The sequence below is a fragment of the Oncorhynchus nerka genome, linkage group LG10, assembly GCF_034236695.1.
Source record: "Oncorhynchus nerka isolate Pitt River linkage group LG10, Oner_Uvic_2.0, whole genome shotgun sequence".
NCBI lineage: Eukaryota > Metazoa > Chordata > Actinopteri > Salmoniformes > Salmonidae > Oncorhynchus > Oncorhynchus nerka.
This window is the reverse complement of record NC_088405.1, coordinates 27,435,056-27,505,021: the sequence shown is the minus strand read 5'-3', so window position 1 is coordinate 27,505,021 and position 69,966 is coordinate 27,435,056. Positions and strand designations below refer to the sequence as shown.

At 40.9% G+C, this 69,966-nt stretch overlaps 4 protein-coding genes across 5 annotated transcripts; 3 read left to right on the top strand and 1 right to left on the bottom strand.

Annotated features, from left to right (window-relative positions):
* The first annotated feature begins 9,219 nt into the window (after nucleotides 1-9,219).
* Nucleotides 9,220-19,611, top strand: LOC115135086 (max-interacting protein 1-like). Its single transcript, XM_029669354.2, has 6 exons — nucleotides 9,220-9,540; nucleotides 13,727-13,829; nucleotides 13,997-14,026; nucleotides 15,512-15,626; nucleotides 18,585-18,762; nucleotides 19,362-19,611. The coding sequence occupies exons 1-6, from the start codon at nucleotides 9,324-9,326 to the stop codon at nucleotides 19,523-19,525; spliced, it is 807 nt and encodes a 268-aa protein (XP_029525214.1). The 5' UTR covers nucleotides 9,220-9,323; the 3' UTR covers nucleotides 19,526-19,611.
* Nucleotides 19,612-21,285: 1,674 nt separating this feature from the next.
* On the bottom strand, nucleotides 21,286-29,270 carry smndc1 (survival motor neuron domain containing 1). The gene is made up of 6 exons (XM_029669355.2): nucleotides 29,137-29,270; nucleotides 25,536-25,655; nucleotides 25,245-25,387; nucleotides 23,384-23,539; nucleotides 23,100-23,253; nucleotides 21,286-22,081 (listed from the first exon to the last, which is right to left on the bottom strand). The coding sequence occupies exons 2-6, from the start codon at nucleotides 25,653-25,655 to the stop codon at nucleotides 21,944-21,946; spliced, it is 711 nt and encodes a 236-aa protein (XP_029525215.1). The 5' UTR covers nucleotides 29,137-29,270; the 3' UTR covers nucleotides 21,286-21,943.
* Nucleotides 29,271-29,859: 589 nt separating this feature from the next.
* LOC115136333 (alpha-2A adrenergic receptor-like) lies at nucleotides 29,860-31,970 on the top strand. The gene has a single exon (XM_029671925.1). It carries the CDS (start codon nucleotides 30,273-30,275, stop codon nucleotides 31,482-31,484), a length of 1,212 nt encoding a protein of 403 aa, XP_029527785.1. The 5' UTR covers nucleotides 29,860-30,272; the 3' UTR covers nucleotides 31,485-31,970.
* A 24,595-nt stretch (nucleotides 31,971-56,565) lies between these two features.
* bnip4 (BCL2 interacting protein 4) lies at nucleotides 56,566-69,043 on the top strand. 2 transcript variants are annotated; one of them, XM_029669352.2, is made up of 6 exons: nucleotides 56,566-56,790; nucleotides 57,186-57,345; nucleotides 63,606-63,666; nucleotides 63,854-63,987; nucleotides 67,998-68,147; nucleotides 68,461-69,043. In XM_029669352.2, exons 1-6 carry the CDS (start codon nucleotides 56,748-56,750, stop codon nucleotides 68,501-68,503), a joined length of 591 nt encoding a protein of 196 aa, XP_029525212.1. In that variant the 5' UTR covers nucleotides 56,566-56,747; the 3' UTR covers nucleotides 68,504-69,043. The 2 variants fall into 2 exon arrangements, with proteins under 2 accessions (XP_029525212.1, XP_029525213.1); XM_029669353.2 differs by having other exon boundaries at nucleotides 56,569-56,790; nucleotides 63,854-63,960.
* The last annotated feature ends 923 nt before the right edge of the window (nucleotides 69,044-69,966 follow it).

The following is a 69,966-nucleotide window of genomic DNA, read 5'->3' as shown; positions in this document are numbered from 1 at the left end:
GTAAATACTCTTCTGCAACCCGCCTCACCCAATGTGGCGTGGATCTGCTTTTTTATAAAGTATTTCTATTTACTTCGGATCTGGAATCCCTCAACTGAAGCTAGCCAGCTAACTACCTACCAGCAATCAGTTAGCAAAACATTGCTAGCAGTCATCAGCTAACCTTTAGCTCAGAAAGCTCTCGCCAGTTCGAAAAACGTGACTCAAACCAGAGCATAACTGACCTATTTCCCTCCAGATCCTCGGATTCCTACCGCAAACTCTGAACATTTTCAACTGGATCTTCGCAACTAGCTAACCTCAATCCCGGGTGATTACTCCTGGCTAGCGTTTCCATTCCAGAGCAAGCACCAATTAGCCTGAAGCTAGCCCGGACAGGGCTCCTGTGCTACCACCGAAGCCCACTCCTGGGCTACAATATCCAGACACCTTCTACTGCCGGTACGGGGCACGGAACCCCGCCGATCCTCTACGACTGGAATACCGACATAATCTGCCCAAGGATTCCAACAGGCCCCTTAGGCGCGACGCCCGCTGGAGGCCCATTCTGCTAACCTGCTAGGCCTGCTAGCTACCTAGAGCTACTTGGAACCCTACTAATTCCACGACTGGTCTATCGACGTCACTGCACGAAGAAAAACAGACTTACCCCCATCGCGGGTAAGTCTTCTAAAAATGTGCCTTTCCAAAAACAAGTCTCTCACTGTTGCCGCTTGCTATAGACCTCCCTCTGGTCCCAGCTGTGTCCTCGATACCATATGTGAATTGATTGCCCCCCATCTATCGTCTGAGCTCGTGCTACTAGGTGACCTAAACTGGGACATGCTTAACACCCCGGCCATCCTACAATCCAAGCTTGATGCCCTCAATCTCACACAAATTATCAATGAATCTACCAGGTTCATCCAAATCCAAATCCGTAAACACGGGCACTCTCATAGATGTCATCCTAACTAATTCGCCCTCCAAATACACCTCTGCTGTTTTCAATCAAGATCTCAGCGATCACTGCCTCATTGCCTGCATCCGTAATGGGTCTTCGACCAAACGACCACCCCTCATCACTGTCAAACACTCCCTAAAACACTTCTGCGAGCAGGCCTTACTAATCGACCTGGCCAGGGTGTCCTGGAATAACATTGACCTCATCCCGTCAGTAGATGATGCCTGGCTATTCTTTAAAAGTGCCTTCCTCACCATCTTAAATAAGCATGCCCCATTCCAAAAAAATAGAACTAGGAATAGATATAGTCCTTGGTTCACTCCAGACCTGTCTGCCCTTGACCAGCACAAAAACATCCTGTGGCGTTCTGCATTACCATCGAATAGCCCCCGTGATATGCAACTTTTCAGGGAAGTTAGGAAGAAATATACACAGGCAGTTAGGAAAGCTAAGGCTAGCTTTTTCAAACAGAAATTTGCATCCTGTAGTACTAACTCAAAAAGGTTCTGGGACACTGTAAATCCATGGAGAATAAGAGCACCTCCTCCCAGCTGCCCACTGCTCTGAGGCTAGGAAACATTGTCACCACCGATAAATCCACTATAATTGAGAATTTCAATAAGCATTTCTCTATGGCTGGCCATGCTTTCCACCTGGCTACCCCTACCCCGGTCAACTGCCCGGCACCCTCTACAGCAACCCGCCAAAGTCCCCACCATTTCTCCTCTACCCAAATCCAGATAGCCGATGTTCTGAAAGAGCTGCAAAATCTGGACCACTACAAATCAGCCGGGCTAGACAATCTGGACCCTCTCTTTCTAAAATGATCTGGCAAAATTGTTGCAACCCCTATTACTAGCCTGTTCAACCTCTCTTTCTTATCGTCTGAGATTCCCAAAGATTGGAAAGCTGCCGCGGTCATCCCCCTCTTCAAAGGGGGTGACACTCTAGACCCAAACTGCTACAGACCTATATCTATCCAACCCTGTCTTTCTAAGGTCTTCGAAAGCCAAGTTAACAAACAGATTACCGACCATTTCGAATCCCACCGTACCTTCTCCGCTATGCAATCTGGTTTCAGAGCTGGTCATGGGTGCACCTCAGCCACGCTCAAGGTCCTAAACGACATCATAACCGCCATCGATAAGAGACATTATTGTGCAGCCGTATTCATTGACCTGGCCAAGGCTTTGTCAATCCCTACATTCTTATTGGCAGACTCGACAGCCTTGGTTTCTCAAATGATTGCCTTGCCTGGTTTACCACCTACTTCTCTGATAGAGTTCAGTGTGTCAAATCGGAGGGCTTGTTGTCCGGACCTCTGGCAGTCTCTATGGGGGTGCCACAGGGTTCAAGCCTCGGGCCGACTCTCTTCTCTGTATACATCAATGATGTTGCTCTTGCTGCTGGTGATTCTCTGATACATCTCTACGCATACGACACCATTCTGTATACTTCTGGCCCCTCTTTGGACACTGTGTTAAATAACCTCCAGACGAGCTTCAATGCCATACAACTCTCCTTTCGTGGCCTCCAACTGCTCTTAAATGCAAGTAAAACTAAATGCATGCTATTCAACCGATTACTGCCCACACCTGCATCACTACTCTGGACGGCTCTGACTTAGAATACGTGGACAACTACAAATACCTAGGTGTCTGGTTAGACTGTAAACTCTCCTTCCAGACTCACAGTAATCATCTCAAGTCCAAAATTAAATCTAGAATTGGCTTCCGATATCACAACAAAGCATCCTTCACTCATGCTGCCAAACATACCCTCGTAAAACTGACCATCCTACCGATCCTTGACTTCGGTGATGTCATCTATAAAATAGCCTCCAACACTCTACTCAGTAAACTGGATGCAGTCTATCACAGTATCATCAATTTTGTCACCAAAGCCCCATACACTACCCACCATTGCGACCTGTACGCTCTCGTTGGTTGGCCCTCGCTTTATACGTGTCGCCAAACTCACTGGCTACAGGTTATCTACAAGTCTCTGCTAGGTAAAGCCACGCCTTATCTCAGCTCACTCGTCACCATAGCAGCACCCACTCGTAGCACGCGCTCCAGCAGGTACAGTGCCTTGCGAAAGTATTCGGCCCCCTTGAACTTTGCGACCTTTTGCCACATTTCAGGCTTCGAACATAAAGATATAAAACTGTATTTTTTTGTGAAGAATCAACAACAAGTGGGACACAATCATGAAGTGGAACGACATTTATTGGATATTTCAAACTTTTTTAACAAATCAAAAACTGAAAAATTGGGCGTGCAAAATTATTCAGCCCCTTTACTTTCAGTGCAGCAAACTCTCTCCAGAAGTTCAGTGAGGATCTCTGAATGATCCAATGTTGACCTAAATGACTAATGATGATAAATACAATCCACCTGTGTGTAATCAAGTCTCTGTATAAATGCACCTGCACTGTGATAGTCTCAGAGGTCCGTTAAAAGCGCAGAGAGCATCATGAAGAACAAGGAACACACCAGGCAGGTCCGAGATACTGTTGTGAAGAAGTTTAAAGCTGGATTTGGATACAAAAAGATTTCCCAAGCTTTAAACATCCCAAGGAGCACTGTGCAAGTGATAATATTGAAATGGAAGGAGTATCAGACCACTGCAAATCTACCAAGACCTGGCCGTCCCTCTAAACTTTCAGCTCATACAAGGAGAAGACTGATCAGAGATGCAGCCAAGAGGCCCATGATCACTCTGGATGAACTGCAGAGATCTACAGCTGAGGTGGGAGACTCTGTCCATAGGACAACAATCAGTCGTATATTGCACAAATCTGGCCTTTATGGAAGAGTGGCAAGAAGAAAGCCATTTCTTAAAGATATCCATAAAAAGTGTCGTTTAAAGTTTGCCACAAGCCACCTGGGAGACACACCAAACATGTGGAAGAAGGTGCTCTGGTCAGATGAAACCAAAATTGAACTTTTTGGCAACAATGCAAAACGTTATGTTTGGCGTAAAAGCAACACAGCTCATCACCCTGACCACACCATCCCCACTGTCAAACATGGTGGTGGCTGCATCATGGTTTGGGCCTGCTTTTCTTCAGCAGGGACAGGGAAGATGGTTAAAATTGATGGGAAGATGGATGGAGCCAAATACAGGACCATTCTGGAAGAAAACCTGATGGAGTCTGCAAAAGACCTGAGACTGGGACGGAGATTTGTCTTCCAACAAGACAATGATCCAAAACATAAAGCAAAATCTACAATGGAATGGTTCAAAAATAAACATATCCAGGTGTTATAATGGCCAAGTCAAAGTCCAGACCTGAATCCAATCGAGAACCTGTGGAAAGAACTGAAAACTGCTGTTCACAAATGCTCTCCATCCAACCTCACTGAGCTCGAGCTGTTTTGCAAGGAGGAATGGGAAAAAATTTCAGTCTCTCGATGTGCAAAACTGATAGAGACATACCCCAAGCGACTTACAGCTGTAATCGCAGCAAAAGGTGGCGCTACAAAGTATTAACTTCAGGGGGCTGAATAATTTTGCACGCCCAATTTTTCAGTTTTTGATTTGTTAAAAAAGTTTGAAATATCCAATAAATGTCGTTCCACTTTATGATTGTGTCCCACTTGTTGTTGATTCTTCACAAAAAAATACAGTTTTTTATCTTTATGTTTGAAGCCTGAAATGTGGCAAAAGGTCGCAAAGTTCAAGGGGGCCGAATACTTTCGCAAGGCACTGTATATCTCATTGGTCACCCCCAAAGCCAATTCCTCATTTGGTCATCTTTCCTTCAATGACTGGAACGAACTGCAAAAATCTCTGAAGCTGGAGACTGATATCTCCCTCACTAGCTTTAAGCACCAGCTGTCAGAGCAGCTCACAGATCACTGCACATAGCCCATCTGTAAACAGCCCATCTATCTACCTACCGAATCCCCATACAGTATTTATTTATTTATCTTGCTCCTTTGCACCCCAGTATCTCTACTTGCACATTCATCTTCTGCACATCTACCATTCCAGTGTTTAATTGCTATATTGTAATTACTTCGCCACCATTGCCTTAACTCCCTTATCTTACCTCATTGCACTCACTGTATATAGATGTTTTGTTTTCTTTTGTTCTACTGTATTATTGACTATGTTTTGTTTATTTCATGTGTAACTCTGTGTTGTTGTATGTGTCGAATTGTTATGCTTTATCTTGGTCGGAGTTGCAAATGAGAACTTGTTCTCAACTAGTCTACCTGATTAAATAAAGGTGAAATATATATATATGTTTTGAATGAACATCAAGGCTTTTAGACATACTTTTGTAACATTTTTCAGCTTTATGCAAGTCAACAATTCTTCATCTTAGGTCTTCTGAGATCTCTTTTGTTCGAGGCATGGTTCACATCAGGCACTGCTTCTTGTGAATAGCAAACTCAAATTGTGTGAGTGTTTTTATAGGGCAAGGCAGCTCTCACGAACATCTCCAATCTCATCTCATTGATTGGACTCCAAGTTAGCTGACTCCTGACTCCAATTAGCTTTTGGAAAAGTCATTAGCTTAGGGGTTCACATACTTTTTCCAACCTACACTGTGAATGTTTAAATGATGTATTCAATATAGACAAGAAAAATAAAAATAATTTGTGTGCTATTAGTTTAAGAACACTGTGTTTGTCTTTTGTTGTGACTAGGATGAAGATCAGATCTAATTTGATGACTAATTTATGCAGAAAAACAGGTCATTCCAAAGGGTTCAAATCATTTTCTTGTCACTGTATGTTATAATCAATGCCCTCCAAGCCCAAGCCATGGCTGCACCCCTGCACAATCATGTGAAATCCACAGATTAGGGTCTAATGAAGTTATTTCAATTGACTGATTTCCTTACACTGTATGAACTGGAACTCAGTAAAATCTTTGAAATTGTTGCATGTTGCGTTTATATATGTTCAGTATGACTTATTTCTGTCCACTATGTGATAGCATTTGTTATTAGTCAGGAGACACAATTGCAATTCAAAATGTGACCTGCATTAGACAAATCACCCACATGATGTCTGTACACGCTGAAAGAGACAATGTTAGTAATTTCCACATGCCTATCATCTATAGTTTTCCTTCCTCTTTAAGAACACACAGCTTGCTGTTCAGAACATTACATGTGATACACTCCCTACTGAGGGTAACCATAGGGACTGCTGGTTTGACTGACACACACACACACACACACACACACGTGTGACTTTGCCTCCTCTGTGACAGCCGAGCCACTGGTGTAATCCTCAAGCTTTTCAGATTACTCCAGTTGGGGTCACATCCTACACTGGGTCAGTTTTCTATGTTGTCTGTGTCAAAGTAGAGAGCTGACAGTCTGTCCACTAGCCCAGTCTGCAATATGGACAGGACATTCTCTAGTCTCGACAAAATCCTCACCCTTTCTGCTCTATGAGTGTGCTTTGAATTTGCATATTAATTAGGTAAAAAACAAAGTGTATATCTATCCAATAAGAAAAAGACAGGGGATTAAACCTGGTTAACCTCACTACACAGCTGACTATCCCTGAGCATGCGTCTCAGCAAGTCAACGAATATAGTTAATAACAGCGGATTGCACCGAGCAAGTCCTGGCAAGGGACAGACTGTAGGAAAGGCCTACTAGAGTGCTAGCTGAAATAGTTTTTCTAAAGAAAAGCTGAGCCTCAGTGTACCACACAAAACGTGTTATACTAAAAGGCCTTGACTATTCGTACCTAAACCCAGTCCTCATACGCTTTTAACATGAGCATCTGTCTCACTCCCTTTCTCTAACTCTCTGTGTGTGTGTGTGTGTGTGTGTGTGTGTGTGTGTGTGTGTGTGTGTGTGGGTGTGTGAGTCCTTGCCAGGCAGCTGAAATAGACTCCGTGGGAGGGTGTTCTCTCTCCCAGGCGTCCGTGACAGCCACAGCCACGGTTGCTTCTGCAGTGGGGCAGCCATCTGCGGCCATTGTCTCAGTTGCACAACACAGGCTCACATGCATGGCTGCCCCCTAAAAGCCAGCCCCTCTACCCTCTGTCCTCCCCCTTCCTTTCCTGCCAAGGAAAAAATGACTTCTTAATCAGTCAAAGGCACAATAGTAATAGACCGTCCACTAGAAATGAATTCAATTTCAAAGTAAGTTTTATTGTAGAGCTCTGGGGCTTTCAATTTTAGATGGTGAAATATGGTCATTTCATGGTATCCTATATATATGGGCCAATAAATATTATTCTGTACTTCATTTGAAGTGGTCCCACAATGGAACAATTTATTTAGAGTTGACTCTTTCAGAAGTCAAGTCTATTGAAGTCAAACATAACAATACAAAATGTTAACTTGGTAAATAAATCTTGTCTCCAGAATATGTTATGTTTACAGTGTCTTCAGAAAGTATTCACACCCTTTGACTATTTCAACATTTTGTTGTGCTACAGACAGAATTTAAATTTGATTAAATTGAGATTGTGTCACTGGCCTACACACAATACCCCATAATGTAAAAGTGGAATGTCTTTTGCGATTTTTACAACAAAACAAAAAAATGAAAAGCTGAAATGTCTTGAGTAAATAAGTATTTAATACCTTTGTTATGGCAAAGTCCAGGAGTACAAATTGGCAAGTCCAGGAGTAAGTCCTGGCAAGTCCAGGAGTACAAAGTCACATAATAAATTGTATGGACTCACTATGTGTGCAATAATAGTGTTTAATTAACATGATTATTTAACAACTACCTCATCTCTGTACCCCACACATTTAATTATACGCAATGTCCGTCAGCTGAGCAGTGAATTTCAACCACAGATTCAACCACAAAGACGAGGGAGACATTCCAATGCCTTGCAAATAAGGGCACCTATTGGTAGATGGGTTTAAAAAAAGCAGACATTGAATATCCCTTTGAGCATGATGAAGTTAAACTTTGGATGGTGTATCAATACACCTAGTCACTACAAAGATACAGGTGTCCTTCCTAACTCAGATGCTGGAGAGGAAGGAAACCGCTCAGGGATTTCAATGTTGACTTTAAAACAGTTACAGAGTTTAATGGCTGTGATAGGAGAAAACTAAAGATGCATCAACAACATTATAGTTACTCCATAATACTAACCTACACGACAGAGTGAAAAGAAGGAAGCCTGCACAGAATACAAATATTCCAAAACATGCATCCTGTTTACAATAAGGCACTAGAGTAAAACTGCAAAACATTTGCCAAAGTAACAAACTTTATGTTGTGAATACAAAGCATTATGTTCGGGGCAAATCCAACACAACATATTACTATGTACCACTCTTCATATTTTCTAGTATGGTGGTGGCTGCATTTGCAAAAATGTCTGAAAACATGTTTTCACTTTGTCATTATGTGGTATTGTGTGTAGATGGGTTAAAAGGTATGTAATCCATTTTGAATTCAGGCTGTAACACAACAAAATGTGGAATAAGTCAAGGGATATGAATACTTTCTGAAGGCACTGTGTGTTTTAAAACTGTCTCAAAGTAGCAACAGGGGGTGCTAAAGTAACTAAGGGCTCTATTCAACCCGCATCCCGGAAGTTGAACTTTACAGCCGTGATTGAATAGAGCCCTAAACTTTGGGGAAGGAACACGTGGGATATATAATCCCAAATGCTTCCACAGTGTGTACTCATACTCTAAACTGTAACTTTGGAGGCACATTCCCAATCACATCAAGGCCCTGCAGAGCATCCAATTTCAATACATCAAAGTGATTGAGGTCGGATGACAATGCACTTTATGTGAGGACTTGATGTGATAGGTAGAGGAAGACTTTTCCAGCAGGTTCATTTCCTCTCTCCTTGGTCACACTTGATTTTTTAGAACTGATAACATTCAATGACCTCCAGCCTCATTTGTTTTTACCTCATAATTTAAGTTAGTTTTTTTGATACAGATGCTAGTCATAATGATGGTAACAATATACAAGACAAGTAAAGCAATTATTTGAACCAGTCTAAAACCAAATATATGAAATAATGTGTTACAAAGTATGTGAACTATTTGTATCATGAAGGTGGAGTGATCACTTGAGCAAAACATTTTAAGTATATTGCTCAGTCCATTTCAGGTAGTTGTAATTGTTTATCTATATTGAGCATACGGATGTAGTGCGTTTAAGACTACATAGGCTACATGTATTAATGTTACTTTACAGCAATATGTTTATGACGCTTCAATACAGTTGACAATGTTGAATGCGACGCATGCGTTGGTGGGAGGGATTAACCACCAAGTAGGTAGGGCAAGTGGCTCAAGGACTGCACAATTTCATCTACTCCAGTTCATTTCAGTCTCTCTCTCTGCACAGTACAGTCTGGACAAGAGGACCTTCAGTCTCACTGGCAGTTGTCATAAAATAAAATAGTTAAATATATGAGACAGCAGAGCGAGTTGAAATCCAACGAGGTTGTTTTGGAGTCGGATGAGTCCATGGACCAACAAGATTTTAGCGAGATATCTGGTTATTCTATTAACGACGTCATATACTCCGAATGTTCCGCAATGGAGCAAATCGACACTTTTATGAAAAACGTTCAGGTGTTGCTGGATGCAGCAAATTACATTGAAAACCATGAAAAGAACAACGGAAGTAAGTAATGTGGTCTATTCTGGTGATTTCAGACGCAGACTGGCCAAGGCAGACAACAATGCAATGGACCGAAATGGCGACAAAAGACGCAAACATGAGAGGCAACAGTAAACATGAGGCAATTTGCCTGATTGTGAATAATATTGAAACCTATTATGCCAATGCAAATTGGTTTAAATTAAATAGATCCTATAGCCTACAAATAACAATACATGGTCAAAAACAAACCCGTGACATCGAATTACTTTCTCACCCTCTGGCATTTTCCATGAACGGTAACCGTATTTAAATGTATATTAAATTGCGCATTTTCCATTTGGATGAGACTTGCCTATGGCTCCATTAATTCCTTTCCTTAGGGACAGTCTAAACTAAACAGCATAATGGTATCCGTGAAGGCATCCCTGTGTTTGTAAAATAGACTGTCTTCCTTTGAACACGTCGAATTACGTATTAAAATATTTAGGCTACATAATAGGCTAATCGATCTATCAAACTCACTCACCTTTCTTTTTTAAAATCTAGTTGAATCAACATTTAGCATAGGGTTTCCTTCAACTTCTATCTGTGGGTGCCTGCAGGCCGAAGAAAAGCAATTTAATGCCTATGCGGCCTGTTTATCTCAGACCAAAGTCAAATGAAGCAAATCAAACCTCTTACAAATATTAATTTTATTTGAGAAAACTCTGCATATTGTGCAAAAACTAAATAGAGAAACCCTATTATTCCATCCCTATAATTTCGTTATTCCTGTCAATTGCGCTTCCTCTCTATCCACATGGAACAAAATGTACCGTTTTGATTGGACTAAACACATGTTCCCATCTTGCGAGTCCTTGCAGATATCCAATCAAACACAGGTTCAACTTTGACGTCGAAATCCGATTTGCAATGTGTCTCTGGGATTTGTAGGCTTATAGACATTTTAGTCTTCTATATGCATTTTTATTGCGTACTGTAATAGCCTACTATGTGATATTCCATCATTACCTGATTAATGAATAGGCCTATGTCATGAAGAAAGAGTTCGTTGGTATTTTTCAATAAACCATGTAAATATAGGTTTAGGCCTACGTGCTTTGCAGCACGAACACTAGGTTGCTGCCAATGATGTATATAAACTGGATTTATGACGTTGCTATTTATTGGCATTTGAGTGGTTTTGAAACAACATGTCGGCCAAATTGGCACTCCCCAGTAGTAGCAGGCCTCCATAGGAATTAATGGAATTATACAGTAATTCAATTAAACGTTTCAAGGACACAATTACATGTATTTAAGATGTTTTTTTTTTGTAGTGGGGACAGTAACATTAGTTATCTGAAATAATTATACTTAGCTCACATAATTTAAAAGTATGCATTAAGGTGTCTGTAATATAATACAATGTGTCAAAAACGAATGTAGACATTAATAAATGCATTTCTATAGCTTCCAAAACATGTTTAAGCTATACTGACATGCTTGGTGCCCAAATTGATGACGTTTGATGAGTGGAGATGAACAGATTCAGTTCAGTCAGTTGTCCTGATGAGCCCTTCCCATCTAGCTATTTTATGCTTGTGGATAGGAACTTCAGCTGGAATTTTAAACTTGTCTGCCAAAGTTAGGACATGGGAGTGTTTAGAATAATTATGTTTTTACAAGAGTGATAATTTTACAGAAATGTTTATGTTAAAGCCATAACTTTGTACATTTTCGGTGAAAATCACTACAATAAATCTTCTTTAGTTGTCACCCTGGCCTGATATTGGCTGCACTATCTAGCGGCCGCTTCCCTCTCCTTACTGTGGCAAGCGGGAGCAATGGACACTGTGTCCAGTGTGGTTGTGTTGCCGGCTTTCAGCGCAAACTCTCCCCATTGAGCAGTGTAGACTGCATCACAGTGACATCCAGATGGTAACAATCAATTTTACAAGTTATTTCTCGTGTAGGCAGCTATCCTACTCTAAATAAAATCAAGTGGAATGGAAAGAATTGGAGATGTGAACAAATCCAGATGACAAGTTTCAACTAGCACCATGCTGCTGTTGCCAGCTAGCCAGCATAACCTTGCTGGGCCTGGGAAGGGCTCATCAGGACAACTGCCTTAATGGTGGGGGAGTGCCAAGATGGAGGAACAGTGGCTTCAACACAGAGCCCCCTATTGGTAATCTAGTGTGTATATACAGTATATATACATCACTGGTTGCTGCTCAAACAAAATAACCTTTATGGAATTTATCCCAAAATTCATCGCAGGTGGCTTTAAAACTGTCCTCTTGTCAGCTGTTGAGAAGATAAACGACAGTGTTGGGTCAAGCTACAGGCATATATATATATATACACACACACACACACACACACACACATACACTACCGTTCAAACGTTTGGGGTCACTTAGAAATGTCCTTGTTTTTGAAAGAACATTTTAAAAAGTTGTCCATTAAAATAACATCAAATTGATCTGAAATACATTGAAGACATTGTTAATGTTATAATGGACTATTGTAGCTGGAAACGGCTGATTTAAAAAACAGAGGCCCATTATCAGCAACCATCACTCCTGTTTTCCAATGGCACGTTGTGTTAGCTAATCCAAGTTTATCACTTTAAAAGGCTAATTGATCATTAGAAAACCCTTTTGCAAATATGTTAGCACAGCTGAAAACGGTTGTACTGATTAAAGAAGCAATTACAACTGGCCTTCTTTAGACTTGTTGAGTATCTGGAGCATCAGCAGATGTGGGTTTGATTACAGGCTCAACATGGTCAGAAACAAATAACTTTCTTCTGAAACTCGTCAGTCTATTCTTGTTCTGAGAAATTAAGGCTTTTCCATGTGAGAAATTGTCAAGGAACTGAAGATCTCATACAATGCTGTGTACCACTCTCTTCACAGAACAGCGCAAACTGTCTCTAAACAGAATATAAAGAGGAGTGGGAGGCCCCGGTGCACAACTGAGCAAGAGGACAAGTACATTAGTGTCTAGTTTGAGAAACAGACGCCTCACAAGTCCTCAACTGGCAGCTTCATGAAATAGTACCCACAAAAACACCAGTCTCAATGTCAACAGTGAAGAGGTGACTCTGGAATGCTGGCCTTGAAGGCAGAGTTGCATAAAAAGCCATATCTCAGACTGGCCAATAAAAATAAAAGATTAAGATGGGCAAAAGAACAAACACTGAACAGAAGCACTCTGCCTAGAAGGCCAGTTTCCCGGACTCGCCTCTTCACTGTTGACGTTGAGACTGGTGTTTTGCAGGTACTATTTAATGAAGCTGCCAGTTAATTATTTATTCAGGACAACAGTTTTCAGCTGTGCTAATATCATTTAAAAGGGGTTTTCTAATGATCAATTAGCATTTTAAAATGATAAACTTGGATTAGCTAACACAATGTGCCATTGGAACACAGGAGTGATGGTTGCTGATAATGGGCTATGTAGATATTCCATAAAGAATCAGCCGTTTCCACTTCTGATCAATTTGATGTTATTTTAATGGACAACATTTTTTGCTTTTCTTTCAAAAACAAGGTCATTTCTAAGTGCCCCCAAACTTTTGAATGGTAGTGTATATATTACAATAATCAACAGTATATGAGTACTGTTTGCCAACATTGAAAGATTATTGGAATCTTCAGCATATCTAAAGAGGAGAAAGTGGGGTATGTGACATGTTGTCTGTGCATTCCCTGTTGTGTTGGGACTTTAGACTATAGCTTGATGTTACAGAACATAACACTACCATGAAAGTCTTTGTCTGACGGAAAATACATAATTTGTAGTGTATAATGTGTTACTTATATACACTTGAGTATACCAAATATTAGGTACCCCCCTATTGTTGATGCACACAGGAAACTGTTGAGCTTGAAAAACCCAACAGCTTTTCAGTTCTAGACACAAACCGGTGCGCCTGACACCTACTAACATACCCCGTTCAAAGGCACATTAATCTTTTGTCTTGCCCATTCACCCTCTGAATGGCACACATACACAGTCAATGTCTTAGTTGTCTGAAGGCTTAAACATCCTTCTTTAACCCATCTCTTCTCCTTCATCTACACTGACTGAAGTGGATTTAACAAGTGACATCTAAAATGGATCATAGCTATCACCTTGATTCACCTGGTCAGTCTATGTCATGGTAAGAGCAGATGTTCTTACTGTTTTGTATACTTAGTGTATATTTCATCACCAGAATGTGAACATGGATATGCCTCAACATACCCTGCAACTCAAAGCACGCATCATCAGAGACCACGGAAATTCAAGAATAAGAAAATGGACAATATTCACAACAGGTAAATTAATCTTGTCATAATTATTCATAACTCTTATTATAAATACCCATGTTAAAAACAGTGCAACTAGAAAGAAACTGTCAAACCAGTCTTTTTTTTTCTCTCTCTTGCTAAAATCTTGTTTTTTGATTTATGTCTATAACCTGTCCATTTTATTTTACACCCAGGTCAGCACACAATGAGCTGGAAAAAAACAGGTGAGTCAGAAGGGGTTGTGACCATCATTCTGTGTTAGAGTCCATTACGAGTATTTCCATTGACAGTTAATGGTTATTATTGATCAATTGAAGATCCCTGTAAGTACCACATTTGCATTAATCTGCCATTTTCTTCTCTACTCCGTTCCCCACCGAACTGTGATTTGCTCACTCAACTGTGTCCCACGGGGTAAAACACTTGAGTTACAAGATAATTCATTAGTCAAAGAGATATTGTGCTTATATCTTATAGTCTTATATCTTATGCTTATATCTTATGTGTCCACAAAACCATTCAACTGTGCAGACCGATACATGGCTTGATAGCACACATGTAATACAGGGATGGAAATATTGTTTTTCTACAAATTTCATACAATTTTAAGTAATGTGGCAAATAGCTATTTCCGGGGAGTTTATCTCTAGAGCAAGCTGTCTTTTCAATATGGAACTTCAAGCTGATAATCCAAAATACTCTGGTGGCTGCATATATTATTTGCATATCCTGGTGATATGCTAAATATATTGACCCACAATTTGAAAATGTAATACTGGCTTATTTATTATTTGATGGCTGGACTTCAAACACCACTTATTTGATCGATATCTTCACCATTTCAAGCTTGTTTGTACAGTGGTGGTCATGCTAGCATTCTGGGGGAAGCATAATGCATAGAACAAAGATGTCTGTTTTGCAAGGCAAATTAGGGCGTGTAGTCCAGTACAGGTTCTTAACCATACGTTTCCACAGTTGGAACTGGAACTGCTTGTTTTACACGGTGTGCCTCCCTCCACATAAACTAAGCATAAAATCAGCTTATTGCACAGGACCTGATCTTTGTTTCCAATGAAAAGCACATGTCAGGGCACGGTTCCCAAAATACAGTGACAAGTGCTAATCTGTTGAGAGCAGCCAGTGTGGGAATCATGTAGATCACAGAGAGCGAAGGGCCAGGCATCTGGATGATAAAAACGTAATCTCAAACAGACTCTTTGCACTACAAAGGGTTGGTCATCATTAGCCAGACAGGAGTTGACATCCCAACTTGACCTACATTTCAATACATTTGATAGTAAGAATAATGCCCTTCCAAATCAAGACACTAGGATGTTCAGTTCTTATGGCGCAAAGGCCCTGGCCTTAAAATGAGATTGTCTGCCTGCCTGTCAGCTCATAGCTCTGGGCACAGACTATGTATTCCATCTAAGTAATGGATTAGCCTGTCTATCCAATCAAATTGAAAAAATATATAAAGGGTCTGCTTTTACTAAAAAAAACAGATCAATGTCTAATTTGTCCAAATATATGAATGTATTCATCCATCGATGTGGAGGGGATGGGAATAATAGGGCCTCATCAAGGAATTAATTTATGTATAAAATCAATCATGTCATTCAATTCCAGGAATTCCATCTGGATGTAGAGGGACTGTTCCTATTATTGTTTTCACTAAAGATGAGTCCTCTGTTTCTTCCCCCTCTCAGACGAGCACATCTCCGCCTGTGTTTGGAGAGGTTAAAGATGTTGATCCCACTGGGACCAGACTGCAGTCGGCACACTACCCTGGGGTTGCTTAACAAGGCCAAGGGTCACATTAAGGTATTGTAGTCAACAATGCCGCCATGGTGGTGTCATGGGGACCATGGTGTCATGGGATCTGGTGAATGGTTAAATTGAAGCCCCTAGCCTATGGATAGAGAAGCTTTGTGCTCCCATGACCTGCCATAGCACTGCAGCACAGAAACACAATGTGATCTACTTTCTCAGCCTGCAAATCACTTGCTACTCCTGACTGCACACTTCTGGGCCTGACTCAAGCAAATCCAATGGAACTCAAGCAAATTCAATGAAAATGTGAATATACCTTTTAATGGGTCTAACTGATTGATCAAACATGATTGGTTAGAAAGGTTATTCCCCCATTTTATCTAGTTGTAGATGTAGTTTGGACATGGCCAGCTCTAATGAGAGAAAAATGTACATTTTAAAGTTAATTTCCTGAAATTGTACACATTTTGCAATGGGTGTACAGAAGATTTTGCAGTTATAAATTAAGTCATTTTGCAATAAGGCAATTTTATACAAAATGTCATGCAATTCTATTTGTTTTGCTATGGAACATTTCTGCAGTTTTACAGCTAATTTCCTGCAATTCTACATATTTTGTAAAGACTTATGCCTAATTATATCTGAGTGAGAATGACAAAAAAAATCTATGGGGGCCCACTGGAGATCAGGGCTCCTGGGCACGTGCCCTGCATGCCCGGTTGGTATTCGGCCATGATTACTACAAGTTTAGATAGTCTAGCCAGCTATCCAACTACCAATCTAAAAATAGTTAGCCGACATGCCTAATTGAATGACTGACATAGCCTACTCTAACCAGAGAGAAACTGCTGATGCACAACCAAATTTCACCAGGTGTATTTTCCTATTCTTACTCTTAATAGTAAGTTGAGACCCCAATAGAGTTCCTAAAAAAAAAATATATATATATATATACAGTACCTTTCGAAAAGGATTCAGACCCCTTGACTTGTTTCACATTTGATTACATTACAGCTTTTTTTAAAAATTGATTAAATAAAACATTTTCCTCATCAATCTACACACAACACCTCATAATTACAAAGTCAAAAACAGGTTTTTAGACATTTTAGCAAAAACAGAAATACCTTATTTACCTAAGTGTTCAGACCCTTCTGCTATGAGCCTCGAAATTGAGCTCAGGTGCATCGCATTTCCATTGATCATCCTTGATGTGTTTCTACAACTTGAGGCCACCTGTGGTAAATTCAATTGATTGGACATGATTTGGAAAGGCACCTGTCTATATAAGGTCTCACAGTTGATAGTGCATGTCAGAGCAAAAACCAAGCAATGAGGTCAAATGAGTTGTTCATAGAGCTCCGAGACAGAATTGTGTCAAGGCACAGATCTGGGGAAGGTTACAAAAATAATTCTGCAGCATTGAAGGTCCCCGAGAACAGTGGCCTCCATCATTCCTAAATGGAAGAAGTTTGGAACCACCGAGACTCTTCCTAGACCTGGTCGCCCGGCCAAACTGAGCAATCAAGAGAGAAGGGTCCTGGTCAGGGAGGTGACCAAGAACCCGATGGTCACTCTGACAGAGCTCCAGAGTTCCTCTGTGGAGATGGGAGAACCTTACAGAAGGACAACCATCTATGCTGCACTCCTCCAATCAGGTCTTTATGGTAGAGTGGCCAGACGGAAGCCACTCCTCAGGAAAAGGCACGTGACAGCCCGCTTGGAGTTTCCCAAAAGGCACCTAAAGGACTCTCAGACCATGAGAAACAAGATTCTCTGGTCTGGTGAAACCAAGATTGAACTCTTTCGCCTGAATGCCAAGCGACACGTCTGGAGGAAACCTGCTACCATCTATACGGTGACGCATGGTGGTGGCAGCATCATGCTGTGTGGATGTAATGTAATGTTATATTTCAGTTTTTTATATTGAATAAATTAGCAAAAATGTGTCTTGTCATTATGGGGAATTGTGTATAGATTGATGAGGAACAAAAACAATTGAATCCATTTTAGAATAAGGCTGTAACGTAACAGAATGTGTAAAAGGTCAATGGGTCTGAGTACTTTACGAATACAATGTATTCTCTTGGAGGGGGAGGGTGACTGCTTAAGCCTGCAACCGGCCCATAGTCTGGAGAACCTATTTGTCTCCCCCCTGTTAACTCGGAAAAAGCCTTTGCAATTGATCTGGCACATTAATGTGTTTCAGGAATTAAAATACAAAATGAAAGGAAGTGTGGCTTGTATGTTCAGCCTTAACCAACACAGCTGTTGCCTTTTGTTTTCCACCAAGCAGCAAATTCAGGTCTACAATTGGCCATCATACAAAAATGTCAGGAATTACTTTGCCACTACAGCCGTTTGGATCTGTTGGTATTTTTAGCCTGGTCTGATGTTGATGAATTCACATATGATTATTCAGGCTCAGGAGAACACAACACACAGTTTGTCCCTCAATCTTGAATGTTGCAAGAGTAGAGTAAAATGAAAATAAAAACATTCAATTTAAAATGTTTGTAAATGGCAGCTGTTGAAGATTCTATCATTTGTACAGTAAAACTGAATGTGTACTGTGAGACAGAGTGTTGTGTTTTATTGTATTTATTTATCCTTTTATTTAACCAGGCAAGTCAGTTAAGAACAAATTCTTATTTTACAATGACTGCCTAGCCCGGCCAAAACCTCCCCTAACCCTGACGACGCTGGGCCAATTGTGTGCCGCCCTATCGGACTCCCAATCATGGCCAGTTGTGATACAGCCCAGGATCAAACCAGTGTCTGTAGTGATGCCTCTAGCACTGAGAGGCAGTGCCTTAGACCGCTGTGCCACTCGGGATGTGCAGATGTCTGAGGAAATTTGATCAATAGCTGCTCTTTAGCCTACACCATTTATATGTTAAATAAAGGTTACATTTAAAAAATATATATATGCAATTATTATTAATATAATATTAAGGATTATGCACACATTAGGTTGATTAACTCTCTGTCCTCTCTGAATGTTTGTAGAAACTAGAGGAGATGGACCGGAGGAGCCAGCACCAGCTGGAAAGCCTGGAGCGAGAGCAGAGGCACCTGCAGAGGCAGCTGGCCCACCTGCAGACCCCCGGAGGCGGAGACAGGGACAGGGTCCGTATGGACAGCCTAGGTTCCCCTTTGGCCTCAGAACACTCTGACTCGGACCAAGGTGAGCCAACCATTCCACAGAGCTTAGTTAGTCCTTAGAGGGAACAGAATAATCTGAAACACACCCCAAACAAAAAGCAAATGCACCCAACGTTTGTAGTCACAAGCTTGATGTAGTCATTGCATGTTATGAATATGGGAGGAAATAAACTTTTTACTTCTTTAATACATATAGGTGAATTTGTCCCAATACTTTTGGTCCCCCAAAATGGGGGAGGGCTATGTAAAAAAGTGCTGTAATTTCTAAACTGCTCATCGCGATATGGATGAAAATACCCTCAATTTAAAGCTGACAGTCTGCACTTTAACCTCAGTCATTGTTTCAAATTGAAAATCCTAAGTGCTGGAGTAGTGCCAAAACAAAACAACACTGTCCCAATACTTCTGGAGCTCACTGTATTTTGTCTGTGGCAATGTTATATTATACTAAGACAGTTTATTTCAGTTCCATTTCAAACCAGTCAATAGAATTTACATGTGTTACTGTCTATATAGTGTAGCATTGGGTGTCATCAAGCATTAATTTTCACTTAATACATTTACCTGATAAGTGTGGGAGGATCATTATTAAATATTTTCCTCTGACTCTAATTTCTGTAGAAGAGATCAAGGTGGACGTGGAAAGCACTGACTTCTCCCATGGAGAGTTGGACAGTATCAGCACCAATGGCTGCAGTGACTTGGAAGACCACAACAGTCGGCAGAGCCTAGCCAGCGACGAGGGCTACTCCACCTGTAGCCTAAAACTGGCCTTTTCCTCCTAAGAACCAGCCTGAAGCTCCTAATCCACACCTGCAGTCTAAACAGGCTTTCTAAGAATCATCCTGAAGCTCCTCATCCACACCTGCAGTTCCTCTCTAAACTGGGCTTCTAAGAACCAGTCTAAAACTCCACTCCACCTGCAGTCTATAACTGGTCCTATACTATGAACCAACCTGAAGTTTTCCTCCTTATGCAGTCTAAATCTGGACTCACCTCCTAAGAACCAGCCTAAATCAAGAACCAGCTAAAAGCTATACCCCACCTACAGTTTGAAAGGACAGATCTTACCTCAACTGTAAAATCTTGACTCTGATGTGTCTGTTACCCGTCTCCTCCTAAAACCAGCACAAAAACGACATAAAACCAGCCAGAAGCAGAAGGGCAACTTCCCCCCCCACTTTGGAAACCCCTAGCAGATGACCATCTGAGAAAAGAAACAATTCTTGTCAATCACCAAGCAAGTTACTAGGGCTTCTCTATCTCCAATCCAAACTGCTTTTCTTATACAGTACCCACAGTTATACCCCAAATCTTTGACAAGCCACCAATGTTATTCCTACCTTATGATTGAGAATTGTATTTATTTTCCCAATATTTATCGTGCTGTACTGTCTTGGTCACACTTGAATTATGAAATGAATGGATAATATTATTTGGATGTTTTGACAACTGTAATATTTGGTTTTATATAAGTCTTGTGGTTTTGAACTGAGCGTTAAGTTCTTAGACAAAAGCTAGTGCAATGGTACACGACACGCTAAATGTATCACTCTGGTCTGTTGTGAGTGACACTTATCCCCGTTGAGATTTCAAAATAATTGTTTGTATACATTAGGCAGCTATGAGATATACCGCACTTCAAGGCCCAAGCACAATTCTGAAGCAATAACACTTGCCAGTCATGTCAACTCTTAAGTTGGCTGTTTTAGGCACACCATTTTGGCCGTCAACACCAAATTGAATGTGCTTATTTTGTAACTTCAATAGCTTTAATTACAAATAGTAATCAATATTAAGATAATGGTTTGAACAAGTCATGTTGCATGTGTATTGAATGTAGTGCTCCATTTTTTAATCATGGGCTTTGGATTGACCAGTTGAGAGCTCATGTCTTTGTATTGATGAACACAGGGCAAGAGTTTTTACTTAGTAACTTATTTGTTGCATTGTAGCTAAGAAGCATTCCAATGTTAAAACCCTGACACTGTATATTCTGAGTATGTATGTACAAAAATCACACTTTCCCCTAATTGCACTGCAAGACTATTCCACTAACCAAATTGGAAATGTCATCTTATGACCATACCCATATTTTTGTGGTACAACTAAATAGATTATCACCACCAACTGTGTCTTAACATGGCTAAATTGACTCTTGCACAGGTTTCTTAGTTCCAAGTCTTTATTCAGTGTCAGTGTTGGGTAATTTGTAAAACGCACTATGAAAAAGACTTGTTCTAAGAAAGTGTCTCTTAACACTACTGTGCTAAATCAGCCATCAAAGGTGACTTTTACAAAAGAACATGTTGCTGGCCCCCTGCTACCATTTTGTGTTTCCTGGTAGTGGTCCCTTAAACTAGATCAATAAACCTTTACCACCCCAGGTACCTATACAGTGTCCAGTTGGTCCTTGTTATTGGCGTGTCCAAAGCTATAATCATATATACACTTCATTACAGAAATCATGTATTTTCTATGCAGTACACTTCTGCGCTAGCACCAGACAGATGCAATCTGGCAATAAATCACAAACATAGGAGACTACACAACTCATCCCTGATTTTAATTGAGAAAAAGAAACGCTTACGTCGCCAGCAGTGATACAAGGTCATTGATGTACGTCACGGAAACAAAGATGGTACAAAATGCATTACTGCCATCTGGAGGAACTGTTAAACATTCAGTACCAATATGGAAACCTACTCGTAATTTCAGGGCAAAATGAGAGGGACATCTTACCTCAAAAAAAATGACAATTTGTTTTACTGTAAATGTACAAAACTGAAATGCTTTAAAAAGAGTTATTACCACTAAACAGCAAAAAGTAAAAATGTCTAATATAGCCCAGTTCACCCTGAAAAAGCTATAATAAATGTGTAACATTGAAACATGCACATATTATAGTTTTTGCCTTTGTTGCATTCAGAAAGATACAGCAATCCATACAAATGTCACCACAATCTAAACACTTGAGTTATTTGTGCTGATCCATTACAGGGGTCATTTATTTTATTAAGAATTCTGCTGTTCTATATGACATACCGGTAAGAACAATATTCCAATGAGCCAACCAATGGTGAGTAAGCGATTAGTTTCAAAGCTCCTTTACTTGAGTAACCTAAGCCATATAAACACAATGGTAAACACTGATCCTCCTACTATACAATGGGATACTTTAAACACCAAGAAAACATTTTTGGTCACTGTGGCATGAGATGCCTGACGTTATATTTGGATGTGTCGTGATACGTGGTCATGGGTTTGTCTGCTATGCCACATGTTCCTACTCCCACCTTGCCGTTTACGCTCTCCGGCGATGCAAATATACTCCTCTTCACCTGCAACACACAATGGAAATCTCAGACTATTTGTGATGGTACTCTCTCCTGCAACAAAGCAATGGCTGAAAATGTGCAAATAACATATGAAATGTTACTTAGTTTAAGACTTGAAGCGCAGAGACTGTCATTTTGACTTCACACGAATTTAAAAAAAAATTAAGTTGTGTCCCCATTCATCTCTACATTTTCCTAAATAAGTCTAACACGCTGACGTTGTTAGAATTTCAATATCAGAGTTTGTGTTATAAGCAGTTTGGGGAGGAAATGTAACCCCTAAACTATCAAAACGAATTTCATATATAGATGTAGCCTAAAGAAAATATTAAATTGACAAAAGTATGATGGGCGACAATATTATCATCTGTCAAATTGTAATTGATGCTTGCGTAATTGACAAAGGGGGGACCAGAGCTTACCAAAAAGCAACTTCTTCAAATCACCCTACCGAGGTTCACACAGGTAAGAGGTTTTGAAATAGCATATTCTAAGGATTCTAAAAAACAAAATACTTTTGCCAAACCACAACAGGCTACATTTCAAAATATCACTTTTTCCAAGAACAACTGAAAATGTATGCATTCAACACACGAGCACTCGCATATAGCCTAGGCTACTAAACACAGACTAGTAACATAATACAACTTCAAATATGGTATTCTGTTCTTTTGAAATAGATTTTCTTAGGTTGTTTCTTAAGACCTACCAAAATGGAATAATGATGGATTTCTTTGTGATGGATTTAATACTGAATTGTGGTGTGTTTTCATTTTTATGTATAGTCTACAGTAACAAACTAATGAAAATGCGATTGTATTTTTTTTTTTTAAATCACCACCCCCCCACCCCCCCGACTCTAAATGTTACCTAATACTTTCATCAACATAACCAAATTATTATTTTTGCAATAGCATACATGGAATGTATTTGACTGTTTGAATGTTGAGTAAAAAAAAATGACGGGGCCTGGCTTTTCTAGTGTTAAGTTGTGTGTGTAAAGTAGATGAACATGTGTTACCTGTCCTTTCTTGTTCTTGTTGTAGGCCTTGTTGTTGAAACTTTGCCACTTGGATTTCTGGTCTTCTCGCTCCTGTTCCAGCTCCTTCATCCTCAGCACCTTCTTCTGGGCCTTCTTCTTCTTGTACTCCCTCTGGTCTGCTATCTGCTCTTTCCTGTCATGGCACGCACACACAAAGTTAAAATCTTTGATCCTCCATGGACTGTTCGGGACATCACGGAAAAGTGAAAAACTCCTGACCCTACTACACAGGACATATTTAACATAAGTGTAGTCTCTCCTACCTGGACTTGGGTTTCCCGTCCTCCTCAGAATGCTTGCCCTCCTCGGCAGGTTTGAGGTTCTGCAGTGGCACCACCTCTGCGTTCCCGTAGCCGAAGAAGGTAATGGCCGCCGTGCCGTTCTCGCCGTCTATCTCCTCAATCTCAGCCTCATACACCCTGTCAAAGAATCACGGCTGTAAGCAGGTGAGTACGAGCCACAGACCCAAGCCCTACTACACAACATTGTGAAGAAATACAGTTGAGTGTGTTATTGTTCTTATTCAGGGCCTAGGCTCTTAATTAAAAATATCTCACAACAGTTTTGTTGAACAAATAAATTACTAGAATGTAGTGTGCAAGCAAGATTAACAAAGATTACCTTCCCACTTAGCAGCATTGTAAAATTGGTCATTTATCAGTTGATTATTTTACACTGAACAAAACTATAAACGCAACACATAAAGTGTTGGTCCCATAATTGTTTTGTGCTGGGGACAATAAAAGGCCACTAAAATGCCATAGACGTCTCAAGTTGAGGGAGCGTGCAACTGGCATTTTGACTGCAGGAATGTCCAACAGAGCTGTTGCCAGAGAATTGAATGTTAATTTCTCTACCATAAGCCACCTCCAACGTAGTTTTAGAGAATTTGGTAGTACATCCAACCGGCACCACAAGCGCAGACCACGTGGAACCATGCCAGCCCAGGACCACCACATCCAGCTTCTTCACCTGTGGGTTTGCACAACAGAAGGACCTCTGCACAAACAGTCAGAAATCCTCTGAGGGAAGGTCATATGCGTGCCCGTCGTCCTCACCAGAGTCTTGACCTGACTGCAGTTCAGAGTCGTAAACCGACTTCAATGGAAAAATCTTCACTTTCGATGGCCACTGCCACGCTGGAAAAGTGTGCTCTCCACAGATGAACCCCGGTTTCAATTTTACCAGGCAGATGGCAGACCGAGTGTGGAGTGGTTTGGGCAAGCGGTTTGTTGATGTCAACATTATGAACAGAGTGCCCCGCGGGGTTTTGAAGGAGTGTGCAGGAATATCCACCAGAGCTCTTGCCAGATAATTGAATGTTAAACCGCCTCTGTCATTTTAGAGAATTTAGCAGTACGTCCAACCGGCCTCACAAGCGCAGACCACGTTAATGGCATCGTGTGGGCAAGCGGTTTGCTGAGGTCAACATTATGAACAGAGTGCCCCATGGTGGAGGTGGGGTTATGGTATGGGCAAGCATAAGCTACGGACAACTAACAATTGCATTTTATCAATAGCAATTTGAATGCACAGATATACTGTGACTAGATCCTGAGGCCCATTGTCGTGCCATTCATCCGCCACCATCAACTCATGTTTCAGCACGATAATGCACGGCCCTACGTCGCAAGGACCTGTACACAATTCCTGGAAGATGAAAATGTCCCAGTTCTTCCATGGTCTGCATACTCACCAGACATGTCACCCATTGAGCATGTTTGGGATCCTCTGGATCGACAGCGCGTTCCAGTTCCCGTCAATAGCCACCGAACTTCACACAGCTATTGAAGATTGGGACCAAATTCCACAGGCCACAGTCAACAGCCTGACAAATTCTATGCGAAGGAGATGTGTCGCGGTACATGAGGCAAATGGGGGTCACACCAAATATTGACTGGTTCTGATCCACGCCACTACCTTTTTTTAAGGCATATGTGACCAACAGATGCATATCTGTATTCCCAGTTATGTGATATCCATAGATTAGGGCCTAATTAATTAATTTAAAATGCCTGATTTCCTTATATGAACTGTAACTCTGTAAAATGTTTGAAATTGTTGCATTTATATTTTTGTTCAGTGTAGGTTAATATTGACTGAGGAACTTCTGGTGACACTCACTGTCCATCCTGACTCCACACAGTCATACACCTGTCCCCAACGCTCCAGCTGTGTTTCAGGGGGGCTGCATCGGAGCTGTTGGCACTAGCAGTACCTTCAGAGGGCTGCGACGTCAGGAGGTCTTTTGTCAAGTCTATGACTTCCTGTGAAGGATACATAACATTGAGGTCATTTTGTTCCTAGATAATAATCACATTTGAAGATCGACACACTAAGAAACCTATTGACACTCATTGACTTAAAAAAAAAAAATGTCATGGCTAATACTCGTGACATGGATAGCTAGTTTACCGATAAGTCTTTCTGTAATTTGAGAAGGTCTTCGTTCTCAGGATCGGTTGATAAGGCAGCTTCCACTTGTTGTAACTGGGCTTTGTAGCTGCCCAACTGTTTCAACAAATCTTCTGACATCTAATAAATGGACAATGAAAGGGGGGGATACAACATAGTAAAATTACACTTGAAACAAAGTGACAATAGCAAATAAACAACTCAGCGAGGATGGCAAGGCAGTGGAAAGACTTGCAAGGCGGAGCCAGGCTACTCGCAAGTCGTCACAACTAACGGGGTTGGACAGTGAAGGACTATTTAAATGTGTTATTGTTTTGGTCTTTGCATACTTTAATTATTTTTGGTGATGTTTATTACAATTCAGCTTTTAGCTGTGAATGTGTAACATGATTTATATTTTTGAAAAGGACCACAATGGAAATAAGTTTGTTATCCTAGACATTTTTTAATGCATTGTATCCACATGTGCTTGTATTGTGTTTTTAAAGTGTCAAATAAAATCAATACATTTCTACTACTTTGTTAGTGTTGCTAACTATCTATACATTAACAACAAATATGGTTGTCACTAGTTACCACAGCCACAAAGTCAAAATTGGCCACATCGTAAAAATTCATGAGAACTAAAATGTGCTTTTTGTCTTCATTTAAAGTTAGGCTAGCCGTTGATTATGACTCTTAATGCCATTACATTACACATAAGAGTCATTGTTGCTCTTGCTGCTGGTGAGTCTCTGATCCACCTCTACGCAGACGACACCATTCTGTATACTGCTGGCCCTTCTTTGGACACTGTGTTAACAACCCTCCAGGTGAGCTTCAATGCCATACAACTCTCCTTCCGTGGCCTCCAACTGCTCTTAAATACAAGTAAAACTAAATGCATGCTTTTCAACTGATCGCCCGGACTTAGAATATGTGGACAACTACAAATACCTAAGTGTCTGGACTGTAAACTCTCCTTCCAGACTCTCATCAAACATCTCCAATCCAAAGTTAAATCTTGAATTGGCGTCCTATTTTCACCATAGCAGCACCCACCTGTAGCACGCGCTCCAGCAGGTATATCTCTCTGGTCACCCCCAAAACCAATTCTTCCTTTGGCCACCTCTCCTTCCAGTTCTCTGCTGCCAATGACTGGAATGAACTACAAAAATCTCTGAAACTGGAAACACTTATCTCCCTCACTAGCTTTAAGCACCAGCTGTCAGAGCAGCTCACAGGTACATAGCCCATCTAGAATTTAGCCCAAACAACTACCTCTTTCCCTACTGTATTTATTTATTTTGCTCCTTTGCACCCCATTATTTATATCTATACTTTGCACATTCTTCCACTGCAAATCAACAATTCCAGTGTTTTACTTACTCAATTGTATTTACTTCGCCACCATGGCCTTTTATGCCTTTACCTCCCTTATCTCACCTCACTTGCTCACATTGTATATAGACTTATTTTTCTACTGTATTAATGACTGCTTGTTTTACTCCATGTGTAACTCTGTGTTGTTGTATGTGTCAAACTGCTTTGATTTATCTTGGCCAGGTCGCAATTGTAAATGAGAACTTGTTCTCAACTAGTCTACCTGGTTAAATAAAGGTGAAAAAAAATAATAATAATTGGACGAAGGCTTCATCTGTAAGGGGGGGGGTTATGAGTCGCAGTCCAGTTTTGGAAGTAAAAGTCATATTTCCTAGGGTTAGGCTAGCTCAATATTGGACTAACGTTACTCCTTATTCGAAGGACTTTACATGTTCTGCGGAAAGGATGAATTGGCTATGGATTCCACTCTCAATTACAGTATGGTTCTATGAACAGAAATGGCTACTTCCATACCATATCACAAAAAATGATTTCACAAATACAAAATACACATTTACTCTACATTTAAAAAAACAGTTTCATAACCTGGATGTAACGAGCCCTGAACGCTGATTGGCTGACAGCCGTGGTATACCAGGCTGTATACCACGGGTACGACAAAACATATTTTTACTGCTCTAATTAAGTTTGTAACCAGTTTATAATAGCACTAAGGCACCTCGGGGGTTTGTGGTATATGGCCAATATACAATGGCTAAGAGCTGTATCCAGGCACTCCGTGTTATGCTTAAGAACAGCCCTTAGCCGTGGTATATTGACCATATACCACACCCCCTCATGCCTTATTGCTTAATTAACATAGTTAAAGATAACACTTTTGAGGCGCCTGCCTTCCGTTAAAACACAGGTGTTCGGCAGTGGTGTAAAAAGTACACAATTGTCATACTAAAAGTATAGATACCTTAATAGAATGTTACTCAAGTAAAAGTCAGACAGTAAAATACTACTTGAGAAAAAGTCTAAAAGTATTTGGTTTTAAATATACTTACATATCAAAAGTAAATGTAGTTGCTAAAATATACTTAAGGATCAAAAGTAAAAGTATAAATTATTTAAAATTCCGTATATTAAGCAAAGAAAACACCACAACTTTCTTGTTTTTACAATTTACGGATAGCCAGGGGCACACTCCAACATTATTTACAAAAAGATGCATGTGTTTAGTTAGTCTGCCAGGCCATAAACAGTAGGAATGACCACGTGTTCTCTTGATAAGTGCATGAATTTGACAATTTACCTGTCCGGCTAAGCATTCTAAACGTAACGAGTATTTTTGGTCGTCAGGGAAAATGTATGGAGTAAGAAGTACAACATTTTCTTTAGAAAAGTATTGCAGGAAAAGTTGTCTGAAATATAAATAGTTTAGTACACATACCCCCAAATACAACTTGAATTATAAATACTTTAATGTAATACTTAAGTACTTTACGCCACTGGTGTTTGACAGCCTATTAGCGCAGCTACTTCACTCCGTCTTCCATCTGTTTTCATAAACAAGCGCTGTAACATGGAAATATGTCCGCGCGGGAACCCACAATCCATAAAAGGTTAACCTTTTTTCCGCCGATTTGAAAATATATGAAATCGGCTCCTTATGCTTCCAAAACATAAACGCAAGCGATGCGTGTTAATGTTCCGACCGAGCGTCGCTGCTCTTAACAAAAGTCCCCCCCTTCCGAAGACGGCTTTGTCCAAAGCAAATACTTGTGTGAAATTGAATGACACTGAGTCATGATCAAGGGACATGCTTGGGCATAAGGTTAGCAGTGTGGTAAAGTTTATGGTTAGATCTAAAAACTGATTTTAAACAGAGATTGTAGATATAGGCGGTTTATCTATAATTATGACTTTTGTGGCAAGTTGGGACGACCAACAAATAGCAAATAAGTTAGCTAGCTAAAAAGCTAAGTAGTAGTAGGCTTAGCTAACGTTAGCTAGTTACATTTCGGTGTTAGGGAAGGTTAATTAACACATTTTCACTCGTTTTTAAAGTAACTAGTTAGTTATTGACCTATATTTCCATACTCTGATAGGTATAAAAATCTAGCTACCGACTTAATTAATTTCAAATAGGCATCGCTAGCTACCACTAGATAGCTAACGTTAGCAAGTAACGTTAGCAGCTAGGCCATCATCACAACACAGCGACCGCTGGCAAGCAATGACAATTTTGGCAATAAAAAAACTAATTCAAAATGATGTTCATTAATAATCTTACCTTCCCGTATTTGCTTCAAATTAATACAGACTCAGGATATTCAGATTTCACTTAAATTGTTTCTAATAACTCAAATCGTAGACAACAACAAAACAGTTCCTTTCCTCCTCAGCAAATTTTACCGGAAATGCCGATTGTTGATATAACATGTTCTTCTCGCGATACTACAGTATCCTAAAGTGTCATATCGCACCTTGTCAGCAGATGGGGCTTTAATCCCAATCATTTCTGTCCATGGTGATTAAATTTAACAATTGTGTCTTTGATTCGACTCCCTAACGAATTACCTGTAAAAGGTCAACTCTGACTGTAAATCTCATTCTATAATATGTTGTCTTCTTAAATAAAAGCCATTATGTTGTCTTCAACATGTCATGTCAATTTAACCCCCGCTCCAATTAGTATATTAAACTATAATTTACTCCTTGCAGCGTTTATCTTGGGCTATTTCCTGTCATTAACATTTTTATCAATGTCTAATTTGGCTCATTAATAAACAGTAGACGTAGTCACAAAATACAAAATATATATCCGGAGAATATTCAGAATGACGATATTTTGTCAATGTTCAGTTTGGAAAGCAGCAATACAACTAATCTGGAGCTGCGATGGTAGTTGGACCCCGCCCATAATTCTCACTGAAATATACTGACTGGGGAGCGGAGTCTCCAAACCATATATAAAGCAGCAATCCCATCCTCTGCCACATAAAGGTCTGTTTCACCAACTACTGTTTCAGTGGGCAGAGAAATATCATCCTGCTCAGATGCTATTCTACGCACAACGTGGGGCCATTTGACGTTTTTGAAGGATAACGATTAACCACTTTTTTCCTGAATATGTAGTTGGTAAAGCTGAGGTTTTGGATGCTGGAAAACAAAGAGGGAGTAAAACTACAGTTCTGTTTAAGGAGTATTTTCTCTTTTACCTGGTTATTTATTTTTGTATCAACTTTTTTTTATCAACAAAAATAACTAACATTGAGATTGTTTGTTAGATTGTTCATATGACATAATTTTCCCCAGTGGGCAAAAATGAAGGCTACTTCTGCTTCATTAACAAATGTGTGAAAATAGTGGATCGGTTGTGGCTCTTCGAACAAGGACTCTTCTTATACAGACACATGCTTCATCCTTATGGGTTGTGATAACTTGACCAACAGCAACGGGACTTTGCCTGCTAGGCTCCCTTACACTGTGCAGACTTCTGTGCCTCTGACAATACTGGTGGGTATCCTTATTCTACTCACAGTGTTCGGCAATGTCCTAGTGGTCATCGCTGTGTTCACCAGCCGGGCCCTAAGAGCCCCTCAGAACTTGTTTTTAGTGTCCTTAGCATGTGCAGACATTTTAGTGGCCACTCTGGTAATGCCCTTTTCTCTGGCTAATGAACTGATGGGATATTGGTACTTTGGTCAAGTGTGGTGTGAGATCTACCTGGCCCTGGATGTTCTGTTCTGCACCTCGTCCATCACACATATGTGTGCCATAAGTCTGGACAGATACTGGTCGGTCACTCAAGCCATTGAGTACAACTCAAAAAGGACACCACGCAGGATCAAATGTATAGTGTTATTTGTGTGGGTGCTGGCTGCCATTATATCATTCCCACCTCTCATTTCGATGGAGAAGGAAGGAGCCAAAGAGGAGGGTCCCACATGTAAGATCAATGAGGAGAAGTGGTACATCATATTCTCCAGCACCGCCTCATTCTTCGCCCCATGTGTGATCATGATTCTGGTGTACGTTCGAATTTACCAGGTTGCCAAGAAGAGAACCAGGGCCCCTCCGGGTGAAAGGAGAAGAGAAAACAATAATCCAGAGAAAAGTCAGTATGGCTTAGTTCAGCAGGACCCTTTGCAGAGAGGGAACAAAGGAGGGAGAGATGGAGTGGAGGAGGACGAGGAGGTCAATGGACGAAATATGGAGGAAGAGTGCTCCTCGTCTGATGGGAATGAGAACCAGTGCTCCATCAAAATGAAGCGGAGCAAGGAAAAGACCAAAGTGTGTCAGGTGAAACTAGGAGAACCGTCCCCTAAAGGTGATGATGCACAGCAGTATGTGAAAGTGAGCCGGTGGAAAGGAAGGCAGAACCGAGAGAAGCGCTTCACATTTGTTCTGGCTGTGGTCATGGGAGTGTTTGTTGTCTGCTGGTTCCCCTTCTTCTTCACGTACACACTCACCGCAATATGTGACTCTTGCTGTGTCCCTGAGTCATTGTTCAATTTCTTTTTCTGGTTCGGATACTGCAATAGCTCGCTGAATCCAGTCATATACACTATATTCAACAATGACTTCAGGAGGTCTTTCAAAAAGATCCTTTGCAAAAGGGATCGACGAGGGCTATGAATAAGCTTTTTTTTGGACTAGCTACTATTTCCTGTCTGAATACAGATTTCATTGTTTACAAGTTGGAGTCATGTACAGTCTCTTATGAAAAGAAAATGTACCTATTTGGAAAAACTTCCCAACTTCCCAAAATGTTCCATATTCAGTTCGGTCTGGGCACACATTGGTTGAATCAATGTTGTTTCAACGCAATTTCAATGTAATTACGTAGAACCAATTTGGAATATACGTTAAATTGACGTTTGTGCCCAGTGGGGTGCTGCAAGCAAACTGTGATCAATTTGTAATGCATCTGTTACTGTTTTTATGTGTGTGTCAATGTACAACCGTTTTGAGTTCATTACAATCTTTAATCCCACTACAACCATTTAGATGTATTTGACTTTGAAACTAATGAATGCCATGTTGTTTATTACTTCACGCATGTTGTGAGGGAGCTGGCTAATATCTCCATGGATCTTGCTTAATAAAAATACATTTTAAAAAGTATGTTTTTATTGTCACATACACCGGATAGGTGCAGTGAAATGTCTCGTTTTACAGGATCAGCCATGGTAGTATGGTGACCCTGGAGCTAAATATTTTTCACCCAGTAGGCTCTGGGATTCAAACCAGCAAACTTTCAGTTACTGGCCCAACACTCTAACCACTAGGCTAACTGCTGCCCATAATGTAATGCTAAATGTTAATATCTAGGCTATAATTCTTTCATGCATAATGTCAGGGACCATATGCATGTATTATGAATAAACATATTTAAACATGTCTTCCCTGAATATTACAGTATTCCCTGAATATTACAGTATTCCCTGAATATTACAGTAAGTTCTATAAGCATACATGCATTGGGATACCAATTGAGTTTGAGGGGTATGATTTTTGTACATTATGTAAATGTCCCAGAAAACCAGTACTATAACTCAAAACACTACGCTCTAAACGTGTTCATTTTATTCTACCTACTGAATAAGGACAATGTTTCAACCTTCATGTACCATATTGCACAGACCCAGAGGAGATAACAGAAAGAGATCCCTGGTTTCCCACATGGCAAGACAGACTGAATCATCCTACTGCAGACATCCCTACCAGTATAATTGGATTATTTCTGTCTTTATCAGTAGCGAGAGGAAACACCATGCCAGTAATCCACCCAGAATCAACTGATTTTATGGTGCATGCTAAATACAGTATATTATTTATATGATCTTTCACTCACAGCCTGCAAATAGGCAGGATGAACACAAAAGAAGAAAAGGTTATCATTTTTTTCAGTAAAACATCAGTACATTAAAGGAAAAGTCCACCCCAAAAATATATTTTGGTATTTGTTTCATTAGCCCATTGTTGAGTCTGAAAATGTTTTGCTTGTCACCGATCAAGTTTTCAAGATATATAACTTTCAAAATAGATATATTCTGTTGCATCATATGATGCATAATGCATCATATGGGGATGATTTTTATATTTTGAAAGTTGCATATCTTGAAAACTTGATTGCTGACAAGCAAAACATTTTGGGACTATGTCAACAATGGACTAATGAAACAAATAGCAAAAGATAGTTTTTGGGTGGAATTTTCCTTTAATTGATGGGTGTTGGATTTCTGCCATCAGAGAGTAGTAAATTATGTTAGTGATGCACACACGAGTCACTGCAACCCCTGTTGATGATCCATAGCAAAACAAACTATATAATCATAATATGTATAGACCGGTAAGCTGACAATGTCACGAAACGATGTGTGCTTCAATGGAGCGGAAGGCTGTGTGTGGTTATAATTCTGGATGGCCAGATAGCTAGCAACAACGACAAGAAGCTGCCATGTGGGGAATCGTATGTGGCTCATTTCAGCTAGTTTTATCTTGTTCTTGATACCATGTCTTGTTTTGAGGTGTTTGACAGATGTCATATCTATGCTAATGCTAATATACCAAAAGATTTGCGAGCCAAGTAACCAACATCTGTAACGATGTATTTGAGAGACAAGAGGTGCTCACTGTGTAAATGTATTTATGTTTTCAATAAACATTGGAGACTAAATATAGTTTACATGTTGTCAACAATCTATGCCAACACTGTCTGTTTTGCCCCATAGTTGTGCACACATCGGTTTTGTTGCTAAACAACCAACCTGTCTATGCAGTTGTCTTCACTTCCTTCTCTCTGGGGACTTGCATTTGCTTTAACACCACCATTTCAGATAGCTTGAATGAATCCAAATAGAGGAATTCTATTGCCTTATCAATATGACTGGAAGAAAAAATGGTTTTCCATACTATATACGGTGCATTCGGAAAGTATTCAGACCCCTTAACTTGTTTGAGAAATTTTGGGAGAAAAAAAAAATGGAGAAAAAAAATAAATATATATATAAATATACACCAGTATCTCTACCTGCACATGACCATCTGATAATTTATCACTCCAGTGTTAATCTGCAAAATTTTAATTATTTGCCTACCTCCTCATGCCTTTTGCACACAATGTATATAGACTCTTTTTTTTCTACTGTGTTATTGACTTGTTTATTGTTTACTCCATGTGTAACTCTGTGTTGTTGTCTGTTCACACTGCTATGCTTTATCTTGGCCAGGTCGCAGTTGTAAATGAGAACTTGTTCTCAACTAGCCTACCTGGTTAAATAAAGGTGATATATATATATATACCTTATTGACAAAAATATTCAGACCCTTTAGTATGAGACATGAAATTGAGCTCAGGTGCATCCTGTTTCCATTGATCATCCTTGAGATGAGTCCACCTGTGGTCCACCTGTGTTAAATTCAAGTGATTGGACATTATTTGGAAAGGCAAAACACCTGTCTATATAAAGTCCCACAGTTGACAGTGCATGTCAGAGCAAAAAGCCATGAGGTTGAAGGAATTGTCCGTAGAGCTCGGAGACAGGATTGTGTCGAGGTACAGATCTGGGGAAGGGTACCAAAACATGTCTGCCGCATTGAAGGTCCCCAAGAACACAGTGGCCTCCATCATTCTTAAATGGAGGAAGTTTGGAACCACCAAGGCTCTTCCTAGAGCTGGCCACCTTGCCAAACTGAGCACTCAGGGGAGAAAGGCCTTAGTCAGGGAGGTTACCTAGAACCCGATGGTCACTCTGACAGCGCTCCAGAGTTCCTCTGGGGAGATGGGAGAACCTTCCAGAAGGACAACCATCTCTGCAGCACTACATCAATCAGGCCTTTATGGTAGAGTGGCCAGGCGGAAGCCACTCCTCAGTAAAAGGCACATGACAGCCCGCTTGGAGTTTGCCAAAAGGCACCTAAAGGACTCTCAGGCCATGAGAAACAAGATTGAACTCTTTGCCCTGAATGCCAAGCATCATGTCTGGAGGAAACCTGGCACCATCCCTACGGTGAAGCGTGGTGGTGGAAACATCATGGTGTGTGGATGTTTTTCAGCGGCAGGGACTGGGAAACTAGTCAGGATCGAGGGAAAGATAAATGGAGCAAAGTACAGAGAGATTCTTGATGAAAACCTGATGCAGAGCGCTCAGGATCTCAGACTGGGGTGAAGTTTCACCTTCCAACAGGACAACGACCCTAAGCACACAGCCAAGACAACGCAGGAGTGTCTTCGGCTCAAGTCTCTGAATGTCCTTGAGTGGCCCAGCCAGAGCTCGGACTTGAACCCGATCGAACATCTCTGGAGAGACCTGAAAATAGCTGTGCAGAGATGCTCCCCATCCAACCTGACAGAGTTTGAGAGGATCTGCAGAGAAGAATGGGAGAAACTCCTCAAATACCGGTGTGCCAACCTTGTAGCATCATACCCAAGAAGTCTCAAGGTTGTAATCGCTGCCAAAGGTGCTTAAACAAAGTACTGAGTAAAGGGTCTGAATACTTACGTAAATGTGATATTTCAGTGTTTTATATTGAAAAAATGTGCAACAATTTCTAAAGACCTGTTTTTGCTTTGTCATTATGGGATACTATGTGTAGATTGATGAGGATTTGTATTTATTTAATCAATTTTAGAATAAGGCTAACGTATCAAAATGTGGAAAAAGTCAAGGAGTCTGAATACTTTCCCGAATGTGCTGTAGTTAGAAATTGTTCTGTTTACGTTATCACATAAGTAAGGATTATGCAACATGCTGTGGAACTCTCCTTTAATTCATCGCACGCCATATTCTGTGTTATGTCCTTCCTTAGCTCATCAGGCTAATTGGACTAGAAATGGTCTCCGTAAGGAATAAACATTTGAATAAAAGCTTATTTGAGAATGACATATTATGAACATGAGCAAGGGAATATAGCACTGAAATCAATACAAAATGGCAGAAAATCTAGAACGTGAACATAACATTAAGCCCTATTCAGGAGGGCAATTGGAACATGATAAGTGTATTCCGGGGAGCCAAGATCTCCTTATGTTTCATCATCTGCTCACAATTGGGTGATGAAACTTTTGATCAAAACAAATTGCATTGCCTTCAAAGAGCCCCCTCCTCTCCAAACTACCAATGAGAACAAGGCAATCAAATGAGAGGGAAATTATGCCTACAAGGTCATGGCTGGCACAACAATATTGAACACAGAACAGTTCAGCTCTCAAGAAATGATAACGCTACAGTTTGAGATATCATTACATCCTTCCCCCAAGTCAAACAAGAAACATACCAAGAGCCACATTTTATTGGTTATTGTTATAGGCCCTCCACACACATTATGGTGCATGTAATTTCATTGTGAGGTTATATTCACAGCCTTATTTATGGTTGCCTCTGTGCCAGACAGTTTCTTTGATTAGCATGCTCTTTTCTTCTGTGGAAATGTTAGAGGCTACTCTATTTGTTTCCCTTTGAAACAAGTTTGCACTCGTTCTTCAAGTATTATACAACAGAATGATGGTGGCATTCTTATTATCAGTTCAAATATTAGTTATTTCATTTAGTTGTTGTTATAAAACATTTTCATATCTGTATTTGCCAGTGAGGAAGGCACACAGTAAAATACACACCATTTGGTATTCTCATAACTCATCTCCAAAAGTCCTTTCTCATTCCAGTTGATGGACTATGTCTCTGTTGCATAAGTTCTGCTGTTTAACATTCCTGTGCTACACATACTTGGGGTTAGCCATGTTGCCAGTCTTAAAATACAACAACTATTACTCACCACAGATGGTAAATTATAGATCCATCTTTGATGGATTCCCACGAACCATCTGACAGTGCATTCGAAAAGTATTCAGAACCCTTCCCGTTTTCCACATTTTGTTACGTTACAGCCTTATCCTAAAATTGATTAAATAAACATTTCTTTCTCATCAATCTACACACAATACCCCATAATGCCAAAGAGAAAACAGGTTTTTAGAAATGTTGACAGGATTGTGTCGAGGTACAGATCTGGGGGAAGGGTACCAAAAAATGTCGGCAGCATTGAAAGTCCCCAAGTACACAGTGGCCTCCATCATTCTTAAATGGAGGAAGTTTGGAACCACCACAAGACTCCTCCTAGAGCTGGCCGCCTGGCCAAACTGAGCAATCGGGGGAGAAAGGCCTTGGTCAGAGAGGTGACCAAGAACCCGATGGTCACTCTGACAGAGCTCCAGAGTTCCTCTGTGGAGATGGGAGAATCATCCAGAAGAAAAAACATCTCTGTGGCACTACACCAATCAGGCCTTTAAGGTAGAGTGGCCAGATGAAAGCCACTCCTCAGTAAAAGGCACATGACAGCCCACTTGGAGTTTGCCAAAAGGCACCTAAAGGACTCTCAGACCATGAGAAGCAAGGTTCTCTGGTCTGATGAAACCAACCTTGACCTCTTTGGCCTGAATGCCAAGCGTCATGTCTGGTGGAAACCTGACACCCTCAGAACGGTGAAGCATGATGGTAGCAGCATCATGCTGTGGTGATTTTTTTCAGCTGCAGGGACTGGGAGACTAGTCAGAATCGAGGGAAAGATGAACGGAGCAAAGTACAGAGAGATCCTTAATGAAAACCTGCTCCAGAGCACTCAGGACCTCAGACTGGGGCAAAGGTTCACCTTCCAACAGGACAATAACCCTAAGCACACAGCCAACACAGTGCAGGAGTGGCTTCAGGACAAGTCTCTGAATGTCCTTGTTTACCTAGCTCTTATCAATATTTTAGCCTCTTATCAATTTGTAAATGACAATATATGGAGCATGCCTGGTGTTATTTATATGATAAAAAATAAAGTAGATGTTGTTCCACTTGGAACCGCTAGGTTGCCCGACCTTATTCATAATTTCATCACGCATAAAGGTGGTGGAATTATGAGGGAATTAAGTCAAGGCCAAAATACTGTGTATCTGTAGACACACCTCTGCCACACCTTGATTTCTTTGATATCCACCCCAAACGAAAAGCAGGTGAAAATAGCATGCTATTCTCATGCTTAAGTTCAAGGTCAGAATACACCTAGGGAGGAAAGTGCATAAAAAGGGAATTACGTTCCATTTACCTGCGCTTAACTCAGGTCGGAATGACCCCCTTGGTAAATAAGCAACAAGCTCTCACAGGCTCACTGCAGAATCAGATGTTCATGTTGGAGCTAGGAACACAAGCATTTCTCTAACACCTGCTAAATATGTGTATGTGACCAATACAATATGATTTGATTTGATCCACGTTCTCTGTGTTTCTGTTGCTCCTGCTGTTCTGTATATTCCGTTTCTCCAAAAGTCACATTTTTTAAAGTTAATAAGGGTTACGTTTAGGCAATCATTCTGAATGGTTAAGTTAATCTTGCTTCTCATGGTCAACATAAAACTGTGTATACGACTGGGATCAAACACACAACCTTCTGATCCAGAGTCATGAGATTACACCTATCCACAACGCCCTAGCAATACCCAACCCTACTTGATGGCAATAGCGCTCACTGTTGTCCTAGTGTCTGGTTTTGAAGTAATTTCCCTACGTCCTCAGGATATGGAAATATGTCCAATTTCGACGTCAATTTACAGCAACTTGGCTGAAATAAGGACATTTGCAGTGTGGTGACCTCATTATGTCACATCCTGCTGAGAGTCTGAGACCAGCCTGTCCTGTTGGGATGGACAGAGAGATAATGGTGCTGTGTTATCTCCATGGTAACTACAGACAAAGGCTCTCTGCCAGAAACACATCCTTATGCCTGTTATGGAATAAAACACAAAGATGTAAACATTTTGCTGGCCACGGTACCTCGCTATATAAAGTTGAGTTACATTACGGATAACATAGAAAATAGCATTAGCCAGTTGCAGCTGTCACCAGGAGTCACATAATATAATAGTTTGATTTAATAAACTATTTGAGTCTCTATTTGAGTCTCTGCACGGGACATGGTTTCATATGGTTTCCAATGTTCTTTGAGAATAAGGGATGGGTGCGCCTTATTCATAATGTTCTTAAAGAAATGGTTGGAGCATTGAATTCAGGTTGCCAGAATGCAAATGCTGTGTGTGCGTGCACAGAGTTGGCAGTAACTGATTACATGCTAAATCCAAGGAAGCTAAAGTGATAGATATAAATGTACACTACTGTTCAAATGTTTGGGGTCACTTAGAAATGTCCTTGTTTTGGAAAGAAAAGCACATTTGTCCATTAAAATAACATCAAATTGATCAGAAATACAGTGAAGACATTGTTAATGTTGTAAATTGCTATTGTAGCTGGAAACAGCGGATTTTTAATGGAATATCTACATGGTGTAAGGGTTTTCTGGTGAAAGAGAAGCGGACCAAAAAGCAGCATGGTGGTTATTCATGTTCTTTAATTTATAAAGAAACTACACATGAGATAACTAACAAAAACAACAAACATGAGATAACTAACAAAAACAACAAACGTGAGAAAACCTAAAACAGTCCTATCTGGTGCAAACACAGAGACAGGAACAATCACCCACAAACACACAGTGAAACCCAGGCTACCTAAGTATGATTCTCAATCAGAGACAACTAATGACACCTGCCTCTGATTGAGAACCATACTAGGCCGAAAACATAGAAATACCCAAAACCTAGAAAAACAAACATAGACTGCCCACCCAACTCACGCCCTGACCATACTAACTAAATACAAAACACAGGAAATAAAGGTCAGAACGTGACACATGGGCTTACAGAGGCCCATTTTCAGCAACCATCATTCCTGTGTTCCAATGGCACGTTGTGTTTGCTAATCCAAGTTTATAATTTTAAAAGGCTAATTGCTCATTAGAAAACCCTTTTGCAATTATGTTAGCACAGCTGAAAACAGTTGTACTGATTTAAAGAAGGAATAAAACTGGCCTTCAACAGCATTTGTGGATTCGATTACAGGCTCAAAATGGCCAGAAACAAAGAACTTTCTTCTGAAACTCGTCTGTCTATTCTTGTTCTGAGAAATGAAGGCTATTCCATGTGAGTAATTTCCAAGAAACTGAAGATCTCGTACAACGCTGTGAACTACTCCCTTCACAGAACAGTGCAAACTGGCCCTAACCAGAATAGAAAGAGGAGTGGGAGGCCCCGGTGCACAACTGAGCAAGAGGACAAGTACAATAGAGTGTCTAGTTTGAGAAACAGACCCCTCACAAGTCCTCAACTGGCAGCTTCAATAGTACCCACAAAACACCAGTCTCAATGTCAACAGGGAAGAGGCGACCCCCGAGATGCTGGCCTTCTAGGCAGAGTTCCTCTGTCTAGTATCTGTGTTCTTTTGCCCATCTTAATCTTTTCTTTTTATTGGCAGGTCTGAGATATGGCTTTTTCTTTGCAACTCTGCCTAGAAGGCCAGCATCCAGGTTGTTTTTACAATAAATAATTGATCATATTTTAACTGGACCGTAGCTTTTTCAATAGGAGAGAGAGAGAAAATGTCTGCTCCAAGCTGTTGCGCATGCAAAACTCTGCTGGCACCCAGCCATCCACTGATGCGATGTGATCGTTCTCGCTCATTTTTTCAGAATAAAAGGCTGAAACTATGTCTAAAGACTGTTCACACCATGTGGAAGCCATAGGAAAAGGAATCTGGTTGATATCCCTTTAAATGGAGGGAAGGCATGCAATGGAACAGGGAGCTTTCAAAATAAGAGGCACTTCCTAGTTGGATTTTCCTCAGGTTTTCGCCTGCAATATCAGTCCTGTTATACTAACAGACAATGTGTTGACAGTTTTGGAAACGATAGAGTGTTTTCTATCCCAATCTGACAATTATATGTATATTCTAGCTTCTGGGCCTGAGAAATAGGCCGTTTAATTTGGGTACGTTTTTCATCCAAACATCAGAAACAGAACACCGCTCCTTTTCGAGAGATTCCTTGCGTCTACAAATCTGAGTGTGATGGTCAATCACACCATCGTCTTCTGTTGTGGGTGTTCATGTGTGCCGTTGTTGTTTATCATTTTAAAAGACCATACATTTGCACCTAGTTGACAGACATTTCTACCCTCTTGCTGATAAATTCTTAGGCTCTTGTGTCTACCAGGACGTTTAATCACGGGATATGTAACAATGGAAACATCTTGAAGTCCTTCAGTGCTAAAGCCATGCAGCACTTGACAGAGCTATTGGATGGATATGTGTAGTATTTTATCATTCTGCCAGAGAACACCTGTCTAAATGAGAGAATATCTGGATGTCTGGACAATCCAATGGCACTTGCAGCGGCTAGCAGAAGCAGAAAGACCATTGAGGAGTGATTTATGGCACATAGCACTGTAATATACAGCGAGTGGAATGGTAATTGACAACATACTGAGGGGTAATTTGTGATCCAGCACTGCTGACTGCCGACTAGAGAGATAAAGTACAGCAATGATGGGAATCTGATCTGAGCTGCTGGGTAGAGATGGAACCAGGCATCAGGGAAGGTGGATACAACAGGGGAGGGGAGGAGAGCAGAGCAGAGGAAAAGGCCAGGCTGGAATTGAAGTAGATTGATAGTGTAGACAAGGTGAGGCGGCTAAAAGAGAATTATGGCGTCCAGGGTGGGAGATTAGCCAGAGCAGGGTTTGGCATCAATGTACTGTAGAATTTGTTACAGAGAGAAACGAGAGCTGCAAGTGGATGCAGGGGAGAGCATCTTTACTTCTGATTCATGTGATGAGTTGTGAAAAACCATTCCATTAGTAAGAAGAACTATGAGCAGAGACACACTCTTTGGCAGTTTTATTTGAATAGAGTGTACACTATTAGAAAAAAAGGAGCTTAGCTGTTCCACTAGAGATTCTGGGTTTGAGTCCAGGTTCTGTCGCAGCCGACCGCGACCAGGAGACCCATGGGGCGGTGCACAATTGGCCCAGCGTCGTCCGGGTTAGGGGAGGGTTTGGCCAGGAGGGATGTCCTTCTCCCATCACGCACTAGCGACTCCAGTGGTGGGCCGGGCACAGTGCATGCCGACACGTTCGCCAGGTGCACTGTGTTTCCTCCGACACATTGGTGCGGCTGGCTTCCGGGTTAAGTGGGCATTGTGTCAAGAAGCAGTGCGGATTGGTTGGGTTGTGTTTCTGAGGACGCACGGCTCTCGACCTTCGCCTCTCCCGAGTCTTTACGGAAGTTGCAGCGATGAGACAAGACTGTAAATACCAATTGGATTCCACGAAATTGGGGAGAAAACGGGGTATAAAAAAAAGGTGCTATCTAGAACCTAAAAGGGTTCTTCGGCTATCCCCATAAGATAACCCTTTGAAGAACAGAACCAAAAATGGTTCTTCTATTGGGACAGCCAAAGAACATTTTTTTCTAAGAGTGTTGAACCGACTGGAAATGTTCAAGGACTTGTGATACACTTACACTTTCAAGGACTTATGATACAGTACATCCCTCTGTAAACAATATGCCCTCTCTCTCTCTCTCTCTCTCTCTCTCTCTCTCTCTCTCTCACTCACTCACTCTCATGGGGTCAGAGTTCACTCAAAGGATCCATTAGTGTATTTTAGTTGTTTACATTTATGTGGTGGGAGGACTTTATAAATGTGTGTCAATGCACTCAAAATACAATCTGTGGCAGAGTGTCTCCAGAAAATCCTGGTACCTCATTTGTCTGGAAAGTAGTAACCTCTAGTGAGGCAAACTTAATAGACTTCTCATAAGAATGTTTGATTTACGAATACCACATTAAATCCTGGCCAATCATTACACAGTAGGGGTTTCAGAGACAAATCAGAGAAAGTAATCCAAACTGATGATCCAAACCATCTAGCAATTATACAACATTTGATAAAGTCTTTGACGTGTGAGATAGTAGGTTTACTGCTGATATACAGTAGCTATGTTTTAACTACATGAATATGAAGATGAGTTCTAATCAGGTGAATATCGATTTAAATTTAAGCACGCAAAAATGGGTATGGCTTTGAGAACATACAGTGTATAATTTTTTATTAGCTTTATTTTACTAGGCAAGTCAGTTAAGAACAAATTCTTATTTTCAATGACGGACTAGGAACAGTGGGTTAACTGCCTGTTCAGGGGCAGAACGACAGATTTGTACCTTGTCAGCTCGGGGATTTGAACTTGCAACCTTTGGGTTACTAGTCCAACGCTCTAACCACTAGGCTACCCTGCTTTAAGATTTCTGATCCTGATTTGATGTCCCATAGTCCTGACCTTTTCATCTTTAAGTAATGAAGCACCTGGCTTAGTGTACAGATGTAATCACTTTAAAAAATGCTCACACATTTTTACTCTTAGCACCTGAAAAAGGTATTCTGTATTTTGTTTTCACGGTGGTACAATTGAACACCAGATGAGATGTTCTTTGTGAAAGTGGTGTGTAGTGTTTGAATAATTCATCAAACTTTCAAAGCAATAGGCCTATATAAATAAAAAAATCTAACTTTGCTATTTGATACAGTCTGTAAAACACAGACAGTCTGAGTGTACTCTACAGAAGCTCCCCTGGCTGTCCCATAGAAACTCAAATCTCAATTTTTGATTGGTGTGTTATCCTTTGTTAAATCCACATGCTCTATGCTCTGTGAGTTTCCCATGGGGGTCATGAAATCTTCTCAGACAAGCACGTTTTGCATTTTCTGATGAGCAAAGCAAAGAAAGAAACCAAAGGAATTTGTTCATCCAAGCGATCACTCTCTCTCATTATTTTTCTTGTGGAAGAGAGATCTCATGCTTATTAAAAGCTCAGCCGTTTAATAACATCCCAATAGGAGTGGTCTCAATGGCCACAAAACAGTACACTAGCATCACTTTCTGAGAATAACCAGGGGTTTAATCTAATAGAAAACACTGCTTAGTAGAACTGAGTTACTGCAAGACAAGTTAGTCATCTCTTTTTAGCCTGATCAATCATCAAACAGTAGGGAGGCAGATGAATGAGCACTCCAATTGGACAGACTATACTTGCAGCTCGTTTGCTGGGGCGGCAGGTAGCCTAGTGGTTAGAGCATTGGGCCAGTAAAACCAAAAGGTTGCTGGATCGAATTCCTGAGCTGACAAGGTAAAAATCTGTCGTTCTGCCCCTGAACAAGGCAGTTAACCCACTGTTCCCTAGTAGGCTTCATTGAAAATAAGGGAATTTCAAGATACAAACATTAAGTTATTCAACAACTTTCTGTGGTATTACAGTGGCTGAATAATAAGTTGGCCTACCTCTGAAAATAGAAACTCTGTAATCAATGTCTTGTTGCTTTTTGTTCTATGTTGCTCTGTGCTACGTCTTGCTTATCCTATGTTGCTCTGTCTGTATGCTATGTCTTGCTTGTCCTATGTTGCTCTGTCTGTATGCTACGTCTTGCTTGTCCTATGTTGCTCTGTGTGTGCTCACTGCTCAATGATTGTCTATATTGTAATTGTTTTCTAATTTTTTTTTATTACCTGCCCAGGTACTGCGGTTGAAAATTAGCCGGCTGGCTAAAACCGGCACTTTTTCTGAAACGTTGATTAATGTGCACTGTCCCTGTAAAAAATAAAATAAACTCAACTCAATGAGGTAGAGGTGTAGAAAATGTACCATATATAATCCTATGTTGTATCTGGTAAATCAAGGGCAAGAAAAACACAATCAATTACCTTGGCAAAGATAGGGTACTGTTTGGCAATAGCGAGGTACGGTTGCTGTATGTCCTACACAAGGAAAAATATTGCAATATCCCCAACACAATATAGCCTAGCCAACTTCATGCTAAGAAAAGACTGAAATGAATAAATCTATATGCCCAGAAATAAGAAAAAAACTAGACCAACTTCTTCAACTTTTGAGAGATGGTCCATAGAAGATAATTATATTTTCAATTCATTGCCATTATTTTGTATTTATTCAAAAAATTGTCCCAACTCTGCTCAGTTTATAGGCCTTACACCAGGGTGTATTTAAAAACGAACTTAGGTTTTATTTTTGATCCATTGCCCTTTGTCATGATATCCAATTACAATCTTGTCTCATCACAGCAACGGGCTCAGGAGAGGTCAAGTCATGCATCCTCTGAAACATGACCTGCCAAACCACACTTCTTCACACCTGCCTGCTTAACCAACGTGTCAGAGGAAACACAGCTCAACTGACAACCGTTGTCAGCCTGCAGGGACCCCACACAATGAGACAAGTAAAGTCCCCCCGGCCAAACCCTCCTCTAACGTAGCTGGGCCAATTGTGAGCTACTCTATAGGACTCTCGGTCAAAGCTGGTTGTGACACAACCTGGGATCGAACCCGGGTCTGTAGTGACGCCTCAAGCTTTGCGATGCAGTGCCTTAGACCACTGCGCCACTCAGGAGCCCACTTAGGCTTTTTAACAAGTCCCTGAACATGGATTTTGTATGCCACTTCGCACCTATTTGTGGTTAGAATTTTTCCTTTTGCTTTTCTAGTAGGCCTAGCTATTCCTCTCTTTGTTGTGGTCTTGCAGGATCTTTGTTTGATTATGTACACTTTACCCTCTCAGTATTCTTGGCATGTGCTCTGACACTTTGTGCCTTGGTTTCAGACTTTTTCTCATTCTTACAGGCGCTCCTCCCTCAACCTGTTCAGTATTGTATTTGACCCTCTCTCCCTACTGGTTGAAACCCCCTCTGGCACTGACTACACCAGCAATGTTTCAGACAGCACAGTCGAATTTTCAAGAATCACTGTGACTTACTGTGGCTTATATAGGAGGGTGAAATAGGGAGAGGCAGACTTGAGAGCGATGTGAAAGCAGTGGGAACCACTGCCATACGCAGTTTATAAAGCATACTTTTACCAGCCTTGGTGTCACAGCCATAAATTGCGACCATGTTCGAGAGCCTTAGAGTGGGAAATAAATCACTGACGGAAATCCAGAGTAAAAACTGTATGTGTGCGATTGTGTAGCAATGCTATCGTAACCGGGAATAAAAGCAACAATCAGCGTTAAAATGACGCTAAATCAAAGGGGTTATAGGTTAAAAGGTAATACTTGTTTGATCATACCTGTAACATCCATATGTAAATGAACATAACTTATCGGTGATGACAGCATTACTTTCAGCAATTATCAAGTCAAAGGTTCAACAAATAGGCTACCGTCTTTGCTTCCACAATTTCCTCATCACTTTGAGCAATTGAGATTAATACACATGCATTCACATTCAACCATTTTAGTGTCAGTTAAAAACTGTGCTTAACCAAAGCTTTTAATTGTAATGTATGCATAGCTGACCATGCATGACGCATGCCTTCATTATACCCCTGGTTGTAATTTTGATTAAAAGAAATAAGAACATCCAGGAGCTACAGACCATGAATGCTAATGAATTTGGATATATTCCGTGTCCTCTGCGGATTTGGGTAGTCAGAATGTCTCTCTCTCTCTCTGTGTGTGTGTGTGTGTGTGTGTGTGTGTCCTTCACTTGATGGAAGACACTCTATCTTGTCAAAAAGTAATGAGTCATCCATTTCCAGCATATCTGAAAAGGATGATGGAACAGAATGGGGAGAGGGGTCTTCCCTGTTATAAGATGGGACATTTCAACATGTTTTGTTTTTTGAATGATCTTCAAAGCGCAGAATGCACGAAAACAAAAACACAATTGTAAAACTTAACAAATGCATAAAGTAGAAGTATATTAATCAACAAATACTGTACATTCAGTACCAGTCATAAGTTTGGACACACCTACTCATTTCATTCCTACTTATTAACTTTATTTGTACTATTTTCTACATTGTAGAATAATAGTGAAGACATCAAAACTATGAAATAACATATATGGAATCATGTAGTCACCCCCAAAAAAGTGTTAAATCAAAATATATGTTATATTTGAGATTCTTCAAAGTAGCCACCCTTTGCCTTGATGACGGCTTTGCACACTCTTGGCATTCTCTCAACCAGCTTCATGAGGTAGTCACCTGGAATGCATTTCAATTAACAGGTATGCTTTGTTAAAAGTGAAGTTGTGAAATGTCTTTCCTTCTTATTAATGCGTTTGAACCAATCAGTTCTGTTGTGACAAGGTAGGGGTGGTAAAAGACAAAGTCCATATTATGGCAAGAACAGCTCAAATAAGCAAAGAGAAATGACAGTCCATCATTACATTAAGACATGAAGTTCAGTCAATCCGGAAAATTGAAAGAACTTTGAAAGTTTCTTCATATGCAGTCTCAAAAACCATCAAGCGCTATGATGAAACCGTCACTCATGAGGACCGGGCACAGGAACGGAAGACCCAGAGTTACCTCTGCTCCAGAGGATAAATTCATTGGAGTTAACTGCACCTCAGATTACAGCCCAAATAAATGCTTCACATACATAGGTCAACTAACAGACACATCTCAACATCAACTGTTCAGAGGAGACCACGTGAATCAGGCCTTCATGGTTGAATTGCTGTAAAGAAACTACTACTAAAGGACACCAAATTGAAGAAGAGACTTGCTTGGGCCAAGAAACGCGAGCAATGGACATGGGATATAGCAATGGGATATGCCATCGCATCTGGTTTGCACTCAGTGGGACTGTCATTTGTTTTTCAACAGGACAAACACTCCTCCAGGCTGTGTAAGGGCTATTTGACCAAGGAGAGTGATGGAGTGCTGCATCAGATGACATGGCCTCCACAATCACCTGACCTCAACCCAATTGAGATGGTTTGGGATGAGTTGGACCGCAGAGGGAAGGAAAAGCAGCCAACAAGTGCTCAGCATATTTGGGAACTCCTTAAAGACTGTTGGAAAGGCATTTCAGGTGACTACCTCATGTAGCTGGTTGAGAGAATGCCAAGAGTGTGCAAAGCTGTCATCAAGGCAAAGGATGGCTACTTTGAAGAAGGAGCAAAAAAAATGACAACAAGCTATCTTTTGATATACTGAGATATTCACAGTAACTTGATGCCAGAGCAATGAAGCGCAGTATAATACATTAAAAGTGACTATTAAACTGACAATCTTTTATACAGTATTTTACTGCAATTACAAGAGATTAGGGCAAGCAGGTTGGCTAAAGGCATTTGCATTTTAAAGAGTACTTGATGTTTTATATCACTTGCACTTGTAGAGGCCTAAATAAAGGCTTCCAAACTGTCTGTGAAATCAGGGCAAAACAGATCAAATGGACATCGGTAAATATTTAACTATTAAAACGTTTAAGACACACTACCAGTCTGATCTGTTCCCTACAGACATTTCATTCTTATGGACCTACTACCATATATCACTTAAATTGGTACAGGACTCTCACTAACAGGTACACCAAATATAGGCACTTAAAGCAAGCCTTAAAATATGTTAATGTCCCAGCGATTCTTTCTCCTCCCTCAATACTTCTCCACAATGCACCATCATTTACAGTATGCTGCAGTAAATGTACAGTTGAAGTCCACCTTAGCCAAATACATTTAAACTCAGTGTTTCAAAGTTCCTGACATTTAATCCTAGTAAAAATTCCCTGTTTTAGGTCAGTTAGGAAATGTCAGAATAATAGTAGAGAGAATGATTTATTTCAGCTTTTATTTCTTTCATCACATTCCCAGTGGGTCAGAAGTTTACGTACACTCAATTAGTATATGGTAGCATTGCCTTTAAATTGTTTAACTTGGGTCAAATGTTTCGGGTAGCCTTCCACAAGCTTCCCACAATAAGTTGGGTGAATTTTGTCCCATTCTTCCTGACAGAGCTGATGTAACTGAGTCAGGTTTGTAGGCCTCCTTGCTCACACATGCTTTTTCAGTTCTGCCCAAAAATGTTCTATAGGATTGAGGTGAGGGCTTTGTGATGGCCACTCCAATACCTCGACTTTGTTGTCCTTCAGCCATTTTGCCACAACTTTGGAAGTATGCTTGGGGACATTGTCCATTTGGAAGACCCATTTGCGACCAAGCTTTAACTTCCTGACTGATGTCTTCAGATGTTGCTTTAATATATCAACATAATTTTCCTGCTTCATGATGCCATCTATTTTGTGAAGTGCACCTGTCCCTCCTGCAGCGAAGTACCCCCACAACATGATGCTGCCTCCCCCGTGCTTCACGGATGGGATGGTGTTCTTCGACTTGCAAGCCTCCCCCTTTTTACATCAAACATAACGATGGTCATTATGGCCAAACAGTTCTATTTTTGTTTCATCAGACCAGAGGACATTTCTCCAAAAAGTATGATCTTTGTCCCCAAAAATAAATGTTTTGTCTTACCCGTGGTATATGGCCTGATATACCACGGCTGTCAGTCAGTCAGCATTCAGAGCTCGAACCACACAGTTTATAATACAACATACCAACTGATATTTGGTGTTGATATCATTTGCACTTTAACTCTTAACAAAGGCTTCTAAACTGACTGTGACTAAAGAGCAAAACAGAACAAAAAGACATGGCTAGCCACTCAACCATTGAAAGTTTTAGACTTGCTGCCATTCTAATCGGTCCCTTTTAAACATTTTATTGTTAGAGTACCACTACCACATATCACTTAAATTGGTACAGCACTTTCACAAACAGGAGCAAGAAATATAGGCTCTTACAAGACATGCCTCAAAATATATTAATGGGTGAGAAACAACAATACCATATACCCACTAGTATTCAAAAGGCTTTTGGCATTCCAAAAATGCAGTATGGTACTATATTCTGAGTTACAGTCAATTACTGGCAGCAATTGGCAAAGTTTGTAGAATTCCTAAAAAAACATTATATTACTATATTCTGTGGGGGTACAGCCTTCTCACTCATGGGTGCAACAAATATAGCCCGTTACAAGGCACACCTTAAAATATGTTAATGAGCCAGAGACTCTTTCGCCGCCCACATTTTCTCACAATACACCATCATTAATACTGTAAAACACATTTGCTGTGCATTTTACAGTGTTTTACTGTTGAGATTACAGGAAGGTCTTAGAATGCGCAGTAAAACAAATGTACAGTATTTTACTGTGCATTCTACATTCACCTACCGTATTCAGTTCATACATTATGATACTGTTGATTAAAACAGTTAGTTACTTAATGATAAAATTACAAAAATGGCTAACTGTGTGGGCCTGCCGGGAACATACAGTATGTTCCACATTATTATAGGACGACTTGGGAGAATTACAATCTGCAACAGACAGCACATCTCAGGATGGAAGAGACGTGTTCAGTTCATACATTAGGATGGAAGAAATTATGTAGTAAAACCTTATTATATAGTTAATGTGAACGGGGCATAAGTTTGAATCGGGCCCCAAGAGTGCAAGTATTGGAGCAAACACTGAAAGATACCAAAACTTATACAAATCAGATCTGCTGTGCTAACTTCAGAAAAAACGATATGTCCTTCCTATGCACTTTTCATATTTGTGTCGATTTAGTCTCTTTCTGGATATCTACAGTATGATCACATTCAATTTTGCCAGTATATATATATTCCTAAACACTGACAAGGAAGAAGGTAAATAAACAGGAAGTATAGGTTCCATATAAAATGGGGTGACATGTCAAACTCTCTGAATTTTGACTGGCTGGCTTGTTTGGCTGGATAACTGCATCCACTGTAAGACTAACGTCAAATAACTTTTAGAATTTGCATCAAAAAAATAAGTATATTTTGGAGAGCAGTTTTTTTTAAACTCCATACTAGCTGCAGATGAATGATGGTATAAGAGGTTCAGTGATTAAAAAATCATGCCATCCTTTGATAAATATTTTAATCTCCTGTAACCTTTCAGAAAAGTCACCTACTGTTGAGGCCATAGTCATTTTGATCATGTGGATTTCCCTGAATATATTTGCCTATTTTGCAATATGTTTAATGTAGGGGATTCAGCACAAAGCATTGCACCTTTTAACCATGCAGTCATTGCACCATTCCATCTGAACAACAGAATCACACCATCCATAATAGTTAGCCTGGGTACCAGTCTGTTTAGCTATCATTCCACTGCTTGTCACTCCTTGTCATGTACCAAACAGATGACACAGAGTACAAGGAGGGAATGTTAGTGGAAACAGACTGGATTTCAGGCTATAATATGGTATACATTTTCCTGAGAATGTATAGTAGTAATACGGGTGTGAAATGTATCTGTTTGATGCATCCCCTGGTTTGCTGGTGAATTCCCATACTAACTTTGAAGTGTAATTTTTGTGGTGCAGTGCGACAAAAGTAGTCTTTCCATCTATGGACTGGCGAGAATTCCTAATGGCTCTATCTATATAATGTTATATATCATTTTGAACTGTGAGTGTGGGAGAGATAGGGAAGAGAGAAAGAGAATGAGGACATGCAGGTACAGTATGTGGAATCTGAAGCTGAATTGATTAGTGCATCACAATAAATTCCCAGGAGTGTTGAAGTTGAAATGTCATGTCCAGTGCATTGGGCAGCTTCCGATTTAGAGGCAGTTTGAAACAAGACAGGTCTCATAAGCAAAATAAAGCGAGAGTTGGGCATCCAGGAATTACTACAGACCTTCACTGCCATCTGCAGAAAAACTACTGAACAGCCTTCAAGGATCTTATTACCTGTGTTATATTTTTCTCATCCTATCATCTTATTTTCACCCAGAGAGGAAATATTCTTATAAATGGATTGAAATGATCCAGTGTGAGCTTTCCCACTCCAAAGGGACAGTCTTTGCATGAGGATACGTTCCCCATTGGTTGAAGTTATAGCCAATCAACTTATCTCCTTACAGCATGTCCACATTACAATGACTATCGATTCTAACAGCTTCTATCTTGGGGCAATTTGTATTAAGCTAGTCCTCACTAATAAGCAAAAAGCCCAACTTCAACCATCTTATCCTGCCAAGAAACAGTACTTTGAGGTAGCTGGCATCCAATTGTAATGTCAGCTCCCTATATTTCATATCCCACTAGGATAAGAAAACAAAACTACAGTTCACAAGTAGTTCAAATTAAGTTTGTCTTTATTCCAGAGCCTTTCAGACTTGAGGCACAATTATCTGTCCATTCAGGACATTAATCAAAACAAAAAGTCATACAGAGAGGGAGAGAATTTGACACCAAGACCAGGAATTTACAATGGACCTTCACTGCCACTTGCAGAAAGACAAAATACTGCCTTGAAGGATATATTTATCGAACCAGGGTCTGTAGTGACGCCTCTAGCACTGAGATGCAGTGCCTTAGACCGCTGCGCCACTCAAGAGCCCAATCTTATGGCAATGTTCTTCAAATCTTCTTCTTTTCCAGATATAAGGATTCAATTATTTATATACATTGTGAATCTATTATTCCAAATGGTATCTATGAACTTGTCCGAAGAGTCATGAAAAGAAGATACTGAGTATTTACATATGGGGTTTTGTGCAAGACCAATAAGAATCTTTGACTAAACTGCTGTATTTCCACAAGATACATCATTGCTCACAATGCATTTTGTTGACTATAATTCTATCCTCCTGATTCTTGGATTACAGGCAACATCCGTACCGAGCTAAAGGGTAGAGATGCCGCTTTCAAGGAATGGGACACTAATCAGGACGCTTATAGAAATCCCGCTATGCCCTCAGACTAACCATAAAACAGGCAAAGCATTCAATATAGGACTAAGATTGAATCCTACTACACTGGCTCTGACGCTCGTCGGATGTGGCAGGGTTTACAACTATTACAGACTACAAAGGGAAACCCAGCCAAGAGCTGCCCAGTGAAGCAAGCCTACCAGACGAGCTAATACTTGCTTCAAGGAAAGCAACACTAAAGCATGCATGAGAGTACCAGCTGTTCCGGATGACTGTGTGATCACGCTCTCCCATAGCCGATGTGGGCAAGACCTTTAAACAGGTCAACATTCACAAGGCCACACGGCCAGGCGGATTACCAGGACGTGCATGCGAGGACGAACTGGCAAATGTCTTCACTGACATTTTCAACCTCTCCCTGACCGAGTCTGTAATACCTACATGTTTCAAGCAGACCACCATAGTCCCTGTGCTCAGGAAAGTGAAGGTAACCTGCCTAGATGACTACTGCCCCGTAGGACTCACATCAATAGCCATGAAGTACTTTGAAAGGCTGGTCATGGTTTACATCAACACCATAACCCCGGAAACTTCTACCCCCAAGCCATAAGACTGCTGAACAAGTAATCAAATGGCCACCCGGACTATTTACATAGACCCCTTTGTTTTTACACTGCTGCTACTCACTGTTTATTATCTATGCATAGTCACTTTACCCCTAACTACATGTACAAATTACCTCGACTAACCTGCCCCCCATACCGGTACCTCCTGTATATAGCCTCGTCATTGTTCATTTATAGTGTTACTTTTTATTTTTAAAATGACTTTAGTTTATTAGTAAATATTTTCTTAACTCTATTTCTTGAACTGCATTGTTGGTTAAGGGCTTGTAAGTAAGTATTTCACGGTAAGGTCTACACCTGTTGTATTCGGTGCATGTGACAAAAATAATTTGATTTGATCCTGACTTATCAGCCTCTGAAGCTGCTATTGAATCTGATCAAGCTCTGAGGCTTAAAGCTCATTTTTGTAATAATTTATTTTATTTAACCTTTGTTTAACTAGGCAAATCAGTTAAGAACACATTCTTATTTACAAATAAAATTTGATTTGATTTGATTTGACGGCCTACCAAAAGTCAAAAGGCCTCCTGTGGGGTCCGGGGCTGGGATTCAAAATAAAAATATAGGACAAAACACACATCCCAACAAGAGAGACAACACAACACTACATAAAGAGAGACCTAAGACAACAACATAGCATGACAGCAACACATGACAACAACATGGTAGAAATACAACATGGCAGCAGCACAACATGGTATCAGCACCAAACATGGTACAAACAGTATTGGGCACAGACAACAGCACAAAGAGCAAGAAGGTAGAGACAACAATATATCACACGAAGTCAGTAAGAGTGTCCATGATTGAGTCTTTGAATGGAGAGATGGAGATAAAACTGCCCAGTTTGAGTGTCTTTTGCAGCTCTTTCCAGTCACTAGCTGCAGTGAACTGAAAAGAGGAGCGACCCAGGGATGTGTGTGCTTTGACCGATCTATAAATTACGTCTCCGTAATCTAGCATGGGTAGGATGGTCATCTGAATCAGGGTTAGTTTGGCAGCTGGGGTGAAAGAGGTGCGATTGCGATAGAGGAAACAAAGTTTAGATTTAACCTTAGCCTGCAGATTTGATATGTGCTGAGAGAAGGAGTGTGTGTCTAGCCATACCCCCAAGTACTTGTATGAGTTGACTACCTCAAGCTCTAAACCCTCAGACGTAGTAATCACACCGGCTCTCCTTCTTACCAAACCACATGACCTTTGTTTTGGAGGTGTTCAAAACAAGGTTACTGGCAGAGAAAGCTTGTTGGACACTAAGAAAGCTTTGTTGTAGAGCGTTTAACAGAAAATCCGGGGAGGGGCCAGCTGTGTTTAAGACTGTATCATCTGCATATAAATGGATGAGAGTGCTTCCTACTGCCTGAGCTATGTTGTTGATGTAAATTGAGAAGAGCGTGGGGCTTAGGATCGAGCCTTGGGGTACTCCCTTGGTGACAGGCAGTGGCTGAGACAGCAGATGTTCTGACTTTATACAGTACACTGCACTCTTTGAGAGAGCTAGTTAGCAAACCAGGCCAAAGACCCCTCAGAGACACCAATACTCTTTAGCCTGCCCACAAGAATGGAATGGTCTACCATATCAAAAGCTTTGGCCAAGTCAATAAAAATAGCAGCATAACATTGCTTAGAATCAAGGGCAATGGTGGTATCATTTAGGACCTTTGAGGTTGCAGTGACACATCCATAACCTGAGTGGAAACCAGATTGCATACCAGAGAGAATACTATAGACATCAAGAAAGCCAGTCAGTTGATTATTGACAAGTTTTTCCAACACTTTTGATAAACAGGGCAAAATAGAAATTGGCCTATAACATTTAGGATCAGCTTTAAATAAAGGATGCACCGTTGCTGCCTTCCAAGCAATGGGAACCTCCCCATAGAGGCGAGAGAGGTTAAAAAGGTCAGAGATGGGCTTGGCGATGATAGGGGCAGCAACCTTAAAGAAGAAAGGGTCTTTAAACCATCTGACCCAGATGTTTTTTGGGGGTCAAGTTTAAGGACCTCCTTTAGCACTTTGGACTCAGTGACCGCCTGCAGGGAGAAACGTTGCAGTGGGGCAGGGGTAAAAGAGGGAGGAGCATCGGGACTAGTCACATTGGAAGGGGTGGGAGATGAGTAAATGTTAGACGGCAAAGAGGCATGACTGAGTCAAATTGGAATCCTGACTTAATGAAGTGGTGATTAAAGAGCTTAGCCATGTGCTCCTTGTCAGTAACAACCACATCATCAACATTACGGGACATGGGCAGCTGTGAGGAGGAGGGTTTATTCTCCAGGTCTTTAACCGTTTTCCAGAATTTATTGGGGTTAGACCAACAGAGAGAGAACTGCTCCTTAAAGTAACACATTTTTGCTCTTCCGGATAGCCTGAGTGCACTTATTTCTCATTTGCCTGAACTAGAGCCAGTCAGCCTGAGTATGTGTGTGCCGAGCCTTTCGCCCAAATGGAATTCTTGAGGTGGTGTAACTCTGCCAGATCGCGGTCAAACCAGGGACTGAACCTGTTTTTAATTATCATTTTCTTTATGGGGGCGTAATTGTCAACAATACCACTGAAAATATAAAAAAATAAGGTTCAAGCTGATTCAATACCAATTTACAGAGGCCAGATCATGAAGGAAAGCTTGCTCATTAAAGTTTTTTAGCAAGCGTCTATGACAAATCAGGACAGGTCGTTTCACTGAGCAGCCATTACGAACACAGGCTGTAAAACATATATCACTAAGGTCATTACAAAAAACACCAGACTGATACCTGTCAGGATTATTTGTGAGGATAACATCAAGGAGAGTAACCTTTTCTGGGTTTTTCGGAGTTATCTTGTGGGATTGGTAGTAATCTGAAAAAGATTTAGGGAGTCCCATTGCTTTAGGACTTCGACAGGTGGTTTAAACATGTCCCAGTTTAGGTCACCTAGCAGGACAAATTCAGACTTAGTGTATGGGGCCAGGAGAGTGCATAGGGCATTTGGAGTAAGTGGGGTTTGTGACTTTGTGGCTGTTGTAACTAGTGACGACCAGCTCCAAGGCTAGTACCTAAACAAATATTATGGATATAATGTCAAGATAATTGTCTTTCTGCCCTAACAGTTGGATTAGTTGTCCACAAAGCAGCACAGCGGGCTGTCTAGCTCCAGCCTATCCTTTCTTTGGATTGGTAGATACATCTCATTATTTTAATAGTTGAATATTCGATAAGGTTGTTGACGTCAATCATTTGTATCAATGGAGAGAGATGCTATGCTACTAGCCTCATGTTATGAATATGCATAGCCATCTCGACACAACTCCGATATAAAGTGTTTTTTCCCCTAAACATTGCGGGGATGTCACGTGTCCTACTTATATCAGTGCATTCGTAACAACCTAAGCATTACGGAACGTATATTCAATCAAATTAACCTGACACAGTAAATAAGCCACTAATTTTTTTGTTGACCAAATTTGACTCTCTCATTGACCGCCATACAAAAAAATAATTCCTGGGTCGGAAAACGCCACCTGCTGGAGGGAGACGAATTTTCTCTTTACCTCTTCCTCTCTGACCAAAGAGTGTACATGTGAGCAGCGCATGCGTGATATTCACCAACGACAGCCGATAAGTTACTAGCCAATCACATTTCACTTGGCCCATGTCAACAAAAGATTTCGTTATAATTGTTTTCCTGCTGCCTGGTAGTGTTGCACAACAACTTCTAGTGCTTACTCGTGTGCTCGATTAAAGTAAGACCAAACGTTTTTATAGTTCGTCGACAGAGCTATATGGGTATATTCGAACGCTTTTTAAATAAACATGTCGCTTCAGAAGGAAATTCCGTATGATGAGAGCTTGCAGGGTCAGTACAGAAACTAAACATCAAATACGCTTATTTTTTAGCTAACGTTAGCTGGCCACATCATTTGTATGTAAGTCTGTATAACTGACTAACAAACTAGCTAATATACCTAACGTAAGTTCAGCTAATGTTGGCCTCAACTGGAATTGTCAGGTCAGGGGAATATTGTTAAGGCCTGTCAAATAATAGATAACGTAACTAACTAGACCTATGACTGTTCATATGGTTCTACATTAAACGTTATATTTCTCACGGAATTGGATCACGTTATACCTCTGTTCATTCCTGACTGGCAAGATTCAACACTAAACACGACAAAGGAAAATATCTAGCTAACGTTACTAGTAAGTTGCCAAACTATTTTCTATCTATCTGTGGGTAATATATATCCCCAGGTTCCTGGGTGGAGTTGCACTATAACACTGGCAGTGGGAGTCAGGTGTGCCAGGAGCAGATCTCAACAACTGCTCTTGATGTAGACCTGGAGAAGTTACTACTAGACGCCCAACACGAGTCAAGCAGGAGTACCTCGAGAGGAAGCTCACAATGTGACAGGTATGGGGAAAGGAAATGGTTACAGTGCTGAGCCTTAGTTTCCCAAGGAAACACGAAGATGAATTGCATTGAATTCTATGTCGGGCAGAAATGAGTGTTTCTAGTTACCTCTCACGACCTCTACAAGCAAGAATGTTGAATACAGTTCTATTTTAAACTACTTTACCTGTTGCCCGTGCAGTTGGTCATTTTGGGGGGTAGGAATGTGAAACATATCCACAGGAGAGTATAATTATATAAACTTTTCAAAGCCCTGGTAGTGCTTTCAGATTTCTATCATCTGAAGCATGTGCAGAACTGTGAAAACATGTATTTTTATCTTGTGCACATGCTTCAGGTTATAGAATTCTGAACTGCACTATACCATCTCTTTGAAAACTTTATGTAATTATACTTTTCTAAATCAAATCAAACTTTAATTGTCACATGCGCCGAATACAACAAGTGTAGACCTTACCGTGAAATGCTTACTTACAAGCCTTTAACCAAAAGTGCAGTTCAAGAGTTAAGACAATATTTACCAAATAAACTAAAGTAAAAATTCAATAAAAAAATTATGAAAAGTAACACAGTAACATAACAAAAACAAGGCTATATACAGGGGGTACTGGTACCGAGTCAGTGTGCGGAAGTACAGGTTAGTTGAGGTAATTGTACATGTAGGTAGGGGTGAAGTGACTAGTGTCAATGTAATAGTCCGGTGGCCATTTGATTAATTGTTCAGCAGTCTTATGGCTTGGGGTAGAAGCTGTTAAGGAGTGTTTTGGACCAGGACTTGGAGCTCCGGAACCGCTTGCCGTGCGGTAACAGAGAAAAAAGTCTGACTTGGGAGACTGGAGCCACTTGACAATTTTATGGGCTTTCCTCTGACACCGCCTATTGTATAGGTCCTGGATGGCAGGAAGCTTGGTCCCAGTGATGTACTGGGCCGTACGCGCTACCCTCTGGAGCACCGTATGGTCAGATGCCGAGCAGTTGCCATACCAGGCGGTGATGCAAATGGTCAGGATACTCTCAATGGTGCAGCTGTAGAACTTCTTGAGGATCTGGGGACCCATGCCAAATCTTTTCAGTCTCCTGAGGGGGAAAGGGTTTTTTTGTGCCCTCTTCACGACTGTCTTGGTGTGTTTGGACCATGATAGTTCGTTGGTGATGTGGACACCAAGGAATTTGAAGCTCTCGACCCACTCCACTACAACCCCATTGATGTTGATGTTAAAGGGGGGCTGTTCAGCCCGCCTTTTCCTGTAGTCCAGGTCTCTGACATCCTCCTTATAGGCCCTTCTCATCGTTGTCGGTGATCAGGCCTACCACTGTTGTGTCGTCAGCAAACTTAATGATGGTTTGGAATCGTGTTTGGCCACGCAGTCGTGGGTGAACAGGGAGTACAGGAGTGGACTAAGTACACACCTCTGAGGGGCCCCAGTGTTGAGGATCAGCGTGACAGACGTGTTGTTGCCTACTACCCTTACCACCTGAGGGCGGCCCATCAGGAAATCCAGGATCCAGTTGCAGGAGGTGTTTAGTCCCAGGGTCCTTAGCTTAGTGATGAGCTTCGTGGGCACTATGGTGTTGAACGCTGAGCTGTAGTCAATGAACAGCTTTCTCACATAGGTGTTCCTTTTGTCCAGGTGGGAAAGGGCAGTGTGGAGTGCGTTTGAGATTGCGTCATCCGTGGATCTGTTGGGGCGGTATGCGAATTGGAGTGGGTCTAGGGTATCCGGGAGGATGCTGTTGATGTGAGCCATGACCAGCCTTCAAAAGCACTTCATGGCTACCAACGTGAGTGCTACGGGTCGGTAATCATTTAGGCAGGTTACCTTCGCTTCATTGGGCACAGGGACTATGGTGGTCTGCTTGAAATATGTAGGTATTACAGACTCAGTCAGGGAGAGGTTGAAAATGTCCTGGTAATCCATCTGGCCCTGCGACTTTGTGAATGTTGACCTGTTTAAAGGCCTTGCAAAAATCACTGAGGTTGGAGACTTAGATCTCCCTCACTAACTTAATGCATCGGCTGTCAGAGCAGCTTACTGATCGCTGCAGCTGTACACAGCCATTCTGTCATTTTTTTATTATTATTTTTATTTCACCTTTATTTAACCAGGTAGGCTAGTTGAGAACAAGTTCTCATTTACAACTGCGACCTGGCCAAGATAAAGCAAAGCAGTGCGACACAAACACCAACACAGAGTTACACATGGAATAAACAAACATACAGTCTATAACATAAAAAGTATATATATACAGTGTGTGCAAATGAGGTAGGATAAGGTAATAGGACATAGTGGTGGGATAATTACAATATAGAAATTAAACACTGGAGTCATAGCTGTGCAGAAGATGAGTGTGCAAGTAAAGATACTGGGGTGCAACAGAGCAAAATAAAAAAAAAATTAACAGTATGGGGATGAGGTAGTTGGATGGGCTATTTACAAATGGGCTATGTGCAGTGATCTGTGAGTTGCTCTGACAGCTGGTGCTTAAAGTTAGTGACGGAGATATGAGTCTCCAGCTTCAGTGATTTTTGCAGTTCGTTCCAGTCATTGGCAGCAGAGAACCCCCTTGGGGGGTGACCAGTGAGATATACCTGCTTGAGCGCGTGCTACGGGTGGGTGCTGCTATGGTGACCAGTGAGCTGAGATAAGGCGGGGCTTTACCTAGCAAAAACGTATAGATGACCTGGAGCCAGTGGGTTTGGCGATGAATATGAAGCGAGGGCCAACCAACGAGAGCATACATTTCGCAGTGGTGGGTAGTATATTTGGTGACAAAATGGATGGCACTGTGATAGACTGCATCCAATTTGCTGAGTAGAGTGTTGGAGGCTATTTTGTAAATGACATCCCCGAAGTCAAGGATCGGTAGGATGGTCAGTTTTACGAGGGTATGTTTGGCAGCATGAGTGAAGGATGCTTTGTTGCGAAATAGGAAGCCAATTCTAGATTTAATTTTGGATTGGAGATGCTAAATGTGAGTCTGGAAGGAGAGTTTACAGTCTAATCAGACACCTAGGTATTTATAGTTATCCACATATTGTAAGTCAGAAACGTCCAGAGTAGTGATGCTGGACGTGTGGGCAGTGGTCGGTTGAAGAGCATGCATTTAGTTTTACTTGCATTTAAGTACAGTTGGAGGCCACGGAAGGAGAGTTGTATGGCATTGAAGCTCGTCTGGAGGTTAGTTAACACTGTGTCCAAAGAAGGGCCAGACGTATACAGAATGGTGTCGTCTGCGTAGAGGTGGATCAGAGAATCACCAGCAGCAAGAGCAACATCATTGATGTATACAGAGAAAAGCGTCGGCCCGAGGATTGAACTCTGTGGCACCCCCATAAAGACTGCCAGAGGTCCGGACATATAGCCCATCCAACCAAGTACCTACCTCGTCCCCATATTTTTTTTTTTTTTTTTTTTTTTTTTTCTGCTCTTTTGCAATCCAGTATCTCTACTTGCACATCCTCATCTCTACATCTATCACTCCAGTATGAACTGCTAAATTGTAATTACTTTGCCACTATGGCCTATTTATTGCCTTACCTCCTTACTTCATTTGCACACACTGTATACAGATTTTCTATTGTGTTATTGACTGTACTTTGTTTATCCCATGTGTAACGCTGTGTTGTTTTTGTTGCACTGCTTTGCTTTATCTTGGCCAGGTCGCAGTTGTAAATGAGAACTTGTTCTCAACTGGCCTACCTGGTGAAATATATATTTTTTAAATAACGCTTTCGGTAGCCAATGTTTATTTATCACACTCATCAAGAACGGCTTTTGCTCTTGTGCATGCTTCAGTGTTGCTTGCCTCAAAGAGAGCATTAAAGGCATTTAGCTCGTCTGGTAGGTTTGAGTCACTGGGCAGCTCATGTCTGGGTTTCCCTTTGTAGTTCGTAATGGTTTTCAAGCCCTGCCACATCCGACGTGCGTCAGAGCCAGTGTAGTAGGATTCAATCTTAATCCTGTATTGATGCTTTGCTTGTTTGATGGTTTGTTTGAGGGCATAGCGGGATTTCTAATAAGCGTCCGGAGTAGTGTCTCGCTCCTTGAATGCGGCAGCTCTAGCCTTTAGCTCGATACGGATGCTGCCTGTAATCCATGGCTTCACTGTGGGGAGGACGTCGTCGATGCACTTATTAATGAAGCCGGTGACTGAGGTGGTATACTCCTTAATGCCATTGAATAAATCCCGGAACATATTCCAGTCTGCTAGCAAAACAGTCCTGTAGCATCAGTGTCATCTGACCACTTCCGTATTGAGCAAGTCACTGGTACTTCCTGCTTTATTTTCTGCTTGTAAGCCGGAATCAGGAGGATATAATTATGGTCAGATTTGCCAATTGGAGGGCAGGGGAGAGCTTTGTATGCATCTCTATGTGTGGAGTAAAGGTGGTCTAGAGTTTTTTTGTATTTTAGTATTTTTATACATTTTATTTTTAGGTTCTGCATGTGACATGCTGTTAAAACTTTGGTAAAACTGATTTAAGTTTGCCTGCATTAAAATCCCCGGCCACTAGGAGAGCCGCTTCTGGATGAGCATTTTGTTGTTTGCTTATGGCGGTGTACAGCTTGTTGAGTGCGTACTTAATAGAGGTCGAGAATATATGAAAGCTGGTGGTTCCTTTTAACATGAGTCTTCAATATTCCCAGGTAAGAAGTTTTAGGTTGTAGTTATTATAGGACTGTTTCCCTCTATACCGTTTGTATTTCATTAACCTTTGACTATTGGATGTTCTTATAGGCACTTTAGTATTGCCAGTGTATCAGTATAGCTTCCGTCCCTCTCCTCGCTCCTCCCTGGGCTCGAACCAGCAACACAACGACAACAGCCACCACATCGAAGCGTTACCCGTGCAGAGCAAGGGAAACAACCACCTCAAGGCTCAGAGCGAGTGAAGTTTGAAACGCTATTAGCGTGCGACATTAGCCAGCCATTTCACTTCGGTCACACCAGCCTCATCTCGGGAGTTGATAGGTTTGAAGTCATAAACAGCACAATGCTTGACACACAGGGAAGAGCTGCTGGCAAAACGCACAAAAGTGCTGTTTGAATGAATGTTTACACGCCTGCTTCTGCCTACCACCGCTCAGTCAGATACTTAGATACTTGTGTGCTTGTATGCTCAGTCAGATTATATGTAACACAGGACACCCTAGATGATATCTAGTAATATCATCAACCATGTGTAGTTAACTAGTGATTATGATTGATAGTTTTTTATAAGATAAGTTTAATGCTAGCTAGCAACCTACCTTGGCTTACTGCATTTGCGTAACAGGCAGTCTCCTTGTGGAGTGCAACGAGAGAGAGGCAGGTCGTTATTGCGTTGGACTAGTTAACTGTAAGGTTGCAAGATTGGATCCCCCGAGCCCCTGAACGAGTCAGTTAACCCACCGTTCCTAGGCCGTCATTGAAAATAAGAATGTGTTCTTAACTGACTTGCCTAGTTAAATAAAGATGAAATAAAGGTATTAAAAAAAAAATTGGCAAATCTGCACCCAAAAATAACGATTTCCGATAGTTATGAAAACTTGAAATCTGCCCTAATTAATCGGCCATTCTGATTAATCGGTCGACCTCTAGTACTTAGTGCCAGCATCGGTCTGTTTTGGTAAATAGACGGCTACGAATAATATAGATAGTGGTCTACAGCTTATCGTGAGGTACTCTACCTCAGGCGAGCAATACCTCGACACCTCTTTAATATTACACATCACGCACCAGCTGTTATTGACAAAAAGACACACACCCCCACCCCTCGTCTTAGCAGACGTAACATCTCTGTTCTGCCAGTGCATGAAAAATCCCGCCAGCTCTATATTATCCGTGTCGTCGTTCAGCCACGACTCTGTGAAACATAAGGTATTACAGTTCTTAATGTCCCGTTGGTAGGATAATCGTAATTGTATGTCATCAATTTTATTTTGCATGTTAGCAAGTAGAACGGAAGGCAGTGGGAGTTTACTCGCTCGCCTACGGATTCTCAGAAGGCAACATAATTTTATTCAACATTTTGGCTTGTAGAGGTTGTGAGAGGAAACTTTCCTTATTCAAATGCTCGTTTTTGCCCCTTATTCAATTCATTTCAACATATGGTTTCCAGGCAAAGCCTTGGTATCCCTGTTCAAGGCCTGAGAATGTGGAGATAAGGATTATGTCATTTATAATGCTCTTTCTTAGCAGATGACCTAATACACATCACAAAAGTTCTAGGGATGTCTTGAGTCATCTTGAGTCATCTTTGTTGTCTATCTTTCCAGTCCACTTAGGTCACAGACTCCTCTTCTTCTGTTTAGAGGCTCAGAGGGAAACAGTTCACAGGTAAATACATGGTCCTTAGGGGTTGTAAGGTTGTCTTCTGTTGATCTCTGATATGTAATGTATTGTGATGTTCAGAAGGTAATAATTCATGATAATACCAGACTTTACATTAGGTGAATAGTACAAACATGTTTGTGATTATAATGTGGAAAGTGGTTTTACTAAGGAATTTCTTAATTGATTTCAGTCTGAGGAAGATAACCAAGAAAGAATCCAGGAAGTAGAGAATCTCCTGAAGAAGAATGCTGACTGGATCTGGGACTGGTCCAGTCGTCCTGAGAACAGCCCACCAAAGTGCATAGTACCTAGTAATTATATACAGTAGGGCCCAATGTTCATAATGTTGAAGATAGAAATTGAATGTAGAGAGAGAACATTTCGGCACGGCTGAATTGTATAGATCATTTTACAGGTCTTAGTGGCTGAGAGACTTATTTTAAAACAAACTCCCATTACTGCTAGTCATTGTTTTGGTAATTTTCAATTTTCCCTGACTGTCTAGCTTTTATTTTGGTGATTTGTAAATTCTCAAAGATTATATTATATATAAACAAATAATTGTCCATAATCTTTATACAATGAGTGGATCTAATCATGAATGCTGATTGGTTAAAACCGCATTCCAGCTGGTGTCTATTCCACAAGTTACCTTTTTTTTTTACTAGGCAAGTCAGTTAAGAACAAATTCTTATTTTCAATGACGGCCTAGTGGGTTAACTGCCTGTTCAGGGGCAGAACGACACATTTGTACCTTGTCAGCTTGGGGATTCGAACTTGCAACCTTTCGGTTACTAGCCCAACGCTCTAACCACTAGGCTACCCTGCTGTCCTCCTGCTAAATCTATGAGTTAACATTTCCTGTGCAATCCACTGTCTCATCAGCCCAGCCAGGCAGTTTATCAAATCAAATCAAATTTATTTATATAGCCCTTCGTACATCAGCTGATATCTCAAAGTGCTGTACAGAAACCCAGCCTAAAACCCCAAACAGCAAACAATGCAGGTGTAAAAGCACGGTGGCTAGGAAAAACTCCCTACAAAGGCCAAAACCTAGGAAGAAACCTAGAGAGGAACCAGGCTATGTGGGGTGGCCAGTCCTCTTCTGGCTGTGCCGGGTAGAGATTATAACAGAACATGACCAAGATGTTCAAATGTTCATAAATGACCAGAATGGTCGAATAATAATAAGGCAGAACAGTTGAAACTGGAGCAGCAGCACAGTCAGGTGGACTGGGGACAGCAAGGAGTCATCATGTCAGGTAGTCCTGGGGCACGGTCCTAGGGCTCAGGTCCTCCGAGAGAGAGAAAGAAAGAGAGAATTAGAGAGAGCATATGTGGGGTGGCCAGTCCTCTTCTGGCTGTGCCGGGTGGAGATTATAACAGAACGTGGCCAAGATGTTCAAATGTTCATAAATGACCAGCATGGTTGAATAATAGTAAGGCAGAACAGTTGAGACTGGAGCAGCAGCATGGCCAGGTGGACTGAGGACAGCAAGGAGTCATCATGTCAGGTAGTCCTGGGACATGGTCCTAGGGCCCAGGCCAGTTGAAACTGGAGCAGCAGCATGGCCAGGTGGACTGGGGACAGCAAGGAGTCATCATGTCAGGTAGTCCTGGGGCATGGTCCTAGGGCTCAGGTCCTCCGAGAGAGAGAAAGAAAGAGAGAAGGAGAGAATTAGAGAACGCACACTTAGATTCACACAGGACACCGAATAGGACAGGAGAAGTACTCCAGATATAACAAACTGACCCTAGCCCCGACACAAACTACTGCAGCATAAATACTGGAGGCTGAGACAGGAGGGGTCAGGAGACACTGTGGCCCCATCCGAGGACACCCCGGACAGGGCCAAACAGGAAGGATATAACCCCACCCACTTTGCCAAAGCACAGCCCCCACACCAGTAGAGGGATATCTTCAACCACCAACTTACCATCCTGAGACAAGGCCGAGTATAGCCCACAAAGATCTCCGCCACGGCACAACCCAAGGGGGCGCCAACCCAGACAGGCTGACCACAACAGTGAATCAACCCACCCAGGTGACGCACCCCCCCAGGGACGGCATGAGAGAGCCCCAGTAAGCCAGTGACTCAGCCCCCGTAACAGGGTTAGAGGCAGAGAATCCCAGTGGAAAGAGGGCAACCGGCCAGGCAGAGACAGCAAGGGCGGTTCGTTGCTCCAGAGCCTTTCCGTTCACCTTCCCACTCCTGGGCCAGACTACACTCAATCATATGACCCACTGAAGAGATGAGTCTTCAGTAAAGACTTAAAGGTTGAGACCGAGTTTGCGTCTCTGACATGGGTAGGCAGACCGTTCCATAAAAATGGAGCTCTATAGGAGAAAGCCCTGCCTCCAGCTGTTTGCTTAGAAATTCTAGGGACAATTAGGAGGCCTGCGTCTTGTGACCGTAGCGTACGTGTAGGTATGTACGGCAGGACCAAATCAGAGAGATAGGTAGGAGCAAGCCCATGTAATGCTTTGTAGGTTAGCAGTAAAACCTTGAAATCAGCCCTTGCTTTGACAGGAAGCCAATGTAGAGAGGCTAGCACTGGAGTAATATGATCAAATCTTTTGGTTCTAGTCAGGATTCTAGCAGCCGTATTTAGCACTAACTGAAGTTTATTTAGTGCTTTATCCGGGTAGCCGGAAAATAGAGCATTGCAGTAGTCTAACCTAGAAGTGACAAAAGCATGGATTAATTTTTCTGCATCATTTTTGGACAGAAAGTTTCTGATTTTTGCAATGTTACGTAGATGGAAAAAACTTATCAACTTGATCTCCACTATAAAAAGCATTTAAACATTATCTCACATTTATTTTAGTCTAACATTTAGTTTTCAATGTGGAGATTTGTATAAACCTTGCTTTCTGTCTCTCTGACATTTGCAACATTGTTTCAATATTCAAATTACATCTCCAGCTGTCCTGTATTAATGAACATGTCAGGGATGAGACAGACAGGCAGCATTTCTCAGCCAGTCGAAATCATGAATCAGCATACTTTTTCTCTCTCTCTCTCTATATATATATATATACTGTATATAGATCTAGAAAACAGGTCAAGCAATACGAATTGCAGCTAGTTTGATTTCTTTCCAGCTTCAGTTTGAAGTGGTTGTGTTAGTTGTGTTGTTGGCTAGCACCTCTGAACAACCGTGTCCTGACAAGAGCCCAATTTCTATGCCGGGCGAAATTGTTCACCATTAGCTCATTGTTGTGGATGGATCCATATAAATGTCACTAGAAAACAGCTTAAACAAACGCAAATGCATTTACATAGCGGTTATTCTGGCTGAACTTTTTGACGTGACTGTAAGTTAGTCGTAGTTGGCTAGCTAGCAAGCAAGGGATAAGAATGTTGCCAGCCAGTATGGCTATAGAACATTTAGAACGAACGACTGGGTTGTGTCCGTACATTAAGAACAAAACGACTGAATGACTGTTGCGTCTATTGCAAACGAACCGATAGAACGAACGACCAGTCGGCTTGGGTAGCAACCTTAGATTTGTGTCGGGACTATATCTTGTGGAAGGATGAAATTATATGAATACATTAATCAAAATAACGCTTTTAATGGAAATATGTAAATCATTATTTGAAAATGTTGGTAACCCGTTGTATAAAAGTGATAATGCTCTCGAAGTCTGTGTTTGGAGGATATATTGGCACGGTTTACCGGTCCGAGACGACTTTTCCCACATTCTGTTAGGTTACAGCCGTATTAAAAAATGTATTCAATCGTTTTCCCCCCTCATCAATCTACATACAATACCGCATAATAACAAAGCAAAAACAGGTTTTTAGACATTTTTCCTCATTTATTTAAAAAAACTGAAATATACATTTACAGAATTATTTAAATAAAGGTAAAAAAAAATGTTTTTAAAAAATCAGACCCTGTATTTGGGGAGTTTCTCCCATTCTTCTCTGTAGATTCTCTCGAGTTCTGTCGGGTTGTATTCGAGCTCTGTCAGGTATTGCTGCACAGCTATTTTCGGGTCTCAAACCTGTTTTCACTTTGTCATTGTGGGGTATTGTCTGTAGATTGCAGAGGATTTTTATTTTATTGAATCAATTTTAGAATACGGTTGTAACGTAACAAAATGTGGAAAAAGTCAGAGTACTTTCTGAAGTCACTATATATCTGGTTTTAGTCGTTTAATTTTACACTGAAAGGGTTTTTCCATACCCACTGTTTAGACTTAGGCGACCAGAAAAAATGCTTAGGCGGCCCACCCAAGAATTTCAATGGCAGAAAAATACCTGTAATCACTGATTAAAGATAAGATTTATTAACCCAGTTGTAACTGTGTTGTGTCTCTGTAGGGAGTTTCTGCTGAAACACCCCAGGCGCTCAGCCTCGCTCAGCATCAGGAAGACCAACGTCATGAAGAAAGGAGGAGTTCTCTCCCCTGACTTCCTCAAGCTTTTCCTTCCTTCATTATTCATTTCTCATATACTCGCAGTTGGCCTGGGGTAAGGGACTGAGCATTTTGTAACTTAAACACAGTACAAATACATGCAGTCTATTGAATACTTTAAAAGCTGCCTTTTACTATTACTAAAAGTATGGTGCCCCAGATGGGTGTCAAATTGTTTTGTATTTTAGCTAAATGCCTTTTGAGAGTTGTAATACAATAAAGCAAATTCTACCCTGTTGAGGAAATGTAGGCTTTGTGAAAGCTTGCTGCTGGCCATGGATAGATATTTCAGAGTAGCCATGATACATTTTTACTTTAATCAAAATAATATTTTGAATGGCCCTTTGCTATTCTGTTCTTCTTCTCAGGATATACATTGGGAGGCGCCTCAGCACATACAGCACCTACTGAAGCTGATGCTGCATTATGAGACCACTGACTCATACAGCTGGTATGCCTTCAAATGGGGGCAACTTCAGAATCCAAGGAGAAGTGGTTGATGTAGCATTCTCCATTTTAGCTGATTGCCTCATCTTATCTTCTGAATGCTGTGACTGCTTCTTTCTCCCAGAAATGCCTTGAATCAGGAACTGATTTGTGCTGCCATGTTCCTCTCGCTATTTAGAATGTTGTTTTATATTGAACTGCTGCCAATTGGCATTGTTTCTCATTTTCGTAAGCATATTGTGTTTGTGTTTTGCCTGTTTGTTATTCTTAAGGGAATGATTAATGTGAATGAATATTAATTGTGAAATAATTTCCTGCACTCATTTTCTTTGAAAAAAGCTGGGGTTGTTAATACATTTCATGCAACATGTGAAAGGCAGGGTGTGAATTGCAACAAAAGTCTTTTGGGGGTCTCTAATTGAACCTATTCACCTATTTGTTAAAAATTATATTGTGTACTGTTACAGTGGTAAAGATGAAAATAAAAGCTTATTCCAAATTAAATGAACACCCTCACCACTTTGTCATGGTTTATACCAGTGACCGTTGGTTCAGGTTCTTTCAATTGTATTCATCTCTCTTATGTCTGTCTTGAGCTTTCGCTAACAAACATGCAACATTATCAACTGAGCCCTCAGTTTCCCCTGCTGATGAGCTCAGGACAGACACTTGTTTGCATCCTGTATTTCAGGCCCTTTTCAGATGTCCCAACTTCTCTTTTTACAAAAAAAGCTCAATTTGTCAGCAAGATGATTTAATTTAGGCTACAAGAGTGAAGGCCTGATGACAATCACTGATGTCATTACATGTTTTGGTGTTTTGTAACAACTGTCTCTTTACATTCATTCAATGACTGGTGCACAGTGGACTGTTTGAATGCTGCAATTAGTGGAGTGGATGAATGTGCACAGTGATTGACAATCAGATAAAAACATGTCTACTATTAGGTCAATAAATGTAGCAACTATTTGCGTATAATCATGATGAAATGTTTTGTTTGTTTTTCATAGCTATAGTATGTTACAAAACCATGTTTTTATTTGGTAACTATTTTACAGTCACAGCTGGTACTATATTTGGTATATAATATGCTAAGAAGTGGTACTTTCAGGTACTCTAAAGAATGATGTACCTGGTACCACATCTGCAGTGACACATGTTTCAAAGCATCCCAAGTTATGTAATTACCATGCAGTTTTAAGGCAAATAAGTCAATATCACTGAAATAAGATGTCTCCAATTTTTTGTATGATCAGTAAGACATATAAGCTATCTTTGCTACTTAATTGTATTTTTTTTGAGCACTCAAATTAATTCCCTAATTTTCTATGATTTCTGCAATTTACATCTACAGTTGAAGTCGGACATTTACATACACCTTAGCCAAGTATATTTAAACTCAGTTTTTCACAATTCCTGACATTTTA

Bases quoted from the DNA above. Each gene is read 5' to 3' on its own strand.
- LOC115135086 (XM_029669354.2), top strand. From the start codon at position 9,324: ATGAGACAGCAGAGCGAGTTGAAATCCAACGAGGTTGTTTTGGAGTCG. The intron at 13,830-13,996 runs GTAAATTAATCT...TTTTACACCCAG, and splicing joins ATGGACAATATTCACAACAG to GTCAGCACACAATGAGCTGG. The intron at 15,627-18,584 runs GTATTGTAGTCA...GAATGTTTGTAG, and splicing joins AGGCCAAGGGTCACATTAAG to AAACTAGAGGAGATGGACCG.
- smndc1 (XM_029669355.2), bottom strand. From the start codon at position 25,655: ATGTCAGAAGATTTGTTGAAACAGTTGGGCAGCTACAAAGCCCAGTTA. The intron at 23,540-25,244 runs GTGAGTGTCACC...ATTCTTTGACAG, and splicing joins GTGTGGAGTCAGGATGGACA to GGTGTATGAGGCTGAGATTG. The intron at 23,254-23,383 runs GTAGGAGAGACT...GTGCCATGACAG, and splicing joins GACGGGAAACCCAAGTCCAG to GAAAGAGCAGATAGCAGACC.
- LOC115136333 (XM_029671925.1), top strand. From the start codon at position 30,273: ATGGGTTGTGATAACTTGACCAACAGCAACGGGACTTTGCCTGCTAGG.
- bnip4 (XM_029669352.2), top strand. From the start codon at position 56,748: ATGTCGCTTCAGAAGGAAATTCCGTATGATGAGAGCTTGCAGG. The intron at 57,346-63,605 runs GTATGGGGAAAG...CTATCTTTCCAG, and splicing joins GGAAGCTCACAATGTGACAG to TCCACTTAGGTCACAGACTC. The intron at 68,148-68,460 runs GTAAGGGACTGA...TCTTCTTCTCAG, and splicing joins ATACTCGCAGTTGGCCTGGG to GATATACATTGGGAGGCGCC.